General features: G+C 46.6%; 1 protein-coding gene across 1 annotated transcript; it reads right to left on the bottom strand.

Annotated features, from left to right (window-relative positions):
* Positions 1-33383: 33383 nt before the first annotated feature.
* chrd (chordin) lies at positions 33384-62550 on the bottom strand. Its single transcript, XM_038817102.1, has 23 exons — positions 62128-62550; positions 61446-61549; positions 59053-59179; positions 58802-58948; positions 58597-58711; positions 55119-55215; positions 54569-54710; positions 54320-54460; positions 53889-53971; positions 52957-53104; positions 51554-51660; positions 51176-51292; positions 50932-51088; positions 48163-48404; positions 46123-46236; positions 42434-42640; positions 42227-42320; positions 40969-41019; positions 39411-39514; positions 38375-38477; positions 37856-38010; positions 36444-36537; positions 33384-34041 (listed from the first exon to the last, which is right to left on the bottom strand). Exons 1-23 carry the CDS (start codon positions 62258-62260, stop codon positions 33959-33961), a joined length of 2865 nt encoding a protein of 954 aa, XP_038673030.1. The 5' UTR covers positions 62261-62550; the 3' UTR covers positions 33384-33958.
* Positions 62551-72089: the final 9539 nt, after the last annotated feature.

The following is a 72089-nucleotide window of genomic DNA, read 5'->3' as shown; positions in this document are numbered from 1 at the left end:
GCGAGTTGGTGGCCACCGTTGCCACTCCATTGGTGGGTCCCGGTAGGCGTCCAGTGCCCCTCCTCCCAGTCGGTGCCCATAGGGCCCTGGGATTCACCTTAGAATGGAGGGGCTCTGGCTCATCTGGTTCTGCCAGCCCTGGCGGGTCCCCATAGTCCGCAGCATTGTGTCAACACCCTCGGCAATGCTCCTCAGTGACTGGGAAATGCTCTGCAGTGCCTCAGCCATGCCCATCTGAGAGCGGGACACGTCCTGCAGAAACTCATCAATGTCAGCCTGGCACTGGGTAACATCTCCCATCAAAGCGGACATTCTGCCGAGACCGTGAGCCATGGCCATCACCAACTGGGCGATGCCCTGGGCACCTTCACTAATGGTGTGAACGTTGTGCATCAGACTCTCCACTGCAGACGGCGCCATCCCCTGCGCCTGTAGCCTTTGGGACTCCTCCAATCGGCCATGGATATGCTGCAGTGTCGCTGACATCTCCCCCTGAATGTCCTAGCTGCACCCAATCATCTCAATCAGGTCCGAGATCAGGCCACAGGCTCAGCATCAGGCTGGGACCCAGCTGGGTCCTGGGATCCAGCAGCCCTCCGACTGCTGTCTCGCCTGCGGGGTTCCTGCCTCCACCTGATGTGCATCAGCAGCTGTGTGGTTCTCACCACATTGTGCCCGAACCCTGTTCACTAACATTTCCCACCCGAGGTGTGTGTATCTGCGGAGGGTGAGAATCACAGCTCTGCTGCAACTATTATGGTGGCAACCGCAGAGCTCTCCTCCAAGCTGGTCTCCTGGGAGGCTGGAGAGGGTGCCGCCCGGGATAGGCCGGCTCTGTCGGCTGGAGGACCTGCGGGAGAATGGACATGTGGTCAGTGGGCGGGATGGGTCAGTCAGTAAGGCAATGACAACTCTCGTTTGACAGGTCCTCTGGGTGAAGCCCGGTGGTTCCTCACCTCTGCGGCATCTTCCAGCCTCTTCATGGCTGACCGATCTGTCCTCGGCCATCCCAGTCACCTCCAGGGCATGCTCCTTGAAGGTGGTGAAGATTCTAAGTCCAGCACCCCTACACCGGTCTGGGCCCTCTCCCACTGCGAGATCTTTCCCTGAGGAGAAACAGAGAGGGTAACGTTAGCCACACGGGTGCTTCACAGTGGTGAGAGGTTGGGGGGGTGTATGCTCCTTTGGGGGGGAGGGGGCATTGGTGTCTACTCACTTGTGCTGCCCAGTGTAGGTCGTTGACATTCTTACGACACTGGAGGCCAGTCCTCCTGGTTACACTCCACAAGCTCACAGCTGCTGCCACTTCATCCCAGTCCGCACTGTTTGCCTTGTGGCTGTCTCTCCGGGACCCTCAGATGAACAGAACATCCCTCCTGGACTCCAATGCGTCTAGGAGCCTCCCGAGGTCAGCGTCCCCAAATCTTAGGGCTGGTCTCCTTTGCACCATTGTTGCGAGCTGGCTGGGGCTGTTTAAGTGCTACTCGGCCTTGTTCGTGGCGGTCCCGGTGAATCAGCTGGTGAGCCTTCATTTGCGGCAAGAAGCCAATAAGGCCTCGTTAAGTGCACCAATTAACGTTGACTTGCGTTGTCGGCTTCGCTGGGCCGAGCGTCGGGAATCCCACGGCAATTCCCGCTCATTACTACACTTTGAAATTTTTCCGGAGAATCGCTCCCCGAGAAATCTTTCCAGAGAATTGCGCGCTAAGCGTGGACTAAACTGGTTTGAAACTCCACAGGGCCCAAAAAAGTGACTCACGGCGCAATTCAGCGGCTACTCTGTGTCGGAAAAGCAGCTCGCCGTGGCGCAGCGTGGCTGGGAGACCCGGCAACAACTGCCTCATAATGCCTCACGAGAGTTAACTTTTCAGCAAATTTGCATGTCAGTGCAAGGCAGTAAGCCTCACTGTAATGTGCAGATTCCCGAGGTAGCTGAGGGTTTGGGATTCAACCCCTTTGCCTCAGAGACCTCGGGCGAGTGCTATTCAGCACTGGTCCCCACAAACGGGGACCAGACAGAATGGCACTTGTGGGCATCTACCAGGCATATCCTTTGGGCAGGATGGTGCTGGTCCCATCTGGTTACCCTGGCAGTGCCACCTGGGTGCCAGCCTGGCACTACCAATGTGCCCAGGTGGTATGGGCATGGCCAGAGCACCAGATTGGCATTGCCAAGGTGCCAACCTGGCATTGTTTGTGCACGCATGATTGGGTCAGGGTTGCCCATCGTGGGTGTGGGGTGGAGCTGGGGACCCACCCAATTTGTGTTTGGGCTGGGAGGGGAGGTCGGAAATTGTTGTGGGGGCTTCGGAGCTCCCCACTGTACAAAACGGGGCTTTCGCCACACGCTCCCCATTCAGGCCCCTTATTCAAAGCGAGCCACGTTGAATAATCATGTGTTTCTCGGCACTGCGAGTACTGAACGCGTTCGCTCTGGGCCTTTGTTCCCTTTTGAGAAGATCACGGCCTGCCATACTCGTCGCCAGCATGACCACTTGCTGGGGAGGTCGATGAATCACGGGAGGCCATTAGATATGGGATGGCACTCATTAATTGTATGGAAATGGGGCTTAAGTGGTGATAATTGGTTTCTCTCCACACTATGGCGTGATCCTGATTTCACCCTAGGGGAGCAGGCCGATTGCATCGCTAACTGTTTGGCATCTGCCGGGGTTCTAGGTTTCGGCCTCTCCCACTATTCACCAGCCTCATTTCGCTCGAGCAAGAGAACAACGTGGCACTCTCAGTTTTTCTTTTAGCCCTAAATCTATTTTCACAATCTCCTTTCCCCTTTTATTTCCTTTATCATGCTCCTCTGTATTTCTGTATTCCGTGTGGATTTCTATTCCTTTGGTCTGGTATTTATCAGAAGCCCTTTTTTCTCCCTCGATTTAATCTCTGTACCATCAACCTTCAAAGGGGCTCACGCTTTAAGCACCCTCATCTCAACGGAATGTGCCGAGTCCTTTCCCAAACTATCTCCTCTTTGAAGGTTTCCCACTGTCCATTAACTTCTTTACCAACTGGACCAGGTGCCTTTGCAACTCACGGATATTAGCCCTCCTCCAGTTGAATATTTATGTTTTATGTCTCCTTACCCCATTCCGTACCAAATCTAAATCTAAAGTCCCTCTATTTCGACATAATATCTTAGCCAGTCTAACATTTTAGTGTGTATTCAATATCACATTGGTCATGTGAGATGGGGAATATCAAACAGCATTGTTTTTTAAATGCCACTCCATGACACAGTCCTTCTTCCAGCTCAGTACTAGCCATGAAATCTGGATGAGTTGTAATATTCTACCCCACAACTACCCCACCTCCATCCCAATGGTTTTAAGATGTGGAATTCACACTTGTTCGAGCCCTTCAGAATCTACAAATCAAACAAATGATTTGTTTGCTTCCTAAATGCTGGTGTTGCCCGAATGGAAAATCTAGTCGAAACAGAGACCCAATTCTGGAACCTAATTTCCTCTTCCTCTAGACTACAATCTCACAAAATGATGTTCATGTATCTCTTGATACATTTTTTAGAATTTTAGAACAGTACAGCACAGAACAGGCCCTTCGGCCCTCAATGTTGTGCCGAGCCAGAATCTACAAATCAAACAAATGATTTGTTTGCTTCCTAAATGCTGGTGTTGCCCGAATGGAAAATCTAGTCGAAACAGAGACCCAATTCTGGAACCTAATTTCCTCTTCCTCTAGACTACAATCTCACAAAATGATGTTCATGTATCTCTTGATACATTTTTTAGAATTTTAGAACAGTACAGCACAGAACAGGCCCTTCGGCCCTCAATGTTGTGCCGAGCCATGATCACCCTACTCAAACCCACGTATCCAACCTATACCCGTAACCCAACAACCCCCCCCCTTAACCTTACTTTTATTAGGACACTACGGGCAATTTAGCATGGCCAATCCACCTAACCCGCACATCTTTGGACTGTGGGAGGAAACCGGAGCACCCGGAGGAAACCCACGCACACACGGGGAGGATGTGCAGACTCCACACAGACAGTGACCCAGCCGGGAATCGAACCTGGGACCCTGGAGCTGTGAAGCATTTATGCTAACCACCATGCTACCCTGCTGCCCCTTATAATTGTGGACTGGATTCTCCGATTTTGCGGCTATGTTCGGAAGAAGCGTCTGGTCTTACGACCAAAAGGTCGGCGGTGCTCCACTCCGGTGGGGGGGCTAGCAACCGCACCACGTAAAGCCCCCAGCTTTACCTGCAGATACGGATGCAGAATGGCCGGGTTCATGGCCGTGCATGCACACGGCGGCGGCCTATGGCAGTCGCGCCGTACAACATGGCGCCATGCGGACCAGGCCTGCCAGATAGTGCCCCCTGTAAGCCCCTCGCCACCCCTGGATCCTACCTCACCAGTCCCCCCCAGCCCCCGCCAAAGCCCCCACTGCCAGCGAAACCGCTCCCCCCCCCCCCCCCCCCCCCCCCCGGACTGTGGCAGCGCTGGACATAGTCTGCAGCCGCCAAGCGAGGTCACCAAAAATTGAGAGGACACGCGGCCGATGCTGTCAGGAAGATGGCCCATCAGGAGTGGAGCACCGGGGGAGGGGCTCAGGTGACATCCTGAGGCCGCCCCAATGATGTGCAGCGTCCTCCTCGAGTACGCCATTTTTGAGGAGGCAGAGCATCCGAAAAACGGCGCTACCCTGATTTCGGCATAAAAGCGGATTCTCCAGCCAATCGCTGAACGCAATTTCGGTGTCGGCAATCGGAGAATCCCGCCCCGTGACCTCAATGTTAATGCCGCCTCTCTTAATTGTCAGTAGATTGTATCAGGCCAAATAAAATGGACAACTTCATATAACCTTCATAATGAGACTGCATCTCGTCTCAGCAGGCAATCCAAGCAGGTCAGTAGTGGAGCCTCTCTGCGTTCCTAGTTGATGTGAAATACGTTACATGCAGTCTTCAGCAGGCAGGTACGATTGGTGTCATTAGGAGAAAACATTCCTTGAATATTTGTAGAACCAGATTGACCAATTATAAAAACTGACAACCCCTGTTGACCAGAGGAATGATGGAAGCAAGCGCAGCATTCTCATCTTCATTTTTCTTCTGTCTCTCAGTAACATTGAAGTGCAATTTAGAATGTAATAAACTTCTTTTTAAGTGAAAATAAGGAATATACCTATTTTCCTAATGAATAATTCAATAATAAAATCACATTTTGAGATTCACCTTTTCACACTTCATGATTTCATTTGTGGCATTGAAATAGCCAGGTGTGTTTTATTTTTAAAAAAGATTAGATCAAGGGGGTTATTCCATGAGAGGCAGCCAGTCAATAACAATGTTTCTACATGAGGCACTTAGTTTCAGGTGTAGTCAACGGGATTAATGAGGCCGGCAGGAGATTATTGGTAACATTTTAAATCGAGCAGAACAACCTTTTCAGAGTGAAGTGAGAGATACCGTTTAATCCAAAACAATACAGGTTTCTTCCCTGAGATATTCAAAATGAACTGCGCCAAGAATGGAAACTTAATGAAATAAGTCAATCAATTTTTCACCGCCCCGAACAGGATATATAAAAAGGTGTCCCAGAGTCACTGGGTTATGGGGATAGGGTGGTGGTGTTGACCTTGGATAGGGTGCTCTTTCCAAGAGCCGGTGCAGACTCGATGGGCCGAATGGCCTCCTTCTGCACTGTAAATTTTATGATAATCTATGATTAATCTTGGACAAAGGTTCGTCACAACATCGTGGGCCGAAGGGCATGTTCTGTGCTGTATTTTTCTATGTTCTATCCTTGAGAAAAGTAGCACCGGCAAATTGTGGGAAGGGCAAATTCTCCCTCCAAAACCTGGCCAACCTGATCCACAAGAACAAGTGATTACACTTCACTGGACTGCACATTCTTTGGCATGGCCTACTCATTTTGGACCAAAACTTCAAAGCTAAACCTATAAACAAAATTAAACAGCCAAACCCATTCTGTCAAATAAACCGTCCTGTAACTGTTGGATGTTTTCCTTAGCACAAGTATCAATATGCAAGGCAGAGTACATTTTTAAAAAAAAATAATTTTTATTAAGATTTTCAAAAACATATCAAAAACATAAAATAACAACAAGAAAACCATATTAACAACAACAAGAAGAAAAAAACACAATAACCCCAAAACCAAACCCCCCCCAGTAACTACAAAAAGAAGAAATAGATAAGCACCCGGCATATTCAATAAACACACATACACATTTCTCCTTTCCCCCGCAACAAACCCCCGCCCTCCTCACCCCCCTCCCCTCCTCACCCCCACTCCCCCCTCCTCCTCACCCCCCCCTCACTCACCCTCCCTCCCCCCCACCCCCCCCCCCCCGGGTTGCTGCTGCTGCCGACCTATTTTCCTACCGTTCTGCCAGGAAGTCCAGGAAAGGCTGCCACTGCCTAAAGAACCCCTGTACTGATCCCGTGAGGGCAAATTTCACCCTCTCCAATTTGATGAACCCCGCCATATCGTTGACCCAGGCCTCCACGCTTGGGGGCCTCGCATCCTTCCACTGAAGAAGAATCCTCCGCCGGGCTACTAGGGACGCAAAGGCCAGAACACCGGCCTCTTTCACCTCCTGCACTCCCGGCTCCACTGCAACCCCAAAAATTGCGAGTCCCCAGCCTGGCTTGACCCTGGATCCTACCACCCTCAACACCATCCTTGCTACCCCCTTCCAGAACTCCCCCAGCGCTGGGCATGCCCAAAACATATGGGCGTGGTTCGCTGGGCTCCCCAAGCACCTAGCACACCTGTCTTCGCCCCCGAAAAACCTACTCATCCTCGTCCCGGTCATGTGGGCCCTGTGCAGCACCTTGAACTGTATGAGGCTATGCCTCGCACAGGAAGAGGAGGAATTCACTCTCTCCAGGGCATCCGCCCACGTCCCCTCCTCAATCTCCTCACCCAGCTCCTCCTCCCATTTACCCTTCAGCTCCCCCACCGAGGCCTCATCCACCTCCTGCATGACGTGGTGCACTTCCGAAATCCTCCCCTCCAACCCACACCCCCGAGAGCACCCTGTCCCGTGCCCCACGTGGGGGCAGCAGAGGGATTCCCTCCACCTGCCGCCTGGCAAACACCCTAACCTGCATGTACCTAAACATGTTCCCCAGGGGGAGCCCAAACTTCCCCTCTAACTCACCCAGGCTCGCAAACCTCCCATCCACAAACAGGTCCCTCAACCTCCTAATACCCACCCTGTGCCAGCCAAGAAACCCGCCATCGATGCTCCCTGGAACAAACCGGTGGTTCCCCCGTATCGGGGACTCCATTGAGCCCCCCACCTCCCCCCTATGCCGTCACCATTGCCCCCAAATTTTGAGGGTAGCCGCCACCACCGGGCTCGTGGTATACCTCGGGGGGAGCGGCAACGGCGCCGTTACCAGCGCCTCCAGGCTCGTGTCCACGCAGGACGCCATCTCCACCCTCTTCCATGCTGCCCCTGCCCTGTCCATTACCCACTTACGCACCATCGCTGCGTTGGCAGCCCAATAGTACCCACAGAGGTTGGGCAACGCCAGCCCCCCCCCCCTATCCCTGCCCCACTCCAAAAACACCCTCTCACCCTCGGAGTCCCATGCGCCCATACAAATCCAGTAATGCTCCTGTTGACCCTCCTAAAAAAGGCCTTCGGGATAAGGATGGGGAGGCACTGGAACAGGAACAAAAACCTCGGGAGCACCGTCATCTTGATGGACTGCACCCTGCCCGACAGCGACAGCGGCAACATGTCCCATCTTTTAAACTCCTCCTCCATTTGCTCCATCAGCCTAGTGAGGTTAAGTTTGTGAAGGGCCCCCCAGCTCCTAGCCACCTGGACTCCTAGGTACCGAAAGCTCCTCCCTGCCCTTTTCAGTGGGAGCCTACCAATCCCCTCCTCTTGATCCCCCGGGTGCACGGCGAACAGCTCACTCTTACCCAGGTTGAGTTTGTACCCAGAAAAGCCCCCAAATTCCCTAAGGATCTTCATCACCTCCGGCATTCCCCCCACTGGGTCCGCCACATATAGCAACAAGTCATCTGCGTATAATGACACTTGGTACTCCTCCCCACCCCGCCACCAGACCCCTCCAATTCCTTGACTCCCTCAACGCCATAGCCAGGGGCTCAATTGCCAACGCAAAGAGCAAGGGGGACAGGGGACACCCCTGTCTCGTCCCCCGGTACAACCGAAAGTACTCCGATCTCCTCCTATTCGTGGCTACGCTCGCCATCGGGGCCTCATATAACAGCCTCACCCAACTGACAAACCCCTCCCCGAATCCAAACCTTTCCAGCACCTCCCACAAGTACCCGCACCAGTGTACAATTTTTAAACATCACTTTAATAAAGAGAACTGTAGGTGCAGTGAAACATTTCTAATTATCTAGAGCACCACCTTGTGGCTACATCCAGTCAACACATGATGGACAAAAGCAACGGGGATAATCAGAAGAGAAGCTGGTTAAATGGCAAACATTTTGGTTCTTCCCTCCCTACCCCGGACAGGTTCTGAGTCAGGGTAGGGAGCGTGAAATTGCATGGATGGCATTGCCTCTGAGTTCTTGCTTGCCCCAAACTAGTAGTGATTTTGCTCTGGGATGGGCAGGGCCTTGGACAAGAAGCCTCCTTTCCCCATTTTAGGCCCTTAATTGACCGATTAATGGCCACTTAAGGTTCTTTTCCCACCCAGTCTCGATTATTAGGCTGGCAAGTAGATGATAACTCAGTAGGGAGAGGAAACACCTCAAGACCTCGCTCCCCTCCCCAACCCCGGCTTATCTCCCGAGACCCTAATTGCCCCCTTGGTAACCCCTCAAAGGTTCCCTACCCTCCCTGCTCTGGGACCCCTGCCACTAAACTGTCCCCCGTGTGCCAGGTCTTCGTGCCAGCCAGCTCCCTATAATACCCCTTCAGTATTGTGGCTGGCAGGGTTGGAGAACCGCCAGCCAACCTGATTGACCTGCATCCCTCCAAGGTGGGACTTTCTCGCGAGTGAGGGGCAGAGGACCAACTTTATGTTAACCAATGTTTGCGAGTCCGTAATATGGCATCAAGGCTGCTGGAGTTACGGAGGCGGGATGTGTTCCCCACTTTTGGGATGGCCAGGGCCAAACCCCATCATCATGAAAATTCAGGCAAGCTAAAGCATGCTCAAAGTTGGAGTACTATATGTACAGATAAAAGGTACTGACATCAAAGACATATTCAAAAATGTTTTCACCTCAGGCTAAATAAAGCCTTAACACACAGAGTAATAACAGAATTGAAGAGCAGACCGAAGTGTAGCTGTGAGTCAGTCTTCTCCAGCTATCAATGCAAATTAAGAAATTCTGTTTGCCTGCCAGGAGATTTCCTTCACCTGCCATTGCCACGTCATTATGATTCTCCTCTTCTCAATTAAGGTGCCAAATCTCCTTTTCAATAAATGGGCAAGCTTGTGACAATCACCTCCAATTAAACGTTTACCCCATCTGCCTGCAATATACGACACTCTTCAAATTCAAACAAATGCATGACCGTGGAGTTGGTCAGCTCTGGCCTGATGATAACGTTCATCACTTGCCATTGTGCTGTACCATCTGCAGCTTCAACCATCCAACATCTACTCTCCACCTGATGAAATCAATTGTCCGCTTGTGCTACATCCTGCAGCTTCTGCTGTCACTGATGGGATGTTCGTTGGGTATATTGAGATTGTGCCTGCAGCTTCTCGTTGAACAAACCCGGGCATTGCCAACCAGAATTGTTTCCTAGTTGATATGGTTTCACTGATTTATGCTATCTTTTTATACCCAGAATGATCAGCAAATAGGCAATTTGAAAGTGAGGATCTATCAAATCTTTCCTTCCATCTGTAGCAGGCTACTTCTTATCAATAATTATTCCCCCTTTCACAAAGCATGATTTCAGAATTTATGATACTGATATAAAGTTCAACACTCCTACCTACAACATCTACCGCTGCTGTCACAGTCATTATCCGTGACCAGTGTTACTGCATCTGCATAATTCAAGTTATTTGGACATTTTGTTTGGGACAATGGATCAAGATTTATGTCACTCAACACTTTGGATTGAAAAACAAAAGTCATAATTCTCAGGGCGGCTTTATCCCAAAATTGGCAATATACCAACCAGTCAACCTGGTTCCGATCGGTATTGTATTTCAGGAAATACTGGAGAGCTTTCCAGTGAGTCAGACAATTGTTTCCAGTTCTTATTCCTCTGAACAAAGCCTTTTGCCAAACTAAGCCAAAGGGATGCTTACAGTCAACAAAATCGATGAAGTATAATTGTGTTTAATGGATCTGCTACTGAATTGTGGAAAAGTGAATAAATAATCACTCTAGCGATGGACCTTTGTACACAGAAGATCACTGCCACCTTTTCCATTAAGCTTCATTGAATATATCAAGGAAACAATTGACCAAGCAAACTGACTTACTTTTCATAAATGAGCCCTTCCCCATTTCTCAGAGTACTTTAACTTATTTTAGAATTATGGTAACACCATCGCCTCAAGAGTTAGAAGGTTATAGGATCAAATCCCACTGCAAACACAAGAAGAGCAAATAATCCAGGCCGGCAATGCTGTACGGTATTGAAGGAGTGCTGCACAGTTGGAGGTGCCATTTTTCTGATCATTTACTAAGACTCGGGTCTCGCCAGCCCACAAGTTTCTTTTATCGGCAGTAAAAGAAAGATCTCCGGTCAGTATTTAGAAGAATATAAGGGAGTTCACCCCAACTTCCTGGCCAAAATTTATTCCCCCACTGACATTGTTCAAAAAAAAAGAGGGGGGTGGATTACTCCGCCACCCGCCACTGGTAGTGAGGTTATCGATCTGGCGGAATATCCAGCACGGGCTCAAATCTGATGCTCTGGCCCACCACCAGTAGGAGCAAACTAGGTAGCAAGAAAACAGGGAATTATAGATCAGTCAGCCTGATGTCAGTAGTGGGGAAAATGCACTCAATATTATAAAGGATTTACTACCAGAGCACTTGGAAATCAATGGCAGGATTAGAACATAGAACATAGAACAGTGCAGCACAGAACAGAACAGGCCCTTCGGCTCTCGATGTTGTGCCGAGCATTGTCCGAAACCAAGATCAAGCTATCCCACTCCCTATCATTCTGGTGTGCTCCATGTGCCTATCCAATAACCGCTTGAAAGGTCCTAAAGTGTCCGACTCCACTATCACAGCAGGCAGTCCATTCCACACTCTAACCACTCTCTGAGTAAAGAACCTACCTCGGACATCCCTCCTATATCTCCCACCCTGAATCTTATAGTTATGCCCCCTTGTAACAGCTACATCCACCCGAGGAAATAGTCTCTGAACATCCACTCTATCTATCCTCCCCATCCTCTTATAAACCTCTATTAAGTCGCCTCTCATCCTCCTCCGCTCCAAAGAGAAAAGCCCGAGCTCCCTCAACCTTTCCTCATAAGACCGATCCTGCAAACCAGGCAGCATCCTGGTAAATCTCCTTTTGCACCCTTTCCAATGCTTCCACCTCCTTCCTATAATGAGGTGACCAGGACTGCACACAATACTCCAAATGTGGTCTCACCAGGGTCATGTACAGTTGCAGCATAACCCCGCGGCTCTTAAACTCAACCCTCCTGTTAATAAACACTAACACACTATAGGCCTTCTTTACAGCTCTATCGACTTGAGTGGCAACCTTCATAGATCTGTGGATATGAACCCCAAGATCTCTCTGTTCCTCCACATTCCTCAGAACCCTGCCATTGACCCTGTAATCCGCATTCAATTTTTTTCTACCAAATTGAATCACCTCGCACTTATCAGGGTTAAACTCCATCTCCCATTTTTTGGCCCAGCGCTGCATCCTATCAATGTCTCTTTGCTGCCTACAACAGCCCTCCACCTCATCCACTACTCCACCAATCTTGGTGTCATCAGCAAATTTACTGACCCACCCTTCCGCCCCCTCCTCCAAGTCATTGATAAAATTCAGAAATAGCAGAGGACCCAGCACTGATCCCTGTGGTACACCGTTGGTAAAGGGTCTCCAGTCTGAAAATTTTCCATCCACCACCACCCTCAGTCTTCTATGTGATAGCCAGTTACTTATCCAATTGGCCAAATTTCCCTCTATTCCACACCTCCTTACTTTCTTCATAAGCTGACCATGGGGAACCTTATCAAACGCCTTACTAAAATCCATGTATACGACATCAACTGCTCTACCTTCATCTACACACTTAGTTACCTCCTCAAAGAATTCAATCAAATTTGTGAGGCAAGACTTACCCTTCACGAATCCGTGTTGACTATCCCGAATTAAGCTGCATCTTTCCAAATGGTCAGAAATCCTATCCTTCAGCACCTTTTCCATTAACTTACCAACCACCGAAGTAAGACTAACCGGCCTATAATTACCAGGGTCATTCCTATTCCCTTTCTTGAACAGAGGAGCAATATTCGCCACTCTCCAGTCCTCTGGCACTATCCCCTTGGACAGTGAGGACCCAATGATCAAAGCCAAAGGCTCAGCAATCTCATCCCTTGCCTCCCAAAGAATCCTTAGATATATCCCATCTGGCCCAGGGGACTTATCGACCCTAAGATTTTTCAAAATTGGTAATACATCCTTCCTCAGAATATCTACCTCCTCCAGCCGACCCGCCTGTATCACACTCTCATCCTCAAAAACATGGCCCCTCTCCTTGGTGGACACAGAAGAAAAGTATTCATTCAACGCCTCTCCTATTTGTTCTGACTCCATGCACAAGTTCCCACTACTGTCCTTTACCGTCCCTAGCCTCACCCTGGCCATTCTTTTATTTCTCACATAAGAATAAAAAGCCTTGGGGTTTTCCTTGATCCGACCCGCCAAGGACTTCTCATGCCCCCTCCTAGCTCTCCTAAGCCCTTTTTTTAGCTCATTCCTTGCTACCTTGTAACCCTCAAACGACTCAACTGAAACTTGTTTTCTCATTCTTACATAGTTTCCTTTTTCCTCTTGACAAGACATTCAACCTCTTTTGTGAACCATGGTTCCCTCACACGGCCATTTCCTCCCTGCCTGACAGGGACATACCTATCATGGACACGCAATATTTGTTCCTTGAACAAGCTCCACTTTTCATTTGTGCCTTTTCCTGAGTTTTTGTTCCCATCCTATGCTCCCTAATTCTTGCCTAATCGCATCATAATTACCCCTCCCCCAATTATAAACCTTGCCCTGCCGTATGGCCCTATCCCTCTCCATTGCAATAGCGAAAGACACCGAATTGTGGTCACTATCTCCAAAGTTCTCTCCCACAAACAAATCTAACACTTGGCCCGGTTCATTACCCAGTGCACCGCCTCTTGTCGGCCTATCCACATATTGTGTAAGGAAACCATCCTGCACACACTGTACAAAAACTGCCCCATCCGAACTGTTCGACCGATAGAGGTTCCAATCAATATTTGGAAAGTTAAAGTCACCCATGACAACTACCCTGAGACCTCCACACCTATCCATAATCTGTTTTGCAATTTCTTCCTCCACATCTCTATTACTATTTGGGGGCCTATAGAAAATTCCTAACAATGTGACCGCTCCTTTCCTATTTCGAACTTCGGCCCATGTTACCTCAGTAGGCAGATCCCCTTCAAACTACCTTTCTGCAGCCGTTAAACTACCCCTGATTAACAATGCTACTCCTCCACCTCTTTTACCACCTTCCCTAGTCTGACTGAAACTTCTATACCCCGAAACTTCCAACAACCATTCCTGTCCCTCTTCTAACCATGTCTCCAGCAGAGACCCCCTCCAGCAGAGACCCCCTCCAGCAGAGACCCCCCTCCAACAGAGAACCCCTCCAGCAGAGACCCCCTCCAGCAGAGACCCTCCTGCAACAGAGAACCCCCCTGCAACAGAGACCCCCCCAACAGAGACCCTCCTCCAACAGAGACCCCCCAACAGAGACCCCCTCCAGCAGAGACCCCCTCCAGCAGAGACCCCCCTCCAACAGAGACCCCTCCAACTGAGACACCCTCCTCCAGCAGAGACCCCTTCCAACAGAGTACCCCCCCAACAGAGACCATCTCCAAAAGAGACTCATCTCCAACTGAGACACCCTCCAACTGAGACCCCCCTCAACAGAGACCTCCCCAACTGGCATCCCCCTCCAACAGAGATCCCCCTCCAACAGAGACCCCCTCCAGCAGAGACCCCCTCCAGCAGAGACCCCCCTCCAACAGAGAACCCCTCCAGCAGAGACCCCCTCCAGCAGAGACCCTCCTCCAACAGAGAAGCCCCCTGCAACAGAGACCCCCCCCAACAGAGACCCTCCTCCAACAGAGAACCCCCCTGCAACAGAGACCCCCCAAGAGAGACCCTCCAGCAGAGACCCCCTCCAACAGAGAACCTCTCCAGCAGAGACACCCTCCAGCAGAGACCCTCCTCCAGCAGAGAACCCCTCCAACAGAGAACCTCTCCAGCAGAGACACCCTCCAGCAGAGACCCTCCTCCAACAGAGAACCCCCCTGCAACAGAGACCCCCCAACAGAGACCCCCTCTAGCAGAGACCCCCCTCCACAGAGACCCCTCCAACTGAGACACCCTCCAACAGAGACCCCCCTCCAGCAGAGACCCCCTCCAGCACAGACCCCCCTCCAACAGAGAACCTCTCCAGCAGAGACACCCTCCAGCAGAGACCCTCCTCCAACAGAGAACCCCCCTGCAACAGAGACCCCCCAACAGAGACCCCCTCCAGCAGAGACCCCCCTCCACAGAGACCCCTCCAACTGAGACACCCTCCAACAGAGAACCCTCCTCCAGCAGAGACCCCTTCCAACAGAGAACCCCCCCAACAGAGAACCCCCAACAGAGACCCCCTCCAGCAGAGACCCCCGTCCAACAGAGACCACCTCCAAAAGAGACTCATCTCCAACTGAGACACCCTCCAACTGAGACCCCCCTCAACAGAGACCTCCCCAACTGGCATCCCCCTCCAACAGAGAACCCCCTCCAACAGAGACCCCCTCCAGCAGAGACCCCCCTCCAGCAGAGACCCCCTCCAGCACAGACCCCCCTCCAACAGAGAACCTCTCCAGCAGAGACACCCTCCAGCAGAGACCCTCCTCCAACAGAGAACCCCCCTGCAACAGAGACCCCCCAACAGAGACCCCCTCCAGCAGAGACCCCCCTCCACAGACCCCTCCAACTGAAACACCCTCCAACAGAGACCCCCCTCCAGCAGAGACCCCCTCCAGCACAGACCCCCCTCCAACAGAGAACCTCTCCAGCAGAGACACCCTCCAGCAGAGACCCTCCTCCAACAGAGAACCCCCCTGCAACAGAGACCCCCCAACAGAGACCCCCTCCAGCAGAGACCCCCCTCCACAGAGACCTCGGGGCCTCACGGTAGCATGGTGGTTAGCATCAATGCTTCACAGCTCCAGGGTCCCAGGTTCAATTCCCGGCTGGGTCACTGTCTGTGTGGAGTCTGCACGTCCTCCCCGTGTGTGCGTGGGTTTCCTCCGGGTGCTCCGGTTTCCTCCCACAGTCCAAAGATGTGCAGGTTAGGTGGATTGGCCATGCTAAATTGCCCGTAGTGTAAGGTTAATGGGGGGATTGTTGGGTTACGGGTATGTGGGTTTAAGTAGGGTGATCATTGCTCGGCACAACATCGAGGGCCGAAGGGCCTGTTCTGTGCTGTACTGTTCTATGTTCTAACCCCTCCAACTGAGACACCCTCCAACAGAGAACCCTCCTCCAGCAGAGACCCCTTCCAACAGAGAACCCCCCAACAGAGAACCCCCAACAGAGACCCCCTCAGCAGAGACCCCCCTCCAACAGAGACCACCTCCAACAGAGAACCCTCCTCCAGCAGAGACCCCTTCCAACAGAGAACCCCCCCAACAGAGAACCCCCAACAGAGACCCCCTCCAGCAGAGACCCCCCTCTAACAGAGACCCCCTCCAACAGAGAACCCTCCTCCAGCAGAGACCCCTTCCAACAGAGAACCCCCCCAACAAAGACCACCTCCAAAAGAGACCCATCTCCAACAGAGACCCATCTCCAACAGAGACCCCCTCCAACTGAGGCACCCTCTAACAGAGACCCCCTCCAACTGAGACCCCCCTCAACAGAGACCCCCTCCAACTGATACACCCTCCAACTGAGACCCCCCTCTACTGAGACCCCCCTCCAAAAGAGACCCATCTCCAACAGAGACCCCCTCCAACAGAGTCCCCGCTCCAATAGAGACACCCCCCAACAGAGACCTCCAAAAGAGACCCATCTCCAGCAGAGACCCCCCCAACAGAGTCCCCGCTCCAGCAGAGACCCCTTCCAACAGAGACCTCCCCAACAGTGACTCTCCCCAACAGAGACCCCCTAACAGAGACTCTCATCAGAGACTCTCGCCACATCAAAGGCAGCTAAGTGTTTCCTGCTGTGAAAAAGAGGAAGTCAAAGCACATAGCTGCTTTTGATGTGATGAGGACCTGTCAATCATAGCAACGGTGTTTGTAAATATTATGTTTGGCATCACAGTAGGGTAATGGAGATGCACTCAAGCGTGATGGAAAAGAGCAATAAAAAATCCACCAAGCAACAGTCTCTATAGTAATAAAATCACTGGCTAATGCAATGCATTGATGTGTGAAATTGAATGGAAGATCTGCATTTCAAAGGTTGCCAGGGGATTTCATGCCTTGGAAGTATACTGGGTTTTTTGAGGAAGCCTCTGACTCCTGTAACAGCTGCTGCATTGAGCATGTCTGTCTGAGGCAGCTGATGTTAGGAAAGGGTAAGTGATTGTTCATGGGGATGGGGCGAATGTATATGATTGTTAATATTATTGTTATTTTCGGTATTTTACTAAGGTGCGTTATTGTTGTATAAAATCAAAATTTCTCAATAAAAACTATTTAAAAAAAAAAGGAAAGGGTAAGTGAAAATATAGTTATTTTTCAGCCTACTGTCTGGACTGCTCCTCAGCTTTCAGGCAGAGGTCTCTGATGGGGGGATTCTGATTGGGGGGGATCTGATGGGAGGAGGTCTGATGAGCGTGTCTGATCATAGAATCATAGAATTCCTACAGTGCAAAAGGAGGCTATTTGGACCATTGAGTCTCCAATGACTCTCTGAAAGAGACCCCTACCTACCGTCATTGTCTTCGCCCTATCCCCGTAACCACACCTAAACTGCACATCTTTGGACACTAAGGGGCAATTTAGCATGGCCAATCTACCTAACCTGGATATCTTTGGACTGTGGGAGGAAACCGGAGCAGCCGGAGGAAACCCAGCAGATGCAGGGAAAAATGCAAACTCCACACAGTCACACAAGGTCATAATTGAACTTGAGTCCCTGGCGCTGTGAGTCTGTAGTGCTGACCACTGTGCCACCGTACTGCCCTGATGGGCGGGGTCATTTGGTCATCAGGCTGGAGTGTCTGATGGCAGAGGTCTGATGCGTCAAGTCATCCTCATGAGTGCCTCATGTGGGTGGGGGGTGGGGGGGGTTGACCCATAATTCCAGTGGTGCTGAGAGGGAGTATGCCCCTACTTGTCAATGAGGGGTAGGGACAGAATTCACATTTGGGGGGAGGGGAGACAGCCGCCGATCTTGGTTTCAGGCCGCTCGCTCATAATGGTGACCTGATACTGGGATTCTGAACGAGTCCCATGAGCTCCCTCGGTGCATATTTTTGCATGGAGAAGGGCGGGGGGTGGGGGGTGTGGGGTGTGAATCCCTACTAGTGCCAATAGAGATCAGGAGCGATTCTACTCCCAAATAATTTCACAGTTAATTTGTGGTGGGTTTTTCAGGGAGTTTCCCGCCTGCTCTGTCGGTGAGTTCCCTGCCGCTATTCAATGACACCTAGTCACTTTTTTGGAGCCTGAGAGTTTCTCACCGGTTTAACCCACTCCTAGGGGTCTGTTCCCCGGAAAAATTTCCAAGTGCAGTATCGAGCGGGAATTGCCGAGACTTTTCCGGCGTTCGGCCCAGTGAGGCCGGCAACACTATTCACCGTTAATTGGTCCACTTAACTAGGCCTCATGGACTTCTCACCCAGAATGCTGTCTTGTCAGCTGATTCGCTGGGACCCCACTTGCCAGCCCCCCACTAACAAGGTCGAACTGCACTTAAGCTGCACTTGCTCAGCTAACCCCTCGAGGAGACTGGCCCCAAGACTCAGGGATGCTGACCTCAGGAGGCTCCTGGACGCAGGAGGGAGGTCCTGTTCCCCCGAGGGTCCCGAAGGGTGAGTCATAGGGCAATGCTGCCTGGGATGAGGTGGCAGCAGCTGTCAGCTCGGGCTGTGTGACCAGGAGGGCTGGCCTCCAGTGTCGGAGGAAGGTCTATACCGTACACCGGACAGCATGAGTGAGTAGACACCAACGTCCCAATCCACAACCACCCCAAGGGAGCATCCTCCCAGTGACCCTCAACTGTCCCTCCATCCCCCTCCCGTCTCAGCACTCCCTCCAACTCCCCCCCCCCCCCCCCCCCCCCCCCCCACAACTGTGAACCATGCATGTGGCTGACGGTGCCCTCTCTGTGTCCACCCAGGAAAAGCACTCCCATAATCAATGGGAGTAGGCCCAAACTGCCGGTGGGGTGCCAGACTTGAGAACCCTTACCTCCTTCAAGGAGCGGGCCCTGGAGGTGACTGGTGTGGCCGAGGACAGAGCGGTCACCAACGTGGAGGCTGGTGGACGCCGCAGAGGCGAGAGACTACCAGGCTCCTCCTGGAGGATATGTCAAACTTGACTAGTGATTGCCGTACTGACCGACATATCCCTTCCACTGACCACATGTCCATTCTCCCGCAGGTCCTTCAGCCGATGGCGCGACCCATTCCGGGCAGCAACCTTGCCTGAGGAGAACACCTTGGAGGAGAGCTCCGAGGGTGTAACTGTTATAGTCACGGCACAGCTGTCACCCCCACCCTCCACCAGCGCAGATACACACACCTCAGTGGGAAATGTCAGTGGACAGGCTTCGGGGGCACAACCTGGTGAGCACCACACTGCTGATGATACACATTAGATGGAGTCAGGAACCCCCAGGCGAGACAACAGTCGGAGGGCTGCTGGATCCCTGGACCCAGCTGGGTCCCAATCTGATGATGAGCCTCTGGAATAGGGTTATCTGCAGCTCAGGGAGAAGATAGGGACAAACCTGAACATTCAGAGGGAGATGTCAGTGTCACTCCAGAAGATCCATGGGCAATTGGAGGAGTCCCAGAGGTTATGGGCGCAGGAGATGGCACCGGCCGAGGTGCTGCTCAGCATGGCCCAATAACGGAGGAGCATCGGCGAGGGTATCGACACAATGGTGCAGACCATGGGGAGATGCCAGGGATGGCAGAGCCAGATGATGCAGAGGCAGCTGGGGCTCGAAACAGCTGCCCCTCCGTCCCAAGGTGAACCACAGGGCCCTATGGGCATTGACTGGGGGGAAGAGGGGCTGAGTGCCAACGCAGACCCATCCCATGAGGCGGTGACGGCGACAAGTGAGCAGGGGGCCCTCCAGCCTCAGAGCCCCCAGTGGATGCCTGTCAGGGCCATTAATGGCCATGGGATGAGGTAAGCACCTGTCTGCCTCCACCTCAGATGTGCATCCTAGGGAGGCACCTAGACGTAGTGGTAGAGCTAGGAGGGCAAAGCACATTGAGGATCACTGAGGACACTGGGGGAGGGGGGACGGTGTCGATAGGGGGTGAGAGGTGGGTGGGGGTAAGGGATTGGGGGGGTGGGAAGGGCTGCATCATCAGGAGAGCTGTGCATAACCAGTAGGATGCCTCTGTCGCTATCTTCCACAATGCATCACCACGTGCAGGTGATGGGTCTGAGCGAGCACTCAGCAGACAGGCAGGGGTCAGACTATGGCACAGATTGAGGAGCATTGGCGCCCAGCTCTCTGTGGGTTATCATCACCCCCCCCCCCTTCCTCTCGACAGTGACCCGCTGACGGTGCCGACACAGTCCCAGCACCCTGGAATGATGTTACACAGACACTGGGAGGGTGGGAAATGAGGTGCTGGGTGGGTAAGAATGCAACGATGGACCAGGCTACGTCCTCGGTGAATCGGACCAATATGAGGGCCTCCCTGGCCCTCCTGGCTTACCGGACCCTCACTGTTCCCTCCACCCCAACCCTCCCTTCATAGCCCCCCCTCACAACTGTGGACCTTGCATGTGGCTAACGATGCCCTCTCTGTGTCTCTGGATGGATCACCTTTCGGTTAACATTGGGCATCCCCAGATGGCTTGGTGAGCATAGGGCAATGTGCATGGCATCAATGACTCTCTGGACCTGGTACTCCGGCGATGGCAGAGAAACCTGCTGCCGGGGCATCCTGTTGGGCCTGGTCCATGTCACAAATGATGTTGTTTTCAGCCCGGGCATACAGAGCATTTGTGACCTACCGGATGCACCTCTGGGCTGTGGCCTGTGAGATACCACACAGGACCTCACTCGAGCCCTGTAATGATCCCGTGGCATAAATGTCCAGGGCTGCAGTGACCTTGACGGCCACCGGGAGCGGGTGTCCTCCTCCTACGCGGGGTGCCAATTTCACGAGGATATTGCACAGATGTCGCAACGTCTCCTTGTTGAGGCGGAGGCTCCTGCGGCATACACTGTCCGTCATTTGTTTGAATGACCAGGGGCCCCTGTACCCTGTCCTGAGTCATCGCGGATCTCCCCCTCTGGGTCCTTCCCTAGCCTGATGGGCGGCCGGGTCCTCAAGGTGTGGGGTGGGGTCTGACACATGGGCTGCTGCCTCGAGCATCTATAGACGCTCCTGTTGCTGCCACCTTCTCCAGCGTCTGACTGCATTGCGTAGCAGCACCACCATTAGGGCCCCCTCTGCGTTCAACATCCCTGACAAAGCGTTCACTTTCTGTAAGCATTGGGAGAGGGTGATAGACCACCAAACAGCGGTGGCACCTACCCCGGGACCCTCCATTCACGCATTGATTCCCCCCACCACCCTACCCGGAATGTCCTGCTCGAGTACCCCAGGCCGCAGCAGGCCCTTCTCACCGGGTCCCAGACCCTGTACCCCGGACACCCGCCTCACAACATCACCTGGACCGGGCGCTGGCCCCCTCACCGTGGCACTCACCCACCCACCGGCTGTGTTCATGTCGCTGGAGCTGTGTCCCATCCCCTGGGTGTTTGGATGTTGGCTGCTGCATGTGTGGTCTTGCCTCCCGCAGTGTTCAGGCACAGTGTCCAGGCATCACCGTCTGATTGGAATGCTAGGCTATGACTCCCACATGCTACATGGCCCACCCACCCACGAGAATACACTTGGCTCACTTAACCACGATTGCCAATTCCCTATTAGCAATAGCCTTCAGCTGCACGGCCAGAGGCCTCGGCAGTCGGTGGGGATTATGGGTGCTGCGGGGTCATTGTCCGTGTGGAGTTTGCACATTCTCCCCGTGTCTGCATGGGTCTCGCCCCCAAAACCCAAAACGATGTGCAGGGCAGATGAATTGGCCACGATAAATTGCCACTTAATTGGGGGAAAAAAGAATTGGATACTCTAAAAAAAAATTATTTTAATGTAATATTGGTATTAGTTTCAGTTTTACAGCGTGTATGCTAGAAATATTTAGAAAGATAGCTGGCTCAGGCAAACTGCATTTCCCCAAAGGAATGAAATCACAAAGTAGTGCAGCATTTAAATGGATGTTTTTCAATAGTTTCCATAATTTAAACTTCCACAGCTGTCTAGCAGATCAACCACAGAGCGTAATGGTGACGGCTTCTAGCAGCACTTTATATGTAATTATGTAGAATACGCCACGGCGATTAATCTTGGCAGCACAGAGACTCACTGTACACCAGGAATGCCTGCTGCTGGTTTAGCAGGAAGTAGCATTTCTGTCAAAACCATTGCAAAATTCATAATTGATTTCAGGACTTAAATCAGCACTTGTTTTTATTCCTTTGATGTCAACCTGCTTTTCATAGACAAATTACTGGAACATCTGTGCATGTATTGAACTGTCCAAGATAGAAAATTGATGCATTATTGTATTGCAGTTAAAGTTTGTTTTATTGTAAGGCTGGGTAGTGTACCAAGGTTCAGAGTATAGGTCATTGTCAAGGGTGAAAAGCATAAATGACAAGTCAAAACAAATCAGACAATGGTGATTTGGTTTTAAAAGCTTAAAACCTGTAAAGGAATCGAAGATCGTGGGAATAACGGATCTTCATCGGAAAACATGCTTCTTGAAGGTGGCTTCACCAATGCAGGAGATGCAACAATTTTATTTAAAGCCGCGAAGATTTTGAGATGACAAATACCAATACGAGAGGAAGAACCAAAGGTAAGCAAACTTCAAATTGAGAAAATAAAAGCAAAGTGCTGCCAGACCTGCTGAGTTTTTCCAGCACTTTCGTTTTCATGTCAAAGTCAAGAAACTTTTTTTGTAGAATGAAAATAGATTTTCTTTCCCCTTTGAAGGTCATAGAGAAGATTAGCATGTAATGATTCAGCCACTGCACTGTGAGAGTTGCGGAGGTGGTGAGTATTGAAGAAATTAATTAATATAAAGTGGAATAATGAGAAACAGAGTTTGATAGCATTGCATGATGACTGGAGCAGATCACTTATATTAAGATGGAACAGAGTTAGAGAAAGGATGTCTCTTAGGAACTCTTGAAATAATGGAAAAAGAATCAGAGGATAAACCATTAACGAGAGCACCGACAAAGTAATTTGAGAGGAAATTAGATTGAATAAATGTAGTTTTGGTGATACAGTGTTAACTTGTTCGGAATTATATGACGTCGGAACTTGCCAAGCATTTGAGGGATGTCCAAGACAATTACAGATGATTGTTCAAAGCATCAAACAATGGACTCTTGTATGCATAATATAAAGAGCCAGTTTAGCAGAATATTCGCCACCTCAGAAAACTATACTGGTGACCTTGGATTAATGCACTATGAATAATGCACTGGATAAGTTGAAGGTCAACAGTAGCTTCTATAACTTTAGAAAATGTTGCTGTAACAGTAACTTGAAGGGTAAGTGGAATCACTGTTCTTATGAATTGGACAAACACAGTCAATTTCCAAAAGAAAAGGAAAGATGGGCTTCAGGGTAAAATATATTGGGTGAGATACAAACCTATGAAAAGAAGAACAAGAAATAACAATGAGGCCAAGAAGTACATTTCATCCAGTCGACGATGCAACAGTGCAGTGCACACTATCCGCCCATTTGGGCGGGATTCTCACATACCCGGCGGGGCGGGGGGTCCCGGCGGGACGGAGTGGCGTGAACCACTCCGGCGTCGGCCCGCCCCAAAACTGTGGAATCCTCCGCACCTTCAGGGGCTAGGCCAGCGCCGGAGTGGTTTGCGCCCTGCCGGCCGGCGTGGAAGGCCTTTGGTGCCACGCCAGCTGGGGCCGAAGGGACTCTGCCGGCCAGTGGGGGTCCGTGCATGCACGGGAGCGTCAGCGGCTGCTGACGTCATCCCCGCGCATGGGCAGGTTGGGGGGGGGGGGGGCTCACCTACGCGTCGGCCATCGCGAAGGCTGACACGGCCGGTGCGTGGGAAAAGAGTGCCCCCATGGCACAGGCCCGCCCGTGGATCGATGGGCCCCAACCGCGGGCCAAGCCACCGTGGGGGCACCCCCCGGGGCCAGATTGCCCGTGCCCCCCCCCCCCCCCCCTCCCACCCAGGACCCTGGAGCCCGCCCACACTGCCAGGTACCGCTAGTAAGGGACCTAGTCTAATTTAGGCCAGCGAGACTGGCAAAGAACGGGCAGTACTTCGGCCCATCGCGGGTCGGAGAATCGCCGGGGGGGTGGGGGCGCTGCAAGCGGCCACCGACCAGCATGGTGCGATTCCCGCCCCCGCCAATCTCCTGTGCCAGAGAATTCGGCGGCCGGCAGGGGCGGGATTCACGCCGCCCCCCGGCGATTCTCCGACCAGGTGGGGATCGGAGAATCCCGCCTCCAAGTCTCATCAAATTTCAACACACAACAGTTTTTGACTGATCTGATGAGGTTAAAATCTGCCGCAACAAATTTGAAGTCCTCATTTTTACCGGCGCTTGCTTTATAGCGATTTCCCCAGTTCCCAAGATCAATTATCTTGGATGGAAAACAACGGTGTGGGATGAATCCTTTCCTGCATCATGCATCGATTGCAGGGTTATCCATGGAACAGAAATGACCACGACCAGGGATAAACTGCCCTTCCTCCTACCAAACATCTGTGAGATGAACCAAACATAAAAATATACATTTACGCATGTGTGAATAGATATTTAATAATAGATATATAAATAGATATAGAGACCATGCAATATATCAAACAGTAGGGTAAAAACAACATTATATGTTTGGATGGCATCTTTAACACAGTAAAACATTCCAAGGCACTACACGGGAGCATTTGACCAAAAACGTGATCAAAGAGATAGTTTTAAGGCGTGCCTGAAAAGGGAGAAGAGAGGCAGAGAGGAATATAAATTTCAATCTGAAATGAAATCGCAGTCAAGGCTTGCAGATTCCCTGGCAAGGTCATTCAGTCTGGTTAATCTTTACCAGCCATGTTGTAACTTGCATGGAATTATTGTTTCCAATTAAAGAAACCCATCCTTCCACTAAATACTCCTATGCTTCCATTTATTGTTTTCAGACCCCTCATTCAGAAACTAGCTTTGTTCTGGAGAAAAGCAAGAACATTTGAACAGCTGGGGCTATTGTTTCAATGCATAAATCTGGCATTTGATGACTATTATAGAGAATGGTAACTATGTTAATGACACTTTTTTAGGGCAGCACGGTAGCATGGTAGTTAGCATAAATGCTTCACAGCTCCAGGGTCCCAGGTTCGGTTCCCGGCTAGGTCACTGTCTGTGTGGAGTCTGCACGTCCTCCCCGTGTGTGCGTGGGTTTCCTCCGGGTGCTCCGGTTTCCTCCCACAGTCCAAAGATGTGCGGGTTAGGTGGATTGGCCATGCTAAATTGCCCGTAGTGTCCTAAAAAGTAAGGTTAAGGGGGGGGTTGTTGGGTTACGGGTATAGGGTGGATACGTGGGTTTGAGTAGGGTGATCATTGCTCGGCACAACATCGAGGGCCGAAGGGCCTGTTCTGTGCTGTACTGTTCTATAATTCTATAATTCTACTTTACGGTAAACGTCACAGAATCACAGAATAATACAGTGCAGAAGAGGCCCTTTGGCCCATCGAGTCTGCAACAACCCATGAAAAACACCTGACCTGTCTACCTAATCCCATTTGCCAGCACTTGGCCCATAGCCTTGAATGTTATGACTTGTTAAATGCTCATCCAGGAAAATAATTGCTTTTCAAGTAGCCTTGTATTGCCTGGGAACACTTCTGTGGGGTCAGACCAGTGGAAGTCTGTGACAATACGAGAGATAGGTAAACAGGACTTTGTGCAGCATAGTTTTAAATTGTGTGCCAGATCCACCCAGGAACCATCCACTACCTGTCTCTGACAACTACAATCAGGTTTTCTTCCTTATATCTTTATATGTAACCTTGCATGCTCAGTGCCATTAAACTGCAGAGCTTGGAGACTGGCAAGGCCTATGACATGATTTATGGATTCAGATCTATGAGTTCGGCAATTCAAAAAGTTACCCTGTGCTGATAATCGGAGAGATTGAGAAGAAGGTAACAGGGAAATGATAGAGGGAATGTATGCAACGACTGAAATAATGGTCTTCATTCGCTGCCACCAACTCTGTACGCTCACCAACAATTTTGTCCTCTTTCCCAAGCTGTTATTTTGTGCTAAACAGACAATGTGCAATTGCAGTTCCCATTCAATCACACGCTAACTCTCCAACTCGGAAAGACAGGAAAGACATCAGCAAAGCTGTCTTCTTCCAGCTCCACAACATCACCCATGTCCACCCAGACCTCAGCTTGTCTATTGATAAATATTTCCTCCATCATCTCCTGCCTCCACTATTCCAATGCACTCTTAGGTGGCTTTCCATTCTCCACTCTCTAAAAACTCATCCAAAACACAGGAGCTGCCTGTATCCTATCCAGCATCATCACCCTCACCCAGCACCACTGTCCCTGGCTCCTCATACCCAATGCCTCAAATTTCAAATTCTCAATCTCAACTTTAAATTCCTTCCTGGCTTCCTACTATACTGGTGAACCTGACAGTGTTATAAGTAATGGGGCTTGTTCATAACAAGAGCTTGAAGTCCAACATTTCATAAACGTTCATCCTGCTAGTTTTCGCCTTTACTTTCTTCAAGACACGGCTTATAGTCATGCTGAACACTGATAGGAATTTCTAACTATTAATCTTCTCCAATGCTTTTGTCAAGAAACACGCTTGTTGCAAGTGTAACAGACACAGGTGTATGTCTGGGCTGAGAGGAGATGCACTCACAGAAAGTTTGGATATATCGCTTTTTCTACGTCATACGTTACTAAAAGTAAATTGCATGATGTTTCATCCTTATTATTTAGTCAGGAGTGGTCCACAAATACAATTTGACAAACTCAAGTTGAATTGTAGCTGACAACTAGAATTAACATCAAGACAAGCCTAATTATATTCATGGTCAATAAACATTATTGTCACTGTCAGATTATTAAGTTAAAGTAGAATATATTTCATTTGTGACACATAATTCATTTCCTCAATATAATTGGCCGACGAAATGTTTTATAAGGAATATCCAGAACTACGATTGATTACTCATTTATATTACTGGGCTAAAGGTTCCATTTTTATTAGTATTAAACAGACCATTTGAAAGAGATGGAAGTTGCATTTGTCACAAAATCATTTAAGTGTGAAAGTTTGTGAAAGCCACATAAGATTTTCAAATGTTTTTGAATAAAAAGTTGATCAAGACATTATTTAGCTAATTATAGTCAATTTTATAATGGATATCAGCTACCATCGTCTGAAGTTAAAAATGTCGAATGCTAGTTTCATCTTCATTCCTTATCCTCAGACTCGAAGATTATTAACTTGTGGGGTTATAGTCCACAAACTCTTAATGTTCCGGTCTAAAATTTTCTTTCGCTATTCAATGGAAGACTTTCCTTTAATCAACCAAAACAGCAGAGAGAGGAGCTTCAGACAATACCACCAGGGCTCGAATGGAATATTGGAATATTGGGAGCAGTTTTGGGCTCCGTATCTGAGGAAGGATGTGTTGGCCTTGGAGGAGGTCTGGAGGAGGTTCCCAAGAATGATCCCGGAATGGAGGGCTTGTCATGTAAGGTGCGATTAAGGACTCTGGGTCTGTATTCAATGGAGTTTAGAAGAATGGGGGGGATCTCATTGAAACTTACAGAATACTGAGAGGCCTAGACAGTGTGCACACGGAGAAGGTGTTTACATGAGTAGGAGAAACTAGAACCTGAGGACACAGCCTCAGACTGAAGGGACAATCCTTTAAAACTCAGTTGAGGAGGAATTTCTTCAGCCAGAAGGTGGTGAATCTGTGCTGCAAAGGCTTTGCAGGCCAAGTAACTGAGGGTCTTCAAGGCAGACAGATAGGCTCTTGATTAATAAGGGAATCAGGGTTACGGGGAGAAGGCAAAAGAATGGGATGAGAAACGTATCAGCCTGATCGAATGGTGGAGCAGACTCGATGGGCCGAATGGCCTAATTCTGCTCCAAAATCATATGGTCTTTTCGAATGTTAAAATGAAAAGAACTTTCATTTAGGTTGTTCTTTTCACATCCTCAGGATGATCCAAAATACTGCAATGTCATTGAATTATTTTTGAAATACCGTCACTTTTGCACATGCAAACATGGCAACTGATTGGCAGAGCAAGATTCCGCTTGCAGGTATCAGACAAACAGCCTGTTAATTTGTCAGTGTCCCATAGATTCAATCAGGGACTCAAAGTGCGATTCACAAAAAATGACTAAGGGCACGGCTCTCCTAAAAGGGAACAAAGTGCCGAAAAACACATGGCTATTCAACGAGACTTGTGTTGAAAAAGGGGCCTGAATGGGGAACGCCCGACCTAGGCCATACATAGCCCCATTTTGTACAGTGGGGAGCTCTGCTCGCCAGAACTCCCCAGTGGAGCAAGAGGTGGGACGCCATTTTTAAATGGCATCCCGATTTCCGAGGTCTCCAAAATGATCTCTGACCTCGCGCCCAGCACAAACACATTATGGGAGGGCCTCCCAACACCCACCCAGGGCACCCCTGGCCCAATCATTCACACGCAAAAAATGGCAGCTTGGTGCTCTGGCAGCAGCTGGAGGCCTCCAATCCCCTGGAAGACCACCATGGGTGCCTTTCTGTCCGGTTTGCATTTGTGGTAGTGCTGAATGCCCCTCGCCCGTGGTCTCTGAGTTGTTGAGGTTGAATCCCAAAGGTTGGGGTACCTCGGAAATCTGCATATTAGAGAGAGGCTAACTGCTCACCCTAATTGGCGAATTTACTTCATAACGTCTTGTGAGATCGCATTGGATCTTGCGAGGCATGGCGAGCTAGGTAGATCCAGGGAGCGGGGTCTCCTGGCAGTGCCACAGTGAGCTGCTTCTCCGGCGCAGCGTGGCCATTGGATCACGGCCGTTGGAACCAGACTGGGTTCACCCACACAAGTCGCTTTCTTGGGCCTTGGGGAGTTTCTCCTCAGCCGAGCCCACACTGCAGTGAACATAGAACGTACAGTGCAGAAGGAGGCCATTCAGCCTATTGAGTCTGCACCGACCCACTTAAGCACTCACTTCCACCCTATCCCCATAACCCAATAACCCCTCCGAACCTTTTTGAATACTAAAGGCAATTTAGCATGGCCAATCCACCTAACCTGCATGTCTTTGCACTGTGGGAGGAAACCGGAGCACCCGGAGGAAACCCAAGCAGACACGGGGAGAACATGCAGACTCTGCACAGGCAGTGACCCAGCGGGGAATCGAACCTGGGACCCTGGCGCTGTGAAGCCACAGTGCTAGCTACTTGTGCTACCGTGCAGTGGGGAACTGAATTCGCCAGTGAGACCAGCTCCTCAGTGATTGGAGCTCCATTTTGAAAGGGTACCCTGAACTGTCAGTGAGTTTGAGAGTCCACCACACCCCCCATCTGCAGGCAATTCCACTCCCACAGACATTAAACCTCCCCCACCCCCGGTGAAGTCAGGACACACGCTATAGGGTTACAGGCCTCCCCACCCCTTTCAGGACACCCCATCAATGCCTTCCCACTCTTTCAGGAGCTCCCGTTCAAAGTCTCACCACCCTCTCCATTCAGGACCCACCTTCATCCCCCAACCTTTATGAAGCACCTTCCGACCCTCCCTTTGCCCCCCCCCCCCTTCCCCCACTCGTCGTACTCCCCAAAAGGAACAGTTTGGGAAGGCATGTAGGAGCAACACCAGGCATACCTAAAATGAGATGTTAACCTGGCGAAGCTACAACAGAGAGCTGCTTGTGTGCCAAGAAGCATAAGCAGCAAGTAATAGACAGAGCTAAGCAGTCCTGCCACATCTAGTCATGAATGGCGCTGGGCAATTAAACAACACACTGGAGGAGGAGGAGGCTCTATAAATATCCCCAACCTCAATGATGGAGGAGTCCAGCACATCTGTGCAAAAGCAAAGCTGAGGCATTCGCAACAATCTTCAGCCAGAAGTGCCGAGTGGATGATCCATCTCGGTCTCCTCCGGAGTTTCCCAGCATCACAGATGTCAGTCTTCAGCCAATACGGTTCACTCTATGTGATGTCAAGAAACGGCTGAAGGCACTGGATACTGCAAAGGCTATGGGGCCTGACAATATTCTGGCAATAGTATTCAAGACTTGTGCTCCAGAACTTGCCGCAGGCCAAGCCAAGCTGTTCCAGTACAGCTACATACAACACTGGCAACTACCAGAAATGTGGAAAATTGTCCCGATGTGTCCTGTACACAAGAAATAGGACAAATTCAACCCAGCCAATTACTGCCCTATTGATCTACTCTCCATCATCAGCAAAGTAATGGAAGGAGTCATCAACAGTGCTATCAAGCAGCACTTACTCAGCAATAACCTGCTCACGGACGCTCAGCTTGGGTTCCGCCAGGGTCACCCAGCTCCTGACCTCATTACAGCCTTGGTTAAAACGTGGACAAAAGAGCTGAATGTCAGAGGTGAGGTGAGAGTGACTGTCCTTGACATCAAGGCAGCATTTGACAGAGTATGGCATCAAGGAGCCCGAGCAAAACTGGAGTCAATGGGAATCAGGGGAAAACTCTGCTGGTTGGAGTCATACCTGGCACAAAGGAAGGTGGTTGTTAGTCAATCATCTCAGCTCCAGGACTGCAGGAGTTTCTCAGGGTGTGTATTTATGTCAGTCCTATACTTTTCTTTTAGGTATGGAATGATCTATCTGGACTGTACGCAAAACAATACTTGTCACTGTACCTTGGTACATGTGACAATAAAACTAATCCAATCCAATCCAATAATGTCTTGGGCCCAACCATCTTCAGCTCCTTTATCAATGACCTCCCTTCCATCATAAGGTCAGAAGTGGGGATGTTCGCAGATGACTGCACAATGTTCAGCATCATTTGTGATTCCTCAGATAATGAAGCAGTCCATGTCCAAATGCAGCAAGACTAGGACAATATCCAGGCTTGAGCTGACAAGTGGCAAGTTACTTTCGTGCCAAACAAGTGCCAGGCAATGAACACCTTCTACAAGAGAGGATCCAACCATCGCCCTGTGACACTTAATGGTATTACCATCGCTGAATGTCCCACAATTAACATCATGGGGGTTAGAAACTGAACTTGACTAGTAATATTAATATTGTGGCTACCAGAGCAGGTCAAAGGAGGAATGCTATGTCAAGTAACTAACCTCCTGGCCCCCAAAGCCTGTCTACCATCTACAAGGCACAATTCAAGAGTGTAATGGAATACTCTCCACTTGCCTGGTTGAGTGCATCTCCGATAACACTTAAAATGCTTGACACCATCCAGGACAAAGCAGGTCGCTTGATTGCTACCCCTTCCACAAACATTCAAACCCTCCATCATCGACAAACAGTGGCAGCTGTGTGTACCGTCTACAAGATGCACTGCAGTAACTCACCAAGGTCCCTTAGACAGCACCTTCCAAACCCATGACCACTACCATCTAGAAGGACAAGAGCTGCAGATACCTGGGAACCCCACCACCTGGTGGTTCCCTTCCAAGTCACTCACCACCCTGACTTGGAAATCCATCGCCGCTCCTTCATTGTCACTGGGACAAAATCCTGAAACTCCCTTACTAACAGCACTGTGGGTGTACCTACAACTCAGGGACTGCAGTGGTAAGAAGGCAACTCACCACCACCTTAAGAAGGGCAACCTTAAGATGGGCAATAAATGCTGGCCTAACTAGCGATGCCCACATCCCATAAATGAATAAAACAGAGCACCCCCATTTCATGGCCATGGCCCTCCTTAGGCTCTGGCTCCTGGTGGTGCAAACATGACACTCTGACACTGCTAACCTAGCACCTGATGGCACTGCCAGCATGGCAAATTAGCACTGCCCGCATGGCAGCGGAGTACTAGGGTACTGCCCTGTTCTGTCCCCAACTATCCAGGGGCTCCAAAGTCCCTTGAAGTAGCCATCACGCCTGGTCACACTGCTTGTGGCGACCAGTACTAATCAGTGCCCGATTGTGGCCTTGCCAGTAACTCCTGGGCAATGAGAGAATGCGGTCTATTTCCATTTTTAAAGTTGTGATCCAGATCGTGCCAGGCGCCACATGTCATGTGACTCACACAAGGTTTTGCACCCAACACAAAGTCTGATTTGGGCCTCCCCGCAATGAACACAACGCCTCCAGCTCGGCGCCGGGTGCAACGCAGTGGGGAAATCATGCCCCCAATCTTCCTTGTTGATAAAATCAATTTATAATAAACCCCAAGTAAAGAGACTTATAGAAGCCATTAGTGGACTTGGCTATTTATCGTCAGGTAGCCTTTCTTTCTCCTTGAAGTTACTTAAAATAATCAGGTCACAACTCCTCTCTTGGCTTCCATACATATATATTTTCTTAAAAAGGATAATAGCATAATAATCAGTAGCCAGAAGTCTTATTTGATTTTTCTCCTCTAACTCAAAGACACTGAGACTTGTTAATAAAAGAACATGAATGAAAATCGCTTATTGTCACTAGTAGGCTTCAAATGAAGTAACTGTGAAAAGCCCCTAATCGCCACATTCCGGCGCCTGTTCGGAGAGGCTGGTACGGGAATTGAACCGTGCTGCTGGCTAGCCTTGGTCTGCTTTAAAAGCCAGCGATTTAGCCCAGTGTGCTAAACCAGCCCCTGCATTAAGAACAGAATTGGAACTATGCTGGAGAACGCAACTGATGAAGTAATTTAAGTTCAGATATTTCACCAGAGACTAGGAGCAGACCTGGAACCTACATCTTCCCTTCGGTTCATCACTGTACCCACTGCATCCACTGAGCTATTGGAGGCTGTGCAGTGGTGGGGAGGAACCATCAGTGTGTTTAATCTTTAGTGTTCCTATTTTTTCATTATGTATTTGTTGCTAGCTGTAACTCTTTTCATTTTTCACTGGCAGCCTCTTGTCTAAAACAAACGGTAGTTTTTTTTCAATTTGACTAATTGAAAGTAAGAATAAGCAAGGCAGGAATTAAGTGTTCAAACATATTCCAGCACTGAGGTATGATTCACTTACTATTTTACTAACAAGGATATCATTGCATTTTTCTGTTAAATAGAAATATATTGATGAAAACAATAAAAACTGAATGAACTTACATTATTTACACTGCATAACTTCACCTACAGCAGAGTCCAGGTTGTTATTCACATTAACACAGCAACATGCAGTACAGACAGGGAGGTCATACTTCGATTTATATGTTGTAATTTACAGTGAATGTTCGCAGGTGGTCCTTCGGCACAGTTCAGCACCAACTGTTCTTTATTTTCACCCCACTCAATCTATTTCAGAGTAAGACTTAAAGCTCTCAACAAAAGCTTCCAGAGGTTTACAGATGAAGTCTCTATGAGGAATTCAGGAAGAATGCAGCTGGTGCTTGCCGACAGGGCGCATGTGAATCACCTCGTACACATAATCTAACACATCAATTATCCAACACTTTCCTCCCTGGGGTTTCACGTATGCAAATAACAATCACAGAAGCAGCTTCCCATTCACAGTGAAGATATCTAAAAAAAGGTCAATTGCAATGGGAGATCAAGTCATGCGAATGAAGCAGTTTTTCCCACTTGGAATTTGCAACAGAAACCTAACAGCAAATTGTTAAAAGACAACGAAAGATGTCACCTTCATTCATTCAGCTGTGTTCTGAGCCTTCTCCTCAGGAAATCCCTTACCGGGTGGAGTTCACACTCCCTTGTGATTTTCTTAGCTTTAATAACATGATTCTGGATTTACATTTCAAGAAACATCTAACACATGGACGAGAAACACAATGATTTCTCATTTGCAAATAAAAATGTCTAACAATATGCAATAAATCCACTCCCTATGTTATCAATGTCCTTTGAATAGCAGGAAGAATGGATGATAATGGTTCACTGAGCCCCTTTTGGAATGAATGTGTCAGCTTTAGCCCATCCAACCACATTTTGGAAGGTTCTCCAAACTGAGCTTCACGTAACCAATAAGATTCTTGCAGGTTATGACAGTATTCCTTCGAACCGGGGCTGGAACATGAGGTACGCACGTCAGAATTCAGCATGAAGAGCAAATCTCAGACTTGCCATCAGTGTTCAACGTCTTTGTTTTGCTTTGAATAACTGCACTGAGCCTCAAATCTACTGAGTGCGCTTGAATTACTGATTTTTCTTCATCTGGCTTCCAAATGAAGTTCTCAAAACCCCAGCATGATGAACTGAAGAAGACATCGCAGCAAGGATCACATGCACACTTTGTCCATTGCATGTGTAAAGGGCATTCATCCAAATTGGTCTATGGTTTAGGACCCCAGCTGCTCTTCCCCTTCTTTTGGCCTTTGAATTTCTCTCCATTTTCATCATAATATGAAGACGACTCTAAAGATTTAAAAAAAGGTATTTAATGTGTTGGAACAAAACTATTGGAGGCGATACTTCAAAGGAGCCAAACCAATAACCATTAAGCAGGTCACTACTTAAAACAGACAGAGAAGCATATAGGTTTCACTCTTGCATTTTAACTCTTTCAAGAGGATTATTCTCTTGCCTCAAGAGAAACTGTTGCCTCTTGCATTATTATGAAGATACACATGGATGAAATAAATTATCAGTCCTGGCCAGTCTAGCAATAGTTTAGATATCTCACATACAGATCTGAGAAATAGCAATGTGATATAGTGTGTAAACATTTTGCCAAGCTAACCCGCAAGTTCCATTTCTTCCTTTGCCAATATACCTTCTATTATAAGAAGCAATGTATTATAAACTCAGCAAGAGACTTTATTACATCTCTGCATTGTATTCTTAGATTTATTAGTCCAAAAATTCATTGGTTCCCTGCTTCCGATAGATAACGTGCATGGAATACTCTGAGGTACATTTTCATATGCTTTTGATCCCAGAGCATAAGGATATAGGATTTGGGAGCAGGAGTAGGCCATTCAGCCCATCGGCCTGCCCACAGTTTAATGAGATCATGATTGATCTGGTTGTCTTGCCTTTTAAAAATCTGCCTATAATGTGCTGTCAATAAATTCAATAACCCAGCCTCCATTGCTGTCTGGAGAGGATAATTCCCCAGACTAATCACCCTCTGAGGGAAAACAAAAGGCTGCCCATCAAGCCAATAAGACCTCTTATTCATTGTGTCCCCTTGTTCTAGCCTATCCCACAAGTGGAAACATCCATCAGGTATCCACCCCATCAAATTCCCTCAGGATCTCATATGTTTCAATAGGATCATTTCCCATTCTTCTAAGCTCCAGTCGGTATAGGCCCAACCTGTTCAACCTTTCTTCATAAGATAAGCCCTTCATCCCAAAAATGACTCAAGCAGACCTTTTCTGAAACTGTTTCTTAATGCAATTATATATTTTTTTCAAATAAGGAGACCCAAATTGTAAACAGTATTCCAGGTGTTGTCTCACCAAGGTTGTGTACAGCTTCGTAAAGTTTCCCTAATGCTACATTCCATTCCCTTTGCAATAAATGGCAAAATTCCATCTGTATTCCTAATTACTTGTACATGCACACAAAGCTTTTGTGATTCATGTAGCTGGGCATCTAGATCCCTGTGTACCACTGAGTTGGGCAACTGCTGTCTATTTAAAACGTGTACTGCTTTTCTATTCTTCTTGCTCCATAAACATTCAAGGCAAGTGGCAGAATTATGGAAACGATTCAATGGAAACATCACGAAGTGTCATTTTGAGTGCATTTGGTGGGGTATCCTCAACGGCTGCATTGGCGAGATCGCGGTCCGTATTCAACAGCACCTAGTGCCACAAATGCCACACAGCCATTACTGGCTGTCTCCCAGTCTGATTCGCCGGACTCGCTCCTCAGTTTCACGCCGCTAACAAGTGGGAGCTGGTTTTAACGCTCCCTCACCACTCACTCCCAGTCAACACACCTGCACAGCAGCATTCAGACCTGCTCCTCACTTTGGGGATTCTAACCTGGCCAGGCTTCTCCAGAGCATCTGTAGATGCAAGATGGGGCATCCTGTTCCCCTGAGAGGGTCGGAGGGCCAGCAGCAGGTTCACCAATACCGCCTGGGAGGCAATGGCAGTGGCTGGCAGTTCAGGAGCATGACCAGGAGGACTGCCGTCCAATGTAGGAAGAAGACCAATGACCTCCAATTAAGGGGCAATTTAGCGTGGCCAATCCACCTACTCTGCATATCTTGGGCGGGTGAGACCCAGGCAACACGGGAAAATATGCAAACTCCATGTGGACAGTGACCCGGGGGGGGGTGGGGTGGGTTCCAGGATCGAATCCGGGTTCTCAGCCACCGTGCTGCCAGCAAATGAGAGTTGCTGCCTTTGGGGTTGAAAGGCCAGGGGGTGATGCCAAAAAGAGCGGAGAGCAGGAGCAGATTGGGAAGAGGGAGGAATTGAGTACTGCACAGAATTGGATCTCCAGGAAATTCTTCCGCTATGAACTTCACTGAGGAGCAATGTTTCAAATGCCTGCACTTCACAAAGGAGGCCATCACTGATTGTATCATCTGCTATGCCACAACCTGAACCACAAACCAAATCTTGTGGTTCTCCAGGTGATTGTGGCCGATAATTGTATACAACAGGCTCTACCTATGTGACAATAGGTGTAATCAGTGGCATCTTCTGCTTGCTCCCAATCATCAAACTGGGCACCTTTTCGAATCAAACTCCCTCAAGGGCCAGCTTCAGGAATGCCTTCAGAATGCAATTTAAAAGGTTGAAAGATGTGAGGAACACTTAGCTGAGTTATTTTAAAGTAAATGTGCTGAGCTTTACCTTCACATTCCGGACAACACTTATGTTGTCGCTTTACGATGTTCTCACAGGTTAGGACTGGACACTTCTCTCGTTGACACTTTGTGGACCCTTCCTAAAATTTCAAGCAAAACACAATCATTGTTCTTTCCCTGTTTGGTAAGTCACTTTTACATTCAGTGATATCAATTTTATTCTTAATCCTGACCCGAACTACATTGGTGTCAGCTTTGGCTCAGCATGACTACTCTTGCCTCTGGTTCATGAAATTGTAGGTTCGAGTCCGACTCCAGAGATTTGAGCACAGCCGTGTAGCGCAAAGGAAGTACTGAACTGTTGGCCATGCTACCTTTCAGATAAACTGTTAATCTGGGGTCTTGTCTACCCTTTCGGGTGAATTTAAAAGAGACTATGGTATCATTCAAAGAAGAATCACTGAGTTCTATCTGGGGTCTTGGCCAATGTTTATCTCTTAACCAATATCAGCAAAACATATTATCTGATCAATATTTCATTGCATTTTGAGGGATCTTGCATTGCATAAATTTGTTTCTGCGTTTCCCTATTCCAACAGTGGCTACACTTCAAAAGTAATTCATTGGCCATGAAGTGCTTTGCGTGATCAGAGGTCCTCACAGTTACTTAAATTTGCAAATGTTCTCTTTCTTTCGAAAGAAATCTCCGAAATGATGGATAATGCATTGCATTTTAACTATTTCATAAACAGTTAAACTTTTAGAAGGTTTTCTGAGGTTCATTTGAGCAAATGCCCATTTAGTATTCGCTAAATAGTTTCAATTGATTCATTTGCATCTCTGTAGATCGATTCTTTAACGATCCCCTACAATAAAGCAGTGACTCATGTACCTCATTGGCTCTAATGAAAATGCTTTAGTTTTCTTTTCCCTCTTATTTGACTTCTCTGCTCTCTCGCTCTCTCTCTCGAAGATATACACCAGTTAAAGCCAGAGGACAGGAGTTAGATTTCCACTAATACTGCTCTCAGTCAGCTGGACAGAAGTAAAGTTTCTAATTTTTGTCCTTCTCAGTAAGGACACTCTGCTTTCTGTTTTATGCCCGCTGACTTCAATGTGACCAATCTCTGAAACTCAATAGAGTGGGGACTGAAACAGTGGGCCCAGCAATCCAGTCCAACACAGTGCACAGATGTTTTAATGTACCACAGCATATTGTTATTATTTCTTAAGTGAACTCACAAAAATCATACATGAATTCATATTGCATGGAACGTCCATTATAATTATTAATAAATCTCCCAGAAAATTGTTTCTTTGCAAACCAGTTAAACAAATTACGTGTTGGATGACAACAAATTTATAAATTCTTAAATAATAACTCAACATTTCAAGCAATATCAGCACTTTTGATGTGGTCTGAGGTACATGATTCTTAATGTTAAATGGAATACCTACATCACACCAGCAAGTAATGCATTTCATTTCCCCAAACGGAGGAACTTCAGGATGCCATTTATTATTGTTCGTGTAAATATGACGCCCAAATTTGCAGGGCCTGGGCCCATCGGCCTGCATCATGTCTGTATGGTCAAAAGGGGTAATCTCTGTAACTGTGGTAAAAAAGCAAATTTCAGAAGCAAGTTCAGGGTATCTATCCACAACTATGTACAGTTTATTTCTTGATGGCCATGTATGTGGGTACTCTGGGGTACGTTTAGATAGGTTGCTGATGTTGCCTGACACTAATATTTGGGCAAATGCCCATTCAATAGTCACTAAATAGTTTAAATTGATTCATTTGGATCTCAGTAGATAGATCCTTTAAAGATCCCCTACATTAACACAGTGACTCAAGCACCTCATTGGCTGTGAAGTACTTTAAGATGTTCTGAGGTTGTGAACGGTGCTACAAAAATGCAAGTCTCTCTCTTGCATAAAAGATATAAGAAAATTAAACTAATACAAATTACTAACCTGGACACTCCTTACAGCAGTCGGAAGCATTCCTTCTAACAGGTTGGCTACAAGGTAGGTGAGGGCATTGAACCTTCTCACAGTGAACCTCCCCAGTTGCCCCCTATGAATGAAGTATAAATATATTTTGAGATTAAATTATATACAATCTATATTAATATAAAGCATCACCATGTATCACATTGGAAACTTCAGACAATTAATAATTTTGCTTCTTTTTTAGTTAGTAAAATTAGTTTAGCATTATTTTAGTTTAGTAAAATTACTTCCACTATATTAGTTTACATTATTGGTAATTTCATTCTTAATCAACATTTCCAAAATTTTGACGACTATAGGTTACCTCGAATAGTCCTGTCTCCCCTCTTAAAAATTGAGACTACACAGACCACTATCCAATCCTCCCACATGCATCACATCCCTTGAGCTCTGAGCAATCATTTCTTGGGCCTTTGCACTTTATTCAACTCCTTCAGGATTCCAGGTTGTATTCTATTGGGTCATGGCATTTGGTCTTCCCATAGCTTGATTAACTTAATTAAAATGGGTTTGAATCCTGGCCCTGGGTCACTGTCTGTGTGGAGTTTGCACATTCTCCCCATGTCTGCGTGGGTTTCACCCCCACAACCCAAAGATGTGCAGGATAGGTGGATTGGCCCTTAATTGGAAAAAAATAATTGGGTACTCGAAATTCTTTTTTAAAATTAACTAAAATGTTGCAGTTTTCCATCACAATATCACACACTGCACTCTCAACCATTTCCAGAGTCACCTTATCACCAGTAGAAAACCAAACCCTCTGTACTAGTGCAAACCGAGTTCCCACCACAGTTCTGCTAACTTGATGACAGCAGAATGTGAGCAACTGTTGCTGTGAAGAACTTCAGCGGACATTATATTCACTGATCAGATATTGCTGATGTCAAAATAATTGTTCATTTTATTCACTTCCAAGTTCAAAATGTTCTAACAGTAAAGTTTTCACGAATTATGCTTATTTGTTTTAAATTTAGAAGAGTCTGAATGAGGTTCTTACCTTACACGTGCACACTGCACATTTCACATAGCCAAAGGGTGGTACAAATGGATGCCAGGTTGTCCCAGCAGGATGCCATTTCTTGTCCCCATCAAAATAGCAGCCTAAAATATAATGTAATTGATAGTTCATTAGAATAACCGTAGCCTCATTTGGTCCCTCAGGGATCACTGCCAAACTCTTTCCAATAACAATAACTCTTCCAATGGTAAAATTCTAATAACAAACAATCCTTCTTGGTATGGTTGCATAAATGTTCTATAACTAATTTCAGGTTCCTCTCCAATTTTGCAAATGTATTTATTTTCTCTCTTTTGTAGAGTATTCCCAGGGTTATGCATCATTGCTTGGATGTAATGTCAGTCATGTAACCTGTTCCCAGCCCTCTGCTAATGATTCGGTCACTGAGAGAATGCTTGCAAGCATCCCAGAGTAATTTGCCCATGGGGCTTTACTCCTTCCTGCCCACAGGGGATCAAGAAGAGAAGAGTGCAGCATGTGCTCTACACCTTCTCTGATGGTACAGCTAAGGGACCCATCATATAAACTAAAGCCACCTGTCTTCTAGTCTATGGCACTACACTTTGGGATCCAGACATGTTGCATTTTTGTGCCATATATACATTTTTGTTAATTTTTCCAATTTAAGGAGCAATTTAGCATGGCCAATTCACCTACTCTGCACATCTTTGTGTTGTGAGGGTGAGACCCATGCAGCCACGAGGAGAATATGCAAACTCCACACGGACAGTGACCTGGGACCAGGATCGAACCCAGTTCGCGGCGACGTGAGGCTGCAATGCTAACCACTGTGCTTCGGTGCCACCCCTGTTCTGCTATATACTAATCAACAAATTATAACAGCACATCAGGAAATATGTTCACTTAAACAGCACAAAAGATGAAGCGGGAAAAGTTCTGCTGTTTCCATTGGTATAATCAGAAACAAACAGCAAAGAACCAGAAGAGATTGCTGACGGGAAAGGGGCCATTTAGCCACCCCCATGCAAGCATTTTGGTGGAACAATTCTAAAAGAGGTGGCTGAAGAGATAGTGGGCAGAGTTTAATGTGTCTCCCGGAGCAAGATGTGGGGTGGGTGGGGCAAGGCAGGGTGCTGTACGATTGGAAGGGAAGATTAAGTGGAGTGCCCATCGCTTTCCTGACACTGTGGCGTTCTCCCAACGATGGAGATGGTCGAGGACAGCCTTCCCATACAGAGGCTAATTAAGGCCCACTTCAGGGCTTTTTCCCACTGCTACGTGGGGTGACTGCCCAGCAAAGATTGGTGGCCATCCTGCAGGTTCCCTATGGCCCATGGCAGGCCCACAAGTTGCCAGGGCCATTCCAATAAAACCCCTTCCCCTCCACCCTCATCAATGAATATCCATTTCAATGGGGTTCATCTGGCTGACCGCAATGGGATTAGGTAGGCAGGTCAGGTGTCTTTCCTGCTTCGGTGCAGACTCAATGGGCCGAAGGGCCTCTTCTACACTGTATTATTCTGTAACACTAGACGATTAATAACATTTTAAAAATAAAATTATATTATATACTTACCTTCAACCTGCTCTCGTTCTGTTTCCTTTTCATCTTTTGTTTCTACTTTATCTGTCAAAATTATATTAAAAATATCAAAACCAAATAAAAGTAACCTTTTCCAGTGCAGTAGAAATAGATCTATATTTTCAGCAGCTATGAAATGAATTAAATGTTGTCACGTCATTTTGTACTTATGTACATTTCATATTTATAATTCGATGTGAGCTCACTGATACAGCAAATTATGTTGCATCACACACAGCTATTGAACTTTGAAAAGCAAATGACAATAGTGTGCAATATACAGCGTATAATTAACTTGTAATCTGCAGAGAAAGGAAACGAGTACATGATTTAGAATCTAAGGGTGGAATATTAAAGCATACAGAATACTCTCCTTCATTGGCAGAGGTATAGAATATAAAAGTAAGAATGCAATGTTGGAACTGTATAAAACACAGGTGTATTGTGTGCAGTTTTCATTACCACATTACAGGAAGGATGTGATTGCTCTGGAGTACAGAAGAGGTTTACAAGAATGTTGCCATGGATAGGAAAGTGTAGCTACGAGGAGAGATTGGATAGGTTGGGGTTATTTTCTTGGAACAAAGACGGCCAAGCGGTGACTTAATTGAGGTGTCCAAAATTATGAAGGCAAGAGACAGGGTGGACAGGATAAAATTGTTTCCCTTGGTGGAGAATTCTAGAAACAGGGGACATAGATCCAAGATAAGAGGTAGAAAGTGTCGAGGGGACATGAGGAAGAACGTTTTAACGCCGAGGGTAGTGGGAATCTGGAATTTGCTGCCCAAGTTAGTGGTGGAGGCAGAGACCCTAAACTCGTTTAAAAAGTACCTGGATTTGCACCTTAAGTGCTTTTAACCAAAGGGCTATGAACCGGGTGCAGGAAGTTGGGATAAGAAAGGGCACCCAGGGGTCCTTGGGCTGACATGGACAAGATGGGCCAAATGGCCTTCTTCTGTGCTGTAACTTTTCCATGTTTCTATTATGGCCAATCGTGGTATGGGCGACGCTGCCACCAGAATATGGCACGAGCCATTCAAAAGTCCAGCATCTTCGGTGGGACCAGAAAATCCCGCCAGCAGGAGGGGCTGTAAAATTCTTCCCTCAGCATCCCACCAAAGGGTCCACTCGTTTGACAAACCACATTCAATTACAGCTACCTTTTTCCCCCCGTTTTGAGCACAGCAGTGATGGGCTTTGACAGTTATTGTTATTTGGCTAGCATATTACATCCCACTGATTTAAAACCTACCTTTGCAAACAGGACAGCATTTATCTTCGACATGAACGACTTCCGAACAGTTCAGAGGAAGGCATATGATAGGGTCACATATTACAGTTCTTTTCTGAAACAGGGAGAAGGTATGCAACATTTGAGTGAATGTGGCCATGCTAAAATGAATTAACAAAATAAATCAGACTAACACTTCACATCACTCAAGCTGACTCATTATGTCACCTGGCAACTACAGATGGAGCATTTCCTGTCATAATCTGGTGCCCATCGAGACCCGTGCGCTCGCTGCTGTCCTTCAAAAAAACAAGAATTTGGATCTTTCTTCAACTCCTCTGGATCAGGTTTAATTTCCTGAAAGAGACCATCTTCATAATCGGGTTCCTTAGGTATAACAAATCCTTTCGACTCGCACTGGTTTTGAATCAGCACCTGAACAGAATGACAGTTTTGATAAAATCAACAATGATTTTGAATTTGGAGCCCTGTTAATAATGATACACAGCACAAAATCATGGTGCATTTCAGCCATTGGCATTGACTACCTGGGTTATATCCAGCTCACTGTTTTACTGAAGTACAGATTTTCATGGTGAGATATTTCAACGTTCACATTATGAAAATATTTCTATCGTACCTCACTATCCATTGTGCACAAACAAATTACTTTTTACACAATCAATTAACCAGGATTAACCTGAACCAGAGGGGCATCATTATCCTGGGAGGGAAATTTGCTACGGCTCTTCGGGGGCGGTTTAAACTAATTTGTCAGGGGGCTGGGAAAACGAGCTGTAGTCCAGAAGCCAGTGTTGAGAGTAGTGAGGTACTGAGGAGGGTATCAAGGTCGCAGGAGTGTACCGGCAGACAGAAAGGTGGGTTGAAGTGTATCTACTTTAATGCAAGAAGCATCCGGAATAAGGAACTTGGAGCGTGGATTGGTACTTGGGACTACGATGTTGTGGCCATTACGGAGACATGGTTAGAACAGGGACAGGAATGGTTGTTGGAAGTTCCGGGGTTTAGATGTTTCTGTAAGAGTAGGGAAGGTGGTAAGAGAGGTGGAGGAGTAGCATTGTTTATCAAGGCTAGTTTAACTGCTGCAGAAAGGCAGTTCAAAGAGGATCTGCCTACTGAGGTAATATGGGCCGAAGTTATAAATAGGAAAGGAGCGGTCACATTGTTAGGAGTTTTCTATATGCCCCCAAATAGAGATGTGGAGGAAGAAATTGCAAAACAGATTATGGATAGATGTGGAGATCTCAGGGTAGTTGTCATGGCTGACTTTAACTTTCCAAATATTGATTGGAACCTCTGTCGGTCGAACAGTTCGGATGGGGCAGTTTTGGTACAGTGTGTGCAGGATGGTTTCCTTACACAATATGTGGATAGGCCGACATGAGGGGGGACCACATTGGATTTGGTACTGGGTAATGAACCGGGCCAAGTGTTAGATTTGTTTGTGGGAGAGCACTTTGGAGATAGTAACCACAATTCAGTGTCTTTCACTATTGCAATGGAGAGGGATAGGGCCATACGGCAGGGCAAGGTTTATAATTGTGGGAAGGGTAATTATGATGCGATTAGGCAAGAAATAGGGAGCATAAGATGGGAACAGAAACTGTCAGGGAAAGGCACAAATGAAAAGTGGAGCTTGTTCAAGGAACAAATACTGCGTGTCCTTGATAGGTATGTCCCTGTCAGGCAGGGAGGAAATGGCCATGTGAGGGAACCGTGGTTCACAAAAAAGGTTGAATGTCTTGTCAAGAGGAAAAAGGAAGAGTATGTAAGGATGGGAAAACAAGGTTCAGTTGGGTCGCTTGAGGGTTACAAGGTAGCAAGGAATGAGTTAAAAAGAAAAGGCTTAGGAGAGCTAGGAGGGGGCATGAGAAGTCCTTGGCGGGTCGGATCAAGGAAAACCCCAAGGCATTTTACTCTTATGTGTGAAATAAAAGAATGACCAGGGTGAGGATAGGGTCGGTAAAGGACAGTAGTGGGGACTTGTGCATGGAGTCAGAAGAAATAGGAGAGGCGTTGAATGAATACTTTCTTCAGTGTTCACCAAGGAGAGGGGCCATGTTTTTGAGGATGAGAGTGTGATACAGGCGGGTAGGCTGGATGAGGTAGATGTTCTGAGGAAGGATATATTAGCAATTTTGAAAAACCTGAGAGTCGACAAGTCCCCTAGGCCAGATGGGATATATCCAAGGATTCTTTGGGAGACAAGGGATGAGATTGCAGAGCCTTTGGCTTTAACCTTTGGGTCCTCACTGTCCACGGGGATAATGCCAGAGGACTGGAGAGTGGCGAATGTTGTTCCTCTGTTCAAGAAAGGGAATAGGAATGACCCTGGTAATTATAGGCCAGTTAGTCTTACTTCTGTGGTCGGTAAATTAATGGAAAAGGTCCTGAAGGATAGGATTTCTGACCATTTGGAAAGATGCAGCTTAATCCGAGATAGTCAACACGGATTCGTCTTGCCTCACAAATTTGATTGAATTCTTTGAGGAGGTAACTAAGTGTGTAGATGAAGGTAGAGCAGTTGATGTCGTATACATGGATTTTAGTAAGGCGTTTGATAAGGTTCCCCATGGTCGGCTCATGAAGAAAGTAAGGAGGTGTGGAATAGAGGGAAATTTGGCCAATTGGATAAGTAACTGGCTATCACATAGAAGACAGAGGGTGGTGGTGGATGGAATTTTTTTAGACTGGAGACCAGTTACCAGCGGTGTACCACAGGGATCAGTGCTGGGTCCTCTGCTATTTGTGATTTTTATCAATGACTTGGAGGAGGGGGCTGAAGGGTGGGTTTCGGCCAAATTTGCTGATGACACCAAGATTGGTGGAGTAGTGGATGAGGTGGAGGGCTGTTGTAGGCAGCAAAGAGACATTGATAGGATGCAGAGCTGGGATGAAAAATGGCAGATGGAGTTTAACCCTGATAAGTGCGAGGTGATTCATTTTGGTAGAAAAAAGTTGAATGCGGATTACAGGGTCAACGGCAGGGTTCTGAGGAATGTGGAGGAACAGAGAGATCTTGGGGTTCATGTCCACAGATCTCTGAAGGTTGCCACTCAAGTGGATAGAGCCGTGAAGAAGGCTTATAGTGTGTTAGCGTTTATTAACAGGGGGCTTGTGTTTAAGAGCTGCGGGGTTATGCTGCAACTATACATGACCCTGGTGAGACCACATTTGGAGTATTGTGTGCAGTTCTGGTCACCTCATTATAGGAAGGAGGTGGAAGCATTGGAAAGGGTGCAAAGGAGATTTACCAGGATGCTACATGGTTTGCAGGATAGGTCTTATGAGGAAAGGTTGAGGGAGCTAGGGCTTCTCTCTTTGGAGCAGAGGAGGATGAGAGGCGACTTAATAGAGGGTTATAAGATGATGAGGGGAATAGATAGAGTGGACGTTCAGAGACTATTTCCTCGGATGTAGCTGTTACAAGGAGGCATAACTATAAGACTCAGGGTGGGAGATATAGGAGGGATGTCCCAGGTAGGTTCTTTAATCAGAGAGTGGTTAGGGTGTGGAATGGACTGCATGCTGTGATAGTGGAGCCGGACACTTTAGTAACTTTCAAGCAGTTATTAGATAGGCACATGGAGCACACCAGAATGACAGGGAGTGGGATAGCATGATCTTGGTTTCGGACAATGCTCGGCACAACATCGAGGGACGAAGGGCCTGTTCTGTGCTGTACTGTACTATGTTCTATGTAGAATTCAAGTGAATTAGCTCTGAACATAATGACAGTTTAGCACAGGAAAATGCTGAAGTTTAAGGAACATTCGGCAGTTTATTAAATATAGTGGATATTTCTTTAACTGATCTTTCTTTAATTTTCCACAGCAAAACCCTTATTTACACTGTTCAAAGAGTACATTTTCATTATTAATTGCATCTATACATACCGAACCTCGTATCTCTCCTTTGGGATTCAGTTTTGTGCTAACTTGAATAAATGCAGTTCCTCTGTTAAGATGTCTCAGAAGTTCAGTACTGATATCCTTTAATATTCCTTGAGCCTAGATGACCATGACAAAGTAAGTTAATTCGGCTTATAGTGAAAATCAAAATATTGCCATGTCAAAGAAGGACAAATGACTTGCTGAGCTATTATTGAAAGTCCAAAATAGCACTAAATAACTATACAAAGCCTAAGATGCATGGAAACATTATTTTGAAGAAAGGCAATTCTAACAACATTAACTTGTTTAGTAATCATTCACATCTCATTTGGACATAACCAGAGGGAGTCAGGAGTTTTGATCATTAAAAGGGGCTGTGAAGAGGAATAAATATAGGACCAAAGCAGTGTGAAAATCATGAATTGATGGAATACATATAAATGCTCTTGAAGGGTGGATTAGATCTGTTTAACCAACACAGTCTGAAGTTTTTCATATCTCCTGTTCTTAAAACATGAAAAAAACCAGGTTGAAACTGTAAGGGTTAAAAAGAACACAGTCTACAGGAATGCTTGGATCAGCAGACCATTTGGAGTTGGTTTGAAGAGCACCATCGTCTGTTCATGCAATAATATTCTTTGTTGACACTTCCTTAGGACTATTATTATGGCATTGTGAATGCCTGGCACCTTTGTTTTGTATATAAAATTAAAAATCCTAAATAAAATCATTTATTTAAAAAAATGAATGCTTGGTTGCATTTCATAAGCTACAATTATCGCAGAAGGATGTTCTAAGTTCACAGTTTAAGAGCGTATTAAAGAATTAGCGGCCTTTGATAAGTTTGCTTGTTTTCATATGAGACTATACATTTGAGAAGATTTAAAAGCTTTTAATGAGACAACGTTGGGTATTAAGGATGTATAAATGAGAGTTTTATTAGATTGTTAGAAGTTTACTTTTTATGCCCTTTGAACCAAGGCAGGTCTGCCAAGTCATTCCCCCAGTCGTGAAAATCAGGACCATTCTGTCTGCATAGGATAAGATGGTCAAGACCAACGACCCAGTCACCTCATAAGAATCAGCTGGACAGGAAATTATGTTTGAAGTAGTACAGTTTCTGCTTTTTTTATTCACATGTTATTCACATATCCTCTATTGAAGGTGCTTAATGTCTGTTGGGTAGGATTCCTCAAGCACTTGGAGACCCTCAGATCCCTGATCTAGTGGATATTCTTCATTTGAGAATCTCAAGAGAGAGATTTGGCAGGCTGCCTCAGCATGGGCCCAATCTGTTCTCACTGGACATCCATACATGACCACTCTTGCAACCATGGGATCCAGAGTTGGAACCCCAGCTAATTCAACTCTTCTCAAACTCAGAACCAATCAGAAATCAACGGAATAATTTAATGTGTCAGTTACACATTGTTATTGTTGTCAATGAATAACTTTCTCAAGGTAAATATTGTAACCTGAACAGATCCTATTGGGTAGGGACAATTGGTAACCCCATGGGTCTTGGGGAATATGAGTTGCCACGATAAGGGAGGGGGACAATTGTTAAGCTTTTCTGTTGTATAAATGGAACTGGCCAATTAGGTACCAGCTAGAGAGAAGACCAGTAGCAAAGTACTTGTTCTGTGTAAGTTAGCGTTTTTAAAGTTAAGTTTAATTTGACTCAGAAACCAGTGTTGAACTCTTCGTGGCCCTCACAAAAGTAACCTCATGAAAATTTTGCCTCGGGCAGCACGGTGGCACAGTGGTTAGCATTGCTGCCTACGGCGCTGAGGACCCGGGTTCGAATCCCAGCCCTGAGTCACTGTCCGTGTGGAGTTTGCACATTCTCCCCGTGTCTGCGTGGGTTTCACCCCCACAACCCAAAGATGTGCAGGGTAGGTAGATTGGCCACTCTAAAGTGCCCCTTAATTGGAAAAAATAATTGGGTCCTCTAAATTAATAATTTTTTTAAAAAAATGAAAATTCTGCCTCTAGTCAAATTCCCCCCAATCATATGGTTGCATGATTTTGAACGTTTTGTACCTCTGATCCGTAAAAGCCTTTAAGGAGGCGCTTGTGTTCTCCGCTGTTATCATCCATTTCTCCAATCTCAGCAAATCCATGGAGATGCGCATTAATGGTAATATCTTCAGCTTTGTTAAGGCCAGCCACAACTATCTCATAGTGGAGGTGGCAATGTTCATCCAAGGACACCCACGCATGTCCTGCTGAACCGGTCTTTATTGGAGGCGCCACAAATTGTCCAGCGAGAGGAATAGGAAGCTCTGTCGAGGAGAGATTCCGTGCGTTAGTATTTTGCTTCGAGCTGAACCATGAACAGATTGAATTCTGTAGGTTTATCATGGAACCCTTGACCTGTCATAAGAGGTAAAAACAGACTATGCAACCATAAGCACAACATAAAAGAGACCAAATGAAGAAAAAAATTCATGAGAATGGTTCCAGAGATGAGGTAACTTCAGTAACATGAATAGATTGGAAAAACTGGTATTTTCTTCCTGAGAGAAGAAGTTAAGTGGAGGTTAGATAAAGGTGTTCAAAATCATGAAGGGCCTAGACAGAGTAGATAGAGAGAAACTGTTCCCATTGGCATAAGGGCCAAGAACAAGAGAACACTGACTTAACGTATTGACAAACGAACCAAAGAAGCTACGAGGAAAGATGTTTTTATGCAGTGCGTGGTTAGAATCTGGAATGCATCGCCTGAGAGAGTGGTGGAGGCAGATTCAATTTTGGCTTTCAAAATAAGTTGGATAAGCAGCTGAAGGGAGAAGCATTCTCACAGCCAAGGGGAAAGCGCAGAGGAGTGAGGCTGGCAAAATTGCAGAGAGCCGCGTAGGCTGCATGGCCTCCTGTGCTTCAATCATTCCATAAATACAGCACAGGTTTCTCAGCATTTCAAACGAAAACACAGCTAGTGTTTGTGGTCGTGACCTCAATCAGAATTGATTGGTTAAGGCAGCTCCTTTGTACATCCATGAAGAGGCTTGTGTGACCATAAACAATTCTGATGAACCTCAACACATTATTCTGCTCTTTTAGATGCTGACTGACCCATTATGCAACACAGTAACATTTTGAGTAGGAAAAAACAATACATTCAATGAATTGCCCAAACCACCCATTTGGTTACTCACTGTGAACTAATAGCCCTGAAACCGATTTACTAACAAATATGTATCTAGTCGACATTTTAATATATAATTTTGTTCTGTTGCACCTCTCCCTGCTGGTGATCTATTACATATTTCTATTATCTTCCAATTGAAAGCTGTTTTGTCTAAATTCCTTGTTCCTTTTGATACCCTTAACTTTGAGCTGTGCCCTGAAATGTTCTGTCCAACATAGAGACTTTTCTGAATTTAGTTCTCCCTTATTAAGGAACGTTTTTAAAAATCTCAAAAGAATTCCTTTCGCCCTCCACTTAAGTCAGTAATGTCTCAAGATAGTTTGTATTTTCTTTTATCTTAGCCTGCTAAATTTAGCAACACGTCTTGTTGCCTTTCCTGGATTGCCTTTAACATCTTCTGTATTATAGAGACCGAAACTGAACACAGTACTTCAGATGTCAGAATAGAACTTTAAAGTCGCCTCTTTTGATTTCCCAGCTCCAGAACTCAACAGTTTCTTTGGCTTTTCTGACTGCCTCTGCGCTGCTAATAGAAAAATATCCCAAGGTATTTGACTATGTTAAAAGTGCTAGATAAGTACAAGTTATTCATATATAAATATATATTGTAAATATATATAAATTTTCCAGTCCCATCCGCTGCAGGAATCGTGGCAGGATAGCGGAAAGTTTGACAGACCAACAAAATATCCGTTGACTTAGGGCAGAGATTTCTGGTCCCTGAGTTCCCATTCCTGTTCTGTTATTTGAACCCTGTCACCTTGTGATATGCAGTCTACATTCTCACTTCTTTTACTCAAACTCAGAATATTACACTAATGTGCGTTGAATATATTCTGCCAACTCTTTGCCCATTTACCAGCCTGCCCAGATCCCTTTGGGTCATTGTTCATTGGCTACTCCCATTGACATCCATGAACTTCAACAATTGTCCATCCACCGAGTTATTTATAAAACGTATAAAACAACTAAAAAAGCAACACCGGCCTGTGAGAAACCTCGGGCAACTGGATAGCAGTTTGATACTTCCCCATGCACCAACACCCATTTGTTGGCTAATTTTCAGGCAAAGCCGATGCAGCACGATATCCCATGAGCATACAACATGAGTTTTAGTGCCTTTTCAAAGTCTAAATTGATAATCAAAGAGAAAATGCTGGAAAATCTCAGCAGGTCTGGCAGCATCGGTAGAGAGAGAAAAGAGTTAATGTTTCGAGTCCAGGTGGCCCTTTGTCAAAGAATTATTATTTGATAATAATCCAGTAAATTGATCAAAATAAATCTGCCTTTTCTGAATGCATTCTAACCAGCTTCTAACCTTCCATGTGGTTGATCATCAAAACCTTGAACAATGTTTCCCTATAATCAAAGAAAGGCTAACAACCTTTCTGATTTGAGGGCACAGCCCTTGCTACTGTGCTAAAAGACAGGAGTCACATGCAAATGATATCTAAATACAGCATTTTCTGTTTTTATTGCATAAATTAAATCGAACATATGAAATCACAGGATTACTTCAGTAAATGTACTTTTGTGCAAGATTTCTAACTTTAAACTAATGCTTTGAACCAATGCTACCGTACAATGGGCATCCAGCTATCTGTCCATACTCAGCTAAACAGTTGTAGATTTCTTGTAAGGTATGACTTCATTTTCCTTACCATAGTATCTTGCTTGAAGCCCACTATAGAGTAAAGAACTGATTTGTCCTCTTAACTCGCCGTCTTCATACTCCTTTGTTGCAATGTTGATAAATAGTTCATTCTGTAACAGCATATGAATGTCTCTCGCATTTAGCCGATTGCAAACTCCAATTGCCTAAAATCACAAAAGGGAAAGTTAGAATTTAAAACACCAGTAATTATTTATCGATGACTTTGTACTTATTTTTTCAAGAGTACTTACAAAACTATTCCTGTAGTCAGACGTTATGTCGTGCAAAATATTACGTTTATTCTTGCGTCGAGGTTTAGTTTCAATTGTGAGTCCTATGACTTCAGTAGCTGTGCCGGCTACTTGTACCTGTAGTACAATAACAAAAGTGCCACAATTATTTCCCAGTAATGCTTTCAATTGACTATAGCCAAATATTTGGAATCGCCTCCACTTATATTTCAAAGTATAAATGACGTGAGTACAAATCATGAAGAACACAGTTAGGTAGACAATTTAGATAATGTACACATGTAAAAGGAAGAATCCATGTCATTAGAAAACTAATTTTTAATAGTTTTTTGTGCAGTTTCTTATACAATAAACTGGAACAAAATGTATAATTTTTACCTGGAACTCTAGGGTGCCATTATCATTCAAAATAAACCTGGCGGAGCCAACTGCGCCGGTTATAGTCGGAGTGAGAGCATTCCCACCTGATAGCACACTCTGAATAGCTGGTGGAAAGAAGGAAAAACAGTTTTTAAAAGCAGACTGAATATGTTCAACAAGTTGGATTATATACAACAGTACAGCAAGTGAAATTTGTGCAAACATCATTGACCTAGTCTGAGTCACAGAAGAATTTCAATGTTAATGCTAATTAAATATTAACCAATAGGTGATAAATTCTCTGGGAGGGCAGACCGTTTGTTTCCAGTTTTGCTCTTCTACCAACCCTCATATCACTCTGAAAATGTTTGGTTCTGATGTGGAGGTCCATCCAGAAATATGGCAAAAAACTCGTTGAACCTTCTCAAATGGAAGCAGTAAGATTTTGAATGACAATCAAAGCCAGAATTCTTCCCGACAAAATAAAAGTAACTCCATTTGAAAAGTAAATTAATTAAATATGAAATGCATTAGGATGTAAAAGCCATTAAATCAATGCATTCCTTTCTTAGTGATGGTCACACCACTTGTCTTAATTCCTTTAATTGTGCATTTTTACTAAAGTTAGTACAAACATTACTTTAGATTGGGCGCACTGCTGGAACACTCCAACATTCTGGAGTTAATGCGAGCTTGTGAGACAGACACATCTGGAGCTGCTGATGCTAAAATTCCACTAAGTATTATTCAAGCAGCTATTAATGGTGGTGGAAATCCTGAGTCATGACCCAACATAGGTCCAGTGAGGTTGTAAAAGTCTCCCTCCACTGCAGGAGCCTCACATATAAAAATGAAGCTCTGAAGACTGAACAGAGGATGGTGAGAAAATATGAAATCTTACTGCTCTTCATTATAAAGATAGGTTTCATGATTTAGTGTTATTTATTCTAGAAAGGTTCAGACAGTGGGAAGTTAATCAATGGGATTGTTTCAGTTCAGTAGGTACATCATCTGGAATGGATAAGGATGGTCTGATGAGATTTTAAGTTTATTAAATCTGCAGACAAAGATTTGAATTAGGTGCCAGGGATGATTTCTTTTTCTAGCCCTCTGGAACAAACTTCAGCAAATATGGTGTGTTTGGTGAACAATTGCTACGTTTCAGACTCCAAATTTATAATAAAGCATTTGGCTTTCGTGCAAAGTTAAATTGCTTCAATTGTACTTGGTTGCTGTAAATTTGACTGAAAAGCATCAGCAAATCTAGCAAGGCAGCATAAATGCCCCCGACACAATTTTACCACAATTTTTGTGGTTGTTCCTCTTAGATTACAGTAGACTAGAGAAATAACCACTCAGAAATTCACCCCCAAACTCGCATGTATTAAAGTAGTTTCCAGATAACTAAATTTTCCACTTACTATCACATGTTTTCTTGCCTGTGATGAATCCTGAAATACGATCTGGATTTCTGCTCTCAGTCTCTAGGGCAATTTCTAGCTGGCCACGTGAAAGCAAGAACATTTCCTTGTTACTGAGATCAGTCAGCACTTCAGCAAAATCAGAGTCCTGGGCAAAAGGAAGAAAAGGTGTTTTCCAAGTTTCATATAAATTAATAACATCATTGTGGATTAAAAGCTATTGTGCTCTTAAAAGGCACCAAGTTTTTAAGCATTAATAAACTAGCAACAATCTTAAATATGTTGCCATATTACATTTATAGCATAAATTACCACAAATCTTTTATCAAAATTAATGTAGTGCAGCACCAAAACTATCTTCAACTTCAGGACAAACTTTAGTGTTACAGTTTTAGAATTATGATCGCAATAGTTAACTATCTATCAGTTAACTTAGAATTGATGCTGTGTCTAATGGGAGTACAAGTACAATGAAAAGCATTTCAGGTGTATTAAGGTGCAGTTAGGGAGTTACAAGTCCTGGGTTAACCTACACTGGAGCCTAAAGGGCAGCACGGTAGTACAAATGGATAGCACTGTGGCTTCACAGCGCCAGGGTCCCAGGTTCGATTCCCCTCTGGGTCACTGTCTGTGCGGAGTCTGCATGTTCTCCCCGTGTGTGCGTGGGTTTCCTCCGGGTGCTCCAGTTTCCTCCCACAGTCCAAAGACTTGCAGGCCAGGTGGATTGGCCTTGCTAAATTGCCCTTAGTGTCCATCACGGTTAGGAGGGGTTATTGGGTTATGGGGATTGGGTGGAAGTGAGGGCTTAAGTGGGTCGGTGCAGACTCAATGGGCCGAATGGCCTCCTTTTGCATTCTATGTTCTAAGCCTGACATGTTTTGTTATAATGTACCAGCTGCTGCACTGTAAAGTTTGGGTAAACAAAGTCTTACATGGGTGCTTATGTTGGCTCTGACTTCTCTCAGTGGTCGGTGTCTGTACAGCAACTGAACTCGCACTGGCACCATGCTGCGATCTGCAAGGGAGTAAAAGGACTGTGAGCAAACAATACTTCACAAGGTTATGTGCAGATAAAGGGGGGCATTGCACTGTGCTTTATCAATTGGTCAAAGCCACAACATGCAACAGTAGTAAATAAAACATAACTATCAAAACCTAAGTAGGGTTGTGAAAATCTTAATATTTGGAGCAGTACAGTCTACAGAAACAATAGTGTTGTCAGATATCTTTTGTACATTATACCAGTTTGGGCTGCTATGATGTGGGATTATATTAAGAGAGAGAGTTAAAAAGCTCCCATCATATTTTTGGAGCTAGCATTTGAATTCAATAAACTACCCAAAATTGACGGAAATGGTTTTACCTTTTTCAGTCCTCTGCAGCAACCCCTCAAAAATAATGATGAAGTGCAAGTTATTCTCAACATCACTGAGTGTCAACATGGCAATACCACCCAGTCCTGAACGATCAAGGTCAGTTGAGGTCAGAACAGAGCTAAATGTTTCTGGGGAAATAGAAACATGTTAAGTACACTAGGCTCCACAGTACTGCCGATAGTTTAATTAACCAGATGAAAGTGATTTATTTTGCTTTTTTCAGTGTTACAACTTACCAGCGAAAAGTGCCCTGTGTTTGACAATCTTGCCTTGGATGCCAGCATCTGGTCGAGGCTGTGTCATCAGGGCAACGTGGAGCTGATCAGATTTGAGAAGTTTGATGTAAGGTTTATGCACACTCCTCCACATGCCACAGATCTACAAAGACAGCCAGTGGAAGAGGAATGAGTCAGAGCATGAATAGCAGAGGGGAGGCAGCGGCGTAGTGGTATTATCGCTGGACTAGTAATCCAAAGACCCAGAGTCATGCTCTGGGGTCCTGGGTTCGAATTCCGCCATGGCAGATAGAGAGATTTGAATTCAATAAAAATCTGGAATTAAAAATTGACCATGAAACCATTGTTAATTGTCGTAAAAACCCATCTGGTTAACTAATGTCCTTTAGGGAAGGAAATCCGACATGTGACTCCAGATCCACAGCAATGTGGTTGACTCTTAAGTGCCCTCAGGGATGGGCAATAAATGGCAGCTGTGCCAGCGATGCCCATATCCTATGAATTATTTTTTAAAAATTGGTAATGGTGAAAAAGCTGACTTTTATCTTACCAGATTGCTTTGTGGTGAAATTGTCTTGTGGACTGGGTGTTCAAATAAAACAGTACCATCACGGTCTCGAAAGCTAACCCTGATAGGACGGCTGAGTCTACAGAACAGAGAGAACAGACAATGTTCAGATTACCGAGAGGAATTTCCTCAATGACCACTTTTTCATCTATTTGTTAACAGAAGCAGTACATTGACTCACGTCCCCTAATCCCTACTGTTTATGACTGAGATGTGGATCCAATGCTTTGGAAATGAATGAAATGCAAATTTGCATCCATCTCTAAGGCAACATGCATACGTTTTGTCCTCCTTAAATGTGAATATGTATCAGGAAATGTTACTGAACACCTGACATTCCCCCAAAGATCCAATATAAGATTATACTTTTTAAATGACCTGATATTTAATGGTGGCATTCAGGCATTTGTAGAAGTCCTTAGTGAGAAATCAATTTTATCAAATAGAAAGCAAACGTAAAACAGAATTATACAAACTCAAAGACTCTCTATGCCAGGTTTGTACTGTATCTTATTTGTGTTTTGCCCATTGCATCCAGATTATGCTGCAAGGTAAAATTAAACAAATATAAATCTGTACATACAAAGCAGTTCCCACTAAACTATTTTGCATGTGGACTTTACGCCCCCCCCCCCCCCCCCCCCCCCCCTGTGGAGCATCACACCTTGGGCCTGTGCAAACAGGCTGAAAGCTCTGGCTGAAGGAAGCCAGGGTAAACTTGCATCAATCCTTTCAAACTGGAAGAACTTTACATCCAGATGCAATGAATCGAGGGTTTTGATAGAATAAGCTGCTCTCCTTTGATTGGGTAATGAAAAGTCATCAATCTACAGAATCTTTGAAAATTGTAATTAACATGGCTGCAAACTCCTCGCCTATTTATTCTGTTACATGGGGAGGGGGGTTAATTGAGTCCTGTGGGAGGGGGAGGATGTGGGGGGACTCATTGAATTCTGTTGATTTTTCTATTTTACGATGCCTTATTTGGCATTACCACTTTTAAAATTTATATCAAATCCATGAAATGCCACTAAAATGTATTCTATGCTCTCCCTCCAATGTGAGAGTGAATACAAAGTACTAATTTAGTAAGTGTGATATTCATTGCATCTGTCCAATTCCCCTTTCCCACTCTGCTATCACTAGATGTATAATACTTTTCTTGTTAGTTTTCATATTGGATTGCATTTGATCCATTTTCCTTTTTTTACACCTCATTACTTTATTTCCAACTTTTTGCTAATTTTGTACAGGTATAAAATTACAGGTCTACCAGTCAGGTGGAATTCCAATTTTCCTTGTATTTGTGTAAACCTTTTCTTTTAGCTTGATAAATTTGCTAACTATGGTTACTTAACTACCCAGCTTTTCTCTTTTAAGGGCGTTTTGTGGTTTTCCATCGCACCAAATGCTTTCAATACTTTCCAATGTTTGACTATACATGGAACTGTCCATGAACTGTTTAGCACAGTTTACTATGGTCTGTGCATTTCTCTTCCCTTTTTCCCTTTGAGGTTTGCCTCACTTACATTGAAAATCTTTATTTGTGACTCTCCCTTTCAAACCTAATATCAAATTCAAATTTGAAACTCAAAATATGTTTACAAGAATAACTTGACCTCAGAAATTTTCATCGTCGGTGGCGCATCCATTGTGGTAAAATAAGACCATCCGGATTAGGAACAGGAGGAGGCCGTTCAGCCCGGTTCAACCTGCTCCGCCATTTAGTAGGATCTTGACTGATCTGACATTCCTCACATCCACTTTTCTGCCTTTTCCCGGAACCCTTGAGCCATAGAATCCGTACAGTGCAGGAGGAGGCCATTCAGCCTATCGTGTCTGCAACGACCGTACGAAAGAGCAATCTAACCGTGTCCACCCCCCTCGCACCCCGCATTATCCCTGTAACCTAACCTGCACATCCCTGGACACTAAGGGGTAATTTATCATGGCCAATCCACCTAACCTGCACATCATTGGACTGTGGGAGGAAACCCGCGCACCCGGAAGGAACCCACACAGACACTGGGAGAATGTGCAAACTCCACACAGACAGTGGCCCAAAGCCGTGTCCCTGGAGCTGTTTGGCAGCAGTGCTAATCACTGTAGTACCTTGTCTCCCTTTACTGATTCCCTTCATGATCAAGAGACAGTAGCTTGGTACATTAGGCTGAAAGTAATGAGGTTGCATTTTAAGTCCGAAAGCAGATTTGAGGATTGTCCCTATTTGTAAATTCAATCACATTATGGTCAGATTGTTGATTAATTTGTTTTGCTACTCAACCTAATATGTTCTGTTTCCTTGTCAGGTTTAAGACACATTGATCAAGAACACTGAAAGTGTTGGAATACTTTGCAGGGTTGGCAGTACCTGTGAAGGGAGAGGCGGAGTTAATGGGTTTGGGACTGGGTCGATGATGTATCATTCAAACTCTGAAAAGGTCATTGAGCGAAAATATTAACGCTGTTCTCCACCCCCCCCCCCCCCACCCCCCCCCCCCCCCCCCCCCACCCACCCACAGCTGATGTCAGACCTGTTGAGTGTATCCAGCAGTTCCCGATTTATTTGGGATTTCCAGCATCCAGACTATTTTGCTTTATTCTTTAAAAAAAAACAGTCCTGAATACATTCTGGAAATCCATTACCTTTATTACTTCAGCTAATCTCCCTGTTTATGTGAAAATTAAAATCCCCTCACTGAAATCCCTCTTTTTCACTATGCTACATGGTTATATGTAATGGTACAGTAGATGGTAATAGTTTGTTTTCCAGATGTTCAGTTGGCTAGGAGATGTGAAAGAGTGTGCGCGGACTCACTGAACAACACAGTCCCTCCATGTGATCTTTCAGTTTTATCTGACACACATGATATTTGTAGACCCTATCCCAAGGAGCTCAGCAGGTTTCTACATATATATCCAGAGCTCATTCGGCAGCACCGATTAAATCATAGAATCATGGAATCATAGAAAAGTTACAGCACAGAAGGAGGCCATTTGGCCCATCTTGCCCTTTCTATGCTCACCTTGCTGCACCCATAGCCCTATATCTTACAGCACTTAAGATGCAGATCCAGGTACTATTTAAAGACTTTAGGGTCTCTGCCTCCACCGCCAACTCGGGCAGTGAATTCCAGATTCCATACCCTCTGCGTAAAAAAGTTCTTCCTCGTGTCCCTTCTCATCTTCTGCCTCTTATCTTGAATCTATGTTCCCTGGTTCTAGAATTTTCCATCAAGGGAAACAATTTTATCCTGCCCACTCTATCTCTTCCTCTCATAATGTTGTCACCCTCTCACCTTTTCTAACCCCAACCTATCCAATCTCTAATCTAACACACATTTTCTATTGGTTTTGATACCACGGACTGCTGTGTGGAGCTGCCTATTGTTGGGTATTTTTCCTCTTTGATTTCTGCAACATCCCCCCATTCTCCTCCTTCTGACCCCATTTGAAATACCTTTCATAATGAATGGCGAATATGAGGTTGGATCTGACTAGGGTAAACCGAGCTTTGGCCACTCCTTTGGATGCTGACGTTTGGCCAGATATCTCCGTGAGCAAAGCAACAAAATCTGCAGAGAGAGAACGAAAAGCTTGGTGAATTCTCCATCACTAACACCACGGAGAGCTGTCATCCAAAGCAGACTGTCCCCATGTCTTACCTGTTCTGCTGTCATCCATTGAAATGTCCTCCGAGCTGATGTAAGAGCGATCATTATGACTTTTCTGCAAATTGTCCTCTTTTTCAAGAGGAAAATATTCAAATCCATCGAAGCTGGGCTCTGGTTTCTTCTGGGAGCTGGTGGCCTCTGCAAGTGAGGAAGAGCTCAGTTAGAGCAGTCTGGGAGCTAGATTCACTCTCTTATAGAGGTTGGAATGTTGTAAATGGAGCAGCAGAGTGATTTCCCCTCACCTCTTGGGCAGCTTTTACAGCAATGTCCAGGCAGTAAGATGGGGGCATGGCAAGCGGGCTTGGGACAGTCGTGTTTAATATTCCTGCAGCTAACTTTGCCATGGACTTTACCTCTTCGATTTCTTTGCTATAAAAGGCGTAGATTTAAAAAACACACACTTCTTGTTTGAAAGCAGATCAGAACACGTTAGCACAAATAGCAGTTAATAAATCCATTCTAAATAATGAAACCACACACAATATTTGACCTATTGACAATATCGCCATGGTTTGAGTAGATGGCATTGAACACATTGTTTTCCCATTCCTGTTCAAAAAGAGAAATTAACCTTCCTTGCCTTGTCAGATCGAAGAAGTGTTTTGCTTTCAATAAAACCATAGAATCTCCATAGTGCAGGAAGCGGCCATTCGGCCCATCTAGTCTGTGCCGCCCCCTCCGAAAGAACACCCTACCCAGGTCCACACCTGGGCCCTGTTCCCGCAACCTCATAACCTAACTTGGGCATCCCTGGACATTAAGGGCAATTTAGCATGGCCAATCCACCTCACCTGCACATCCCTGGAATTTAGCATGGCCAATCCGCCCCATCTGCACATCCCTGGCCAATCCAACTCACCTGCACATCCCTGGAATTTAGCATGGCCAATCCACCTCACCTGCACATCCCTGGAATTTAGCATGGCCAATCCACCTCACCTGCACATCCCTGGAATTTAGCATGGCCAATCCACCTCACCTGCACATCCCTGGAATTTAGCATGGCCAATCCACCTCACCTGCACATCCCTGGAATTTAGCATGGCCAATCCGCCCCATCTGCACATCCCTGGAATTTAGCATGGCCAATCCAACTCACCTGCACATCCCTGGAATTTAGCATGGCCAATCCAACTCACCTGCACATCCCTGGAATTTAGCACGGCCAATCCAACTCACCTGCACATCCCTGGAATTTAGCATGGCCAATCCACCTCACCTGCACATCCTTGGAATTTAGCATGGCCAATCCACCTCACCTGCACATCCCTGGAATTTAGCACGGCCAATCCACCTCACCTGCACATCCCTGGAATTTAGCACGGCCGATCCACCTCACCTGCACATCCCTGGAATTTAGCATGGCCAATCCACCTCACCTGCACATCCCTGGAATTTAGCATGGCCAATCCACCTCACCTGCACATCCCTGGAATTTAGCATGGCCAATCCACCTCACCTGCACATCCCTGGAATTTAGCACGGCCAATCCGCCGCATCTGCACATCTTTGGACACTAAGGGCAATTTAGCATGGCCAATCCACCTAACACTGCGGGAGGGAACGAAGCACCCAGAGGCAACCCACACAGACAGGGGGGGGGGGGGGGGGACGTGCTAACTCCACACAGACGGGTTTCCTGTTTCATAATTCAGGACAACACTTAGCCAAAGCAATTGTCAATCCTGATTAGCAGGAATACAGTGACACGTGTTCATCAAATACACACTCATCTTAGAAGAAAGATGCAATCAGACAGCACCTCGTTAGCAAGGTGAGTGTAAATTGAGGAGATGGGGGTCTTCCGAAAAATTGAACTGTGTATTCCAGCGCCAACAGCACATTATCTCTTGCTAATGGGGAAATAATACATTGCCTAATTGTGTGTGGCTAATTTGCAGACTAGCCCAAAAGTAAAATTGGTTTATGTTAAATGTAGTGGAAAATGAGAACGTGTTAATTTGTGGCCCCGGCGGGAGCATGGGCCTGTCTGCGGAGTGTGCCTCAGTACCGCGAAGCCCAATTCACAGCCTTCAAAGTACCAACGTGTGTTTTACACAATAACTGCAGGAAAGGCCTCCTGTAAAATCTTACAGTGGAACCTGATACGACAGAACGAGAAATAACCTTTCAGGACCCACTGTACATTTCCTCATGTTGATTCACAGGAAACTCAATCCAGGCACTTGCCTGTTTTTTTTTCTAACCCTGAATGTTGTGAAGCAGTCTCTAGCTCTCCCAGAGTGAAGGCAATTTCTGGATATTGTAATAAAGATCCCACAACATAAATGTGAAGAAAATGAACACAATGTTGTTAAATATTTAAGAATATTGTTGAGGAGACCCTACAGCAATAAGATAGACCCTATTGGATCACTGTGTCAATAACTTAGATGTAGGGTGGGTTCCATTGAATGAATGCTGTAAAGAACATTGCATGTTGAGAATATTGCGAAGACCGCGTCGCTTTTGGAGACAAAGTAAGTGAATTTCCAATTGTAGCAACGCACCATAAAGGGGCCGCGCTGATTTATAAACTCGTGGGTTCAAGGGACACACATCCTTTCAAATGAAATACAAGCGGAATGCCAGCAAGTTCTACATATAAAAACCCTGTAGGTCACGTTAAACATACCGGCTCGCAGTGGCAAACGACACAATGCATGACCCCGAAGGGCTGTCCCAGATCAGGGTGCCAGTTATCCTGGAGAGCGTACACTTTCTCACCGAAAGAGCAGCCTGCAAAATGACACAAAGGAGAACATCTGAAATCCCGGCCTTCCGGCTTCACTTAAATACTCCCCACACAGGTCCATAAGACATAGGAGCAGAATTAGGCCATTCAGCCCATCGAGTCTGCTCCGCCATTCAATCAGGGCTGATGTATTTCTCATCCCCATTCTCTTGCCTTCTCCCCATAACCCCTGATCTGTTTATTGGTCAAGAACCTGCCTATCTCTGTCTTAAAATTGAACCGTCTCCTCTCTGTGACAATTCTGACCTTGCTGATCAGCCATGATCACAATGAATGGCGGAGCAGGCTCGAGGGGCCGAATGGCCTCCTGCTGCTTCTATTTTCTATCTATGTTTCTATGGGTCCGAATTCAGAGATTTGACGGGAAAATGCGGCAGATTATTTATTTTCCCAAAAGAAAACCTTGGGGGTGGGGGGGGGGGGGGGGGGGGGGGGTTACATTTCAATTCAGAAAAAGGGCAATTGGAAGAAACAAACTGTGATTATTTACTGTCACTGCCATTCCATGAATTAGACTGTAACATAGTGAGATTAAGAAACAATTGCGCCGGAGTAGAGTTACCTGGAGCTCCTTTAGAATGGACCTGGTCATCTTCTGCTTGGATGGGTAAAGAAGGAACCTTCGCTCGCAAACCGGCAGCTTCAGACAACTTAAACATAAAAACTAACACAGAAAGTAGATAATCTGTCTCCATTGTATCTACTGTATCCAAGGAGTGACAATTCACTTTCTCACTGGGCAATGATACTTTCCAGCCCACAGCAGCCACTTGAGAGGCCTTGAGAAGTTCTCGAAATCTGCGTCAGTCTGTTGTGGCTACAGCAACACCAAACCTTCCAATGGTGCCTTCTGCCCGCACTCCTGTGTGTTTTATACACTCCGAACACATAGCCCTGCTCATGCATCAAAGTCAACAAAGCCTTAATCACTGGAATATTCCAATCGGCCCATAGAAAGATGATTAGCGGGCGCAGCGTGGGCTCCTCTACAAACTCACTAGGCAAGTGTGAGAACAATGTAAAAAAAAACAGACCTGGGCAAACTGGGAGCCGAGGACCGAGTGTGTATCTTCAAACCACGAGAACTGTCACTGTGAGATTGAATTATTGAGGAGTGAAATACACTTTTCCAAAGCCCTGGGCGGTATTTGCATTTTGTCTGAATCGGAGCAAGACTGGGTGAACACTGTAAATTATCTGTGAAATCAGCTCCAGAAAGCTGCCTAGTACATCTTGTCTGATTGTGTTACTGCCCAGGCTCTCTGCCCCCTTCCTTGCGATCTACCTGTTTCGCAACAAGAGAGACATGTGCAGTTTATTTATGACAGTACAGATAATATTCTGCACTGATGACCTACACATCAGTTTTACCCCATGTCAGAGAGTGTCCCACTGGCTTTATTTTGTCCACTGAGTGTGGCAGGGCAGAAATTTTGAGTTCAGGCCTGTTTTCGATTTCCGTTTTGCTTGTCTTGAGTCAATCGGGTGATGCACTGTCGGAAGTTTAATTCTCACGAACGTGAAGCAAATGACAGATTCGTGCATTTAAAATAACCGCCGCTTTGGCAGTCGGAATCTGAAGCCATGTTCCTCCTTTCGCCCCTCAGACATGTGCAGCAGCGATGAGGGGGCTATTGAGATGTGGCATATTGCACATTGGCGATAGTATTATCCACCTGGATAAATCTTCCCAATCCAACCTGAGGTGAACTGACCCAGTTCTGCTGAGGTCAGATGGGCTGCTTTCCTGGGCAGTCACATTGCTTGAGCCTTGGTTCGCTGACATTTCCGCCTGCAGAAAGGGCCTGATCCCATCGTTGCAAAGAACCACATTTCACCCATCTACACGAACTGACAGCACAGATACATTCCCATGTGAACCATATTGATTGATATCACAAAGAAGTCGGATGAATAATTTGGGGACAATCATCCCCTCCAATCCTCAATCAAATAAGCACCCAGAGAGATTAGAGGCTGGTTTAGCACACTAGAGGCAGGTTTAGCCCACTGGGCTAAATCGCTGGCTTTGAAAACAGACCAAGGCAGGCCAGCAACACGATTCGATTCCCGTACCAGCCTCCCCGAACAGGCGCCGGAATGTGGCGACGAGGGGCTTTTCACAGTAGCTTCATTTGAAGCCTACTTGTGACAATTAGCGATTTTCATTTCATATTCATAAAGAACTGGTGATTGAAGTTCAATAAACTTTTTTTATTGTCCTGCCCCATTTGTCTCGGGGACCCTTTGATATAATTCACTGAATGTCAGCGCTTCTTAAAAGTTGAGCTGATTCAGCAGATTCTAAAGACCGTTTTCATTCCAAAATACCGGAGCAGAATCCAGCCCCCTCCCCCCCCACCCCCCCCCCCCCCCCCCACACTCCATTCGAGGGCAACAGGTAGCCAAGCTCACTTTGACAAGAGTCAATTGTTGGGTTATATAATCCCTGAACGCTATAAATAGGTGAATCGTGCACAGTGACCCATCACAAGAACAAGATTTGACGTTTGACCCGCAATGAATCATTTATTTGGAAACTGGCTTGGATCACGTGCCCGTTTTAATTCACAATTCTGGCCAGAGTCATAACTTTAGTCAGTCAGTTAATTCTTTACTGAATGATGTTGTTCCACAACCCCACCACACACACACACCCCTGGTTAACGTTCCTCTGCCAGTTTACATGGTCTGCCAGTTGACAGAATGCAGCCAGGGGCCCCTGGGACCCCCTTCCCCTTCTCCCCGCACCTCCCAACAGTTACACACATTGCAGAAGAGTGACAGTCTCTAACTGGGGAATCCATTCGGCGGACAGACCCCGGAACCCATTGCAGCGCGGGATATGGCTTCTTAGCGAGGTGTCAGCAAAGGCAATGATGTCGGAGTCCCCCCTCCCAGCTCCAGTATGTTTACAGCGAGGTGACACCACCGCCCATGCCAATCTGCAGCTTCACCTTGAGAATCTGCCTGGGCACAACCACTCGCACATGGTGAGGAAGCCAGATACCACTTCACAACACAATACATTGGCCTGCTGACAGAGATATAACATATCAAACTATCCGCCTGCCCCCCCCCCCCTCCCAAATACCTATCGCCTTGCTGCACCCTCAACACTGCACTCTTTCACGGATATTGCTCCCAGTTTCCTGTGACTAATTGGTCCTCTCTCTCCTATTGTACCTCCACTGTTGTCCCTGCACTATGGCCTTGACCCATCACCAGGATTCTCAATTACTAATCAGACAATCTGAAGGAAAAGTACTTCGAAACCAGTAACCAGCGCTTCCTCCCGCGAATGTTTACACTTATCCCGCGTTACTGTTAGCCGGCAGATTCAGCATTGCTCTGTGCGGTATTCTCAAATAGCCCCTTCGACAGACTCAAACTGTTTCTCTAGCAAGGGCACAGGATGCAGTTTGTAAAGACAACTTCTATATTGTCTCGATTGCTTACTTGTAAAGTTCTAAACAAACCTATGACTAGACGTTTGTCTTTTAATATGTGTATTATTCAGAATTATATTTTAAAAATCAAACGTGCCACCTGACGGGACTACAATGCCCCCAAATGTAATTTTAACCATTGAACAGAGGTCGACAAGTGTGGTGGCGATTATGGGTCTGGCTGTAATATCAATGCAGAAAACAGGTCGGAACTTGGGAGTAGGGGCATGGGGAGGACATTGAAGAATGAACTCCAGTAGATTTACGGTATGGGAGTAAAGGTGCTTCATATTTAGTATTTACAGGAAACAAGGAAACAACAGCACAACTGAGCCTTCAGAAGGACATCATGTGGATAGTGCGGAATCAGTCACTGTCACATTGCACGTGGCCTTGGCAAGTGTATCGTGCCGAGCATTTGAACCATTTGTAGGCACAGTGGTCAGAACCGAGAGATCCCATCCAACAGCGGAATTGCTTTGAAGGCCGAGTTATTTCTGATCTCTCACCGCCGGCCCGCCCCTTGTGTCCAGTTGTTCTTTGGAAACATCCTGTCCAGTTGCCACATGCTCAGCTCCGCTCCAAGATGCAAAACGGGATGTGGCCGTAACTGAGCCGAGGTGTAAATGAGAGTGTTTGGAGCGGGCTGCCAGCTGTGTGAGGCCCAGATGTGAGACACAGAAGCGCCACACAAGTGGACAGGACACGGAGCGACAAATATTTGTCCCAGAACTTCACAGGACAGTGGCAGGAATTCATGCGCTCTAGACAACAGCACAGCCCGGTTTATCTTTTATACTCTATCTTGGGGGGGGGGGGGGGGGGTAAAGGCGTCTCTTTTGTTTGGGACCAGGCTCACTTGTGACAAAACCCGACCAGTGTGCTTTGAAATTCAGTTCCCAAGTCCCAAAGCTGTTTGTAAGAGAATGTTAATAAACAACAGGGCAAATCTCTGACTGCGATTCCAACCCTCACATTGTTTTACAAAATGTACTCAAACATGTTCGGCTTAGAAGGTCAGGAAGAGAAAACAGATGTTTTAAGGGCGACGTTTTCCCTGTCTATAAGCAGTTGCCTGCTTCCAATAGACACACGTTACTGGAGCTCAGCGACCGAACACAAACCAGCTTTAAATACTTCCAATATTAGTGAGAATATGTCCATCAGAGGGAGCGTCTATACTCAATACATACATTGGCCATAACACAAAGGGTGCTAGGAACACGCGTGGGTGGATGCAACAGCTTAAAAAGACAGTCCAATATCTTCAGGCTGTTGCTATTTCCCTGTGCACAAGTGGGGAAATAACATCTAGATGACCTGCAGTGAAATCCTGTCAGACGCAAAGGATTAGACAAAAGTTATGAAGAAACGGATTTTCTGATGGCAGGGCTGATAGATATCATCACTGTGAGAAGCTGAAACTGTTTACTTGTAACAAAGAATTGAGACAGGATCACGAATGAGTATTGTGGATTGAAGAAATCATTGGATGCATGATTTTCCCATAGCATATTGTAGGCCCAGGCAGCGCGTTTTATTCTCTTCATTTTCTCCCCACACATTTTTAAGGTCTGATTGGAAATACATGTTTACTGACTGCGCACCTCCCGCCCTTTCTGTAACTGGAAGCACTTCAGCGCCAGCACGAAATGCAAGTGGACATCAGACCTGTGGCCTAACAATGACTTTGAAAGGGATGTTTTAAAGTTCATTACATAGTTCGAAAAATAAAAGAGCAGCAGTGAGCGATCAACAGAAAAGGGCCAAGCTCCATACCAGGCTCACACACTTTGCAAACCACACACTGCACCTCCAGCTTAAAGGTCAGTGAGCTGGTGTAGACGTTTGGGAATGATAACCATGTGAAAAAAATCCAGCTAATGGACGCATTAAAGAATTGCAGTATTATCCTTTACTGGTTGAGGGTTGGGTTGGGGTTGGTTGGGACAACTACCCTGCTTAAAACCATTAGAAACCAGGCTGCGCAGAGGCTTTGGAGATGGCATGGTATTGCTCACTGCTTTCCCCCAAAATCAATCATCTGTAATATCAGCCAATGTGACGAATCCAACCCATCTTTCAAACCTAAATTGTAATAACAATATTTGGCCGAAAGCTTTGAGCGGAATCTTCAGAGAAACGCACACATTGCAAATGTTTGAATTTAAAAACACAATATTTGAATATGCCACAGGATGCAGGTTGATGGAACAATTATCTGGACATTACCAATTTTGTTTCTGGTATATTCCAGTACTAACTTTGAACTGATTACAAGATAGTTGTTGCTGATTCTGCAGAGTGACAGGAACGAGTCCCAAACTATTAGCAAACCGTAGAACCCATAATTACACTTTCATTTTCTCAAAGGAAATGTTGATCAGTGCCATTTACCATCCTGGATCATTCCTATTTTGCAAAGTTTACTGCCCGAGAAGTGGGAAAAGATGAACTCGGCTTAAATTTGCAAATTAAATGCAAAACTTGGTCAAGAGCAAATATGTTCGACTAATCAATGTTTATTATTAATTTGCAAATGCTAAAACCGGCTGGTATTAGTAAAATGTGCGAATTGCTGACATACAACTGTCAATTACACATCCCCAAAATGAATTTCCTCCAGCTGCCTTTCCTTGTGTGAAGGGGCCCTGCCGACACTTTCAACACTTTCCTTCAGGTAACGAGGTGTATATTGATTCTAATTAAGAGTCATTTATGCTTGGTTCACATCCTAGTTCTGGATGGGCCAGGAGAAGCTACATTGTATGCATTCAAATCCACATCCAACGTGATCATATTCTGACTGACTATTTCCTTTTTATGGACCAGTCTGTTATAATAATGTTTCTCCTATCCACCCAGAATGCCATCAATACAGTTAAAATCCAATGTAAAAAAGAACGAGTGAACTGGAAGAGAAAAATGTCCATAAAATGAGTATCCAGCACCTTATTCAGACTGTCGATATTCTGGCTTATTTGCCAGGTAGTTTAGCTGTAGCACTGTTCCCTAGATGTCTCACAGGAAGCCCCTTACAACATTAAATATATGCTGCAATATCCTAATATAAGTCCTGCCTGGCTTTGAAATTGACACATTCTGATTAAGTACTGGTCATTGTTGCCATGTGAGCATCATCCTCTGGAGATGCAGGTGCAAAAGGACTCTTACTATGTCTGATCAGCCTGGCCTGCCTCAATTCTTATTACCACTCACACTTTTCCTCTTCTGACTGGCACAGCTTGTGAGGGAACGACTGAAGTTACAAAAATAAGGAAAGTCCGGAGAACAAGGAACAATGAAAAAGTAGCCGCAAGGTCTTGATTAAAATAATTGTTCTCAGTCATGAGAAATAATTTGATGTAGCACCTTTCATGTCATCAGAATGTCTCAATTGTCCTGTCTCAATTGTCCAGTGTAGCCAATTACTTGTTTGGAAATAGTCTTACTGTCTTGTAAGCAGAGACAACAACTAACTGGTACCCAGCAATGAGATAAGTGAGCAGATAACTTGTTTCTTGATGGTGTCGGTCGATGTATGAATATTGGTCAAGGCACTGGGAGAATCCCAGATTTTCTTCAGAAATGCTGGGAAGTCCTTTAGCCTGAATAGCCTCCTAGTTTATCACCTCATGGGAAAGACAGCACTTGCATCAATTCAACACCCAGTCAGTACGCAGGAGCATTGCCTACAAAGCACTTTGCATTTCCACAAAGTAGTTTTCCAATCGTCAATCAGATAGTTAGCAGACAATCGTCCAACACACCATTTTGATGGGCTTCCTTTGATTTCTTTTGAAATAACTTTTGGCAAGAGATCAGAGAATCGCTGCAGAAATTCAATCTCCTTGGGTAAATCCTGGAATGAATCTTGAACATAAGAACCAGGAGCAGCCTGAGTCGGCCATAATGCCTCTCAAGCCTGCTCTGCCAGTCAGTATGGTCACAGCCAATCTATTACATCAAAACCACATTCGTGTCCGATGCTTGATTCCTTTAGTCCCAAAGATCTATCAATCTCTATCTTCAATATACTCAGTGAGCATCCCAGTGGCCAGAGAAATTCACAACCTCTGACATTTCTCCTCATCTCAGTCAAATGAACCCTGGTTCTAGACTCTCCAGATAGGAAACATACAAGGTTCTCATTCAGAGGTAAACAAGGTATTTACTAGCCAAGACTGGAATAGTTTTTTCAACATTTAAGGATTTTGCAGAGCTTCCGTTAAAAGCAGTCTCCCCCCAGCCTTCCAGCAGCCCCCCCCCCCCCCCCCCCCCCCCTCAGCCTTCCAGCAGCCCCGCTTCAGCCATTGAGGAAGCACTTTGCAGGAGGACGGGGCCAGGCAAAAGGCACCTACAAGGCAGACACTAAGATCACAAATAGTTGATTTGTATTTGTTTTATTTATTTCTTCATGGGATGTGGGCTTCACTGTCTACACCAGCATTTATTGCCCATCCCTCTCATCCTTGAGAAGGTAAAGGTGAGCTGCCTTCTTGAGCCGCTGCAGTGTATGTGGTGCAGGTAAACCATGGCTGCAATTCTCAGTTTGGGAGAATAAGGGGGGTGTTTCTGAGGTTAAGTGTTGATGCCAGTGGAGGAGGTGTGGCGTTTTACAACAGAAAAAAACAGCGCAATAGCTGCACCAATTCAGCTACTTTCAATCAGCTAGCACCGTTGCCACGTGGAACACAGCCAATTCCATGGAAAATGGTGCCGGATTCGCCGGGTCCGTGATTGGCACTCATGAGGCTCACATGCCGCAGCCGCTCTTAAATGGCCCTTCCCCCCACACACACCGTCCTAACCAACAAGATGGCTGGAAGGAGAGCAGCGCCATGGTTCAGGGACGCTGCGCTGTACACCCTCCTGGACCCTGTGGAGGAGAGAAGGATGACCCTATCCTCCGGCCAGGAGGAAGGCCGCTAGGCGCCAACATCCGCCGTGCCTGGGCACCGGTGGGAGAGGTGGTCCACGCCATGGGCAGCGCCGTCTGGGCTGGCATGCAGTGCCAGAAGAAACTACACAACCTTCTCAGGGTGGCCAGGGTGAGTTAGCTGCTCCGTGCCCCCCGGCACTAACACCTCTCCCCACACACCCGTAAACCAGGCCCCTCCTCCCGGGGGACAGCCAAACCCACACCCTGCCCACATGCCAGCACCCATGCCAGCAGCCATGGCTGGGTGCCTTTGCCACTGAGGTCAACATCTACCCAACCCCTGGGCTGCATGCGTCGGAACGTCTAACGATTCAATTGTTTGTGTTTGCCTCCCCCTCCCTCCCCCAAGGAGAAGGCCATGTACAACCACCGGGAGCGGGAGACCGGAGGGTGACCACCAGAAGGCGGCCCCTCACTGAGGGATGTCGCCGAGGTGGAGTGCGATCATGAGCGAGAAAATGGGACCCTGCTGAGTTGTGGTTGACCATGACACTGTGTGCCCCCCCCCACCTTACTTCCCCACCCCTCAACCCCCACCCACTCACCCCCCCTCACCCCCCCTCCCCACCTCACCCCCCCACCCCCGCTTCCCCCCCACCCCACTTCCCCCCAACCTGCTGCCTTATTATACATGTCGTACTGTATCTTACAGGACCTGCCGGAGATGGTGCCGATCCATCCGGGGGCTCCCTGCCCCCAGCCAGTGCCAGAGCTGGTGCCCTCAGACAGCCGAGCACCGACAGGGAGAGCAGCCTGGACACCAGCCCTCTGGCCGAGACTCCGGACACCCCGGAGCTCGGGTCGGAGGATGACACTGACTTTCCATCACAGCTATCGCCATAAGCCTCCAGCATCCCAGAGACACTCACCTCAGTTGGGCACATTAGTGAAGAGGCTCCTGGGACACTATCTGGTTCGCACCACACAGCTAATCCGGTACAGCGGGCGGAGTTAGGAGCAGCCGAGGGGCCGGAATGTCGGAGGGCAGGCCGGCCCCAGGAACCAGCTGCCACCCAGACGGGTCCTGAGCTTCTGGAACATCCAGTCCCAGCCACAGTGCAGGTGTAGTCAGAGACCCAGGGCCTACAAGAGGGGATGTTGGCGAGTATCCAGCACCTGCAGGGGCAGCTGGAGGAATCCAAATGCGTGCAGGAGCAGGGTGTGGTGCCGGCCATGCATTGGAGGCATTGGTGGCAATGGGGTCGGCTATAGATCCGCGTGTCCAAGCCCTGGGACATTCTATGCAGGCGGTGGCCAAGGCCCAGACAGGGCTGCCCTCTCATAGGCATCCATGTGCCAGAGCCACCTAGACATTGCAGCGGCGCTCCTCAGCGTGGCCCAGTCACAGCAGACCATGGCTGGGAACGTTGGTGGCATTGCCCGGCGCTGGGCAGCATTGCGCAGACACTGGGCGGACTGGCCCAGTCCCAGAGGGAGGTGGCCCAGTCGCAGAGGGAGGTGGGCCAGTCCCAGAGGAAGGTGGCCCAGTCCCAGAGGGAGGTGGCCCATTCACTGGCTGATGTGGCGTGGTTCAACGGGTGTCCGCGTCGGTCTGTGACCTCCGGATAGGTGTCATGGGCCGCGACCACAGGGTAACTAACCCCTGTCACCCAGGAGCCAACCCCTCAGCTGTGAGGGTGGGGGTGGGGGAGGGGGGGGGGGGGCTAGGTGCCCCTCGAATATGTCAAGGACCACCAAGTGTGCCAGGATGAAGAAACCATGCACATTGTCCGGGTATCAGGTGCAGAGGTGTACAATGCGAGCTGATGGTCACAGACCACCTGGATAATCACTGAATGGTACCTCTTTAGGTCCGTGTAGAGTGGCCCATTAGCCAGTGCCCAGAGGGCGATATGCATTCCGACTATCGCCCCCTGGACCTGGGGCATCCTGGCGATGGCAAACCCCACTGCCTGGGCATCTGGTGGGCTTGGTCGCCATGAAAATAGATGTACTGCTCCACCTGGGCATATAGGGCCTCCGTGACGGCACAGATTCACCTGTGCACCGAGGTCTGTGAGATCCCAGACAGGTCCCCACTTGGCGACTGGAAGGATCCCGTCATGTCGCAGTTCAGGGTGACCATCGCCTTGACGGTCATCAGGAGTGGTTGTCCTCCCCCATAACTCCCAC

This window comes from Scyliorhinus canicula, chromosome 13 (genome assembly GCF_902713615.1).
Source record: "Scyliorhinus canicula chromosome 13, sScyCan1.1, whole genome shotgun sequence".
Taxonomy (NCBI): domain Eukaryota; kingdom Metazoa; phylum Chordata; class Chondrichthyes; order Carcharhiniformes; family Scyliorhinidae; genus Scyliorhinus; species Scyliorhinus canicula.
The sequence above is the reverse complement of the archived record's forward strand: the minus strand, read 5'-3'. Positions and strand labels throughout refer to the sequence as shown.

Coding starts and splice junctions, on each gene's coding strand:
- chrd (XM_038817102.1), bottom strand. CDS start 62,260: ATGGAGACAGATTATCTACTTTCTGTGTTAGTTTTTATGTTTAAGTTG. Junction 38,011..38,374: donor CTGCTGTAAGGAGTGTCCAG/GTTAGTAATTTG, acceptor TTTTTACCACAG/TTACAGAGATTACCCCTTTT. Junction 34,042..36,443: donor GTGTTGTCCGGAATGTGAAG/GTAAAGCTCAGC, acceptor TTAAATCTTTAG/AGTCGTCTTCATATTATGAT.